The sequence below is a fragment of the Toxorhynchites rutilus genome, chromosome 3, assembly GCF_029784135.1.
Source record: "Toxorhynchites rutilus septentrionalis strain SRP chromosome 3, ASM2978413v1, whole genome shotgun sequence".
NCBI classification, from domain to species: Eukaryota; Metazoa; Arthropoda; class Insecta; order Diptera; family Culicidae; genus Toxorhynchites; species Toxorhynchites rutilus.
In genome coordinates this window covers 178,281,151-178,346,316 of record NC_073746.1, presented here as the reverse complement: position 1 = coordinate 178,346,316, position 65,166 = coordinate 178,281,151, and the positions used below count along the sequence as shown (strand labels likewise).

The following is a 65,166-nucleotide window of genomic DNA, read 5'->3' as shown; positions in this document are numbered from 1 at the left end:
CATCGACCGGAAGGTGAAGAACGGCAAAAATGGATGCTCCGTCAGTAAAAAAGTTCACAAGTGCGTAGTTAAGCAGTTTAGACGTGATCCGAGAAGTTCGGTCCGGGATGTCGCCAATAAGCTGAATTTGTCAAGTTCATTCGTCCAGCGGACCAAGCAGCGGGAGGGCCTGCGTACATACAAGGTTCAGAAGGCTCCTAACCGCGACGAAAGGCAAAACATGGTGGGGAAGACGCGAGTCCGGAAGCTGTACACCGAAATGCTGACGAAGCCGCATTGCCTGGTAATGGACGACGAAACCTACGTCAAAGCGGACTTTCGTCAGCTGCCGGGCCTGTTGTTCTTCTCCGCAGAGGACAAATTCAGCGTTCCGGAGGAGATTCGCAAGCAGAAACTATCCAAGTTTGCCAAAAAGTACATGGTGTGGCAAGCGATCTGCTCTTGCGGAAAGCGGAGCGCCCCCTTCGTGATGACCGGCACGGTAAACGGGCAGGTTTACCTTAAGAAGTGCCTACAGAAGTGCTTACTACCACTATTGAAGCAGCACGAGTGCCCGTCCATCTTCTGGCCGGATCTCGCTTCGTGCCACTATTCAAAGGACGTGTTGGATTGGTACGAAGCCAACGGGGTCACCTTCGTGCCAAAGGAAATGAACCCGCCCAACGCGCCCAATAGAGAAATATTGGGCGATTATGAAGCAGGCCCTCCGGAAGAACCCAAAAGTTGTCAAATCGGAGGCGGACTTCAAGAGAAAATGGATTTCTGTTCAAAAAAAAACTACAACCTGACGTTGTACAGAACCTTATGGACGGGGTAAAGAGGAAGGTGCGAGCATACGGGCTTGGGCTCGAAGTATGAATAAAAAGAAAATGCCAAAAGTTGTTTAATAGTTTTTATTTTACTGTCTAAAATTTTCAAAAGGATCGGTCTACTGGGCGAATTTCTACAGCGTTTTTTCCGTGATGCAATTTGATGTGACACACCCTTTATAACAGGGGTATTATGAAGTTGGCATCTCGTTGGGAACAAGTAATCGAACAAAACGGTGCATATTTGACTCAAAACAGATGATTGTAACTAATTTTTCGAACAAATGAAATGAAATTCAAAAAAAAAATACCGCAGGACTTTTTTGACAGCCTAATATGATAAAACATTTTGAGAGAGAAGAGATAAAAAAATACAAACTTTTTTACATTTTAAAATGGCATTTAATGAAATGTTCGCATCTTCAAAATGAAATCAACAGAATCGTTCTACGCAGCGTGAATTAGAGTCAGTTTTAGGCAAACAGTTTTGGTTTGAGAAAATTTCAATAACTCTGATATAGTTGAGATTTTACCATGTGCATAGAACAATTTTATTTAATAAAATATAACCCTCAATCACATCTGTGTAACTGCGTAACACCCTGTATACATGCCTCAGCGGTGGACATTTGGTGAGAAACGAATATTCGGGTGGGTATTCTAGCTCAATTAAATATGATATGTTCCCATTTCATTACTTCTCATTAAAAGACTTGTGGCATTCGTTGTGTGCACTTTATATAGTTATATTTCCTTGGGCCATCGCTATAAACTTTTCGCTTACATGATTTCAGAAGAAGAGGCACGAATCGAATGAAAACCTTTCAATCAATACCCACCCACTGCCAATGCTCGAAACATTGTATCATGGCAAGTAATACACTTCTCTCCACTTTGCAGACCGAAACCAGCGTCGAAAAAGTGTAGGTACCGAATTCAATTTCCGATAAAGTTTTAATTGGGCCAATAATTTGTTGGAAATTCCAATAGTTGTCAGCAATTGAATGAAACCGTGAATGGCTATTTCACCTGCGTGTCTCTCTAGTGCACTTTTTAAGCTTTTTAAGCAATTAAATATTGCAAATGTCAATCTGACGCTAGCTTTTTTGTGTGCTAGTATTTTTTTTCCTACATTGAGCAACGTTACATTTTATGTGTCTATATATTGATTTGGCTTCAAAATCGTACCTTGTTTGTATCGAAACATCAGAAACAAACATAAAAAAAACCAGCTAAGTAGAATGCAATGAAGGGAATTCTTTCAAATATACTTGTAGGTTTAGGCAACAAAACTGTCGAAATGATGAGCCAAAATAGCTCTTTTGGCGAAATCCAGATCCAATTCGAACATTGTCTAATACCCTTCGGATGGAAGGGCAAGACTTGGCACTCAGCTCTCCGGTTGGTCTTTGTTCCGATTGGCGATGATGTGAGTGATGGGATTTTGCCGCACCATGCTGCATAGCCTTCATCCAACACAATCCGGATGATATCATAACGAGCAGCTCTTTTTGTACGTTTCATTGCCTCTTGCGGACGTATTGACAGAGACTCTCGTCTGTGCAGTGGCGTTCGTGCACATAGTTTAACGATCCAATTCTGGCTGATAATGCGAGGTATATGTATGACCTAATGGCATTGCAAATAAACTATATTTTTTTATCAAGTTTCTCTGTTTCTCTGTATTTCCATCGGAAGAAAAACGCGTTGAATTTAAATTTGAAGCAAAAGTGCCAGAGTTGCTTTTAACAACAAGGGAAAATATGATATGGATCTTATTGCATTACACTCAGATTTTGGAGTTTTGAGATGTTGAATAATATTACTGATGAGAAGCGTTAATCTAACAAGTCAATTTTATTGTATGGTCACAATCGTATTGTATATCATCCGGAATCAGTCTATTTTTCCAATGTAAACGTTACAGAACGACGCTTGCATTGAAAAAAATGACTAATTCCGGAGGGCAACGAAAAAAAAACTACAAAAGATAATTCAAAGGAGAAATTCCTATAAGGGGTATTCTAGTCAAGAAATTTGGAAATCATCATTTTTTTCTTACATACTTGTGAAGTTTTGACATTCAAGAACATGCCTCTCTCTCTCCAATTTTGTTGAAACTTTGTAAATGGGGTGGAAGCTACCAAAAATCACACTTTTCATTAATAGATTCCATCTTAATTACGATTGATTTTATATGAGGGCGCAACCAGAATCATTGACTTTTTTTGCAAAAAATTCATGACACATTACGAAGTACGAAGAAATCATCGAGCGTAGTTGTGTGACCATGGCTGCAAATCAATTGCGTAGCGTAGGTTTTGAGAAAAATATGTTCCATTGAATTCTCTTTTGTAGCTTTTTGACGTGGGACTACCCCTTTGATTTCTATATAGGCGGTCACTCTACGAAAAATGTAACGAAAAATTAAAAGATTCCAAATGCATATTACGCAAAATCGTTATTGCGATATATGTTATATTGGGTTGGGGAAAAAGTTATCCATTGTTTTCTCGGTAACTGGCTCTAGTGATCAATATCTCGCGTAACATCGATCATACAATTTCAAGTTTAGGCTCATTGCAAATGTGACATTCCACACATAAAAAAGATCTTTTGCTGTTTTTCGTTTGTTCCTTTCGGTTGTGAGTTACAGGGTGTTAACAATGGAGGCCAACAAAGAGACAATTTGGTACATTCTACACTTTTTCCTTTATAAAGACGAAAATGCAAGCCAGGCCGCTGAAATTGTGAATGGTGTTTATGGTGCCGATACTGCAACAGTAAAATACGTACAATTTAATTTATTTTTAATTTATTTTTATTTAAAAAAAAGGTTTTAAATTTTTTTTTTTTCAATTTTTTTTCAGTGCAATACACTAAATAAAGGTCTCTACTGTCTACAAATGGACCGTTTGAAACTAGCGATTGAACAGAAACGTCCAAAATTGGCCAACTGAAAAGGTGTTTTGTTTCATCAGGACAACCAACCGATTAGCACCTTTTTCTTGCTTTGCGAAATTCCCAGAGTGATAAGAAACTGGCATTAAGAGAAGGTTGTAAAAATATATTGCTAGAGTTTTTCACCAATAAGGACTAAGACTCCTGTGTGCCAATGAGCGTCCGCGGGATAATCGGAGACCGCCCGAAGCCGAGGATGACTGCCTGCTGATCAGAGGACGGAAAATGTGCCGAGTGCTCAGCCTACTTGATCGCTAAACTGACTATGCCCGTGTTGCCAGAACTGGGCATGTCACGCATTTTCACTCTTCTCCGAAAAAAAACGATCTAATAAAAAAAACGATAAAAAAACAAATACATGTGGATTTCGTTTCAGTGTATTTTCCTTCACATGGTTCACATTTGAACCACCTTTGGAACGCATGAGCTAATTGATGACGTTTAACTAAGAAAATATCGAGTCAAGTTCTTTTCTCCATAGGGTCGTCCCGAGCCCGTACTTGTTCTGCGCGGTCGTCTCGATCCGCAGATAATTATACTTCCATTCTTACACAACACGGTCGTCCCGATCCGAACTCTTATCATTTTCATTTTTTTCATACGGTCGTCCCGATCCGCAAATATTTTACTTCCATTTTTAAGCAGCACGGTCGACCCGATTCGCACTCTTATTATTTTCATTTTTTCATACGAGTGTCTCGATCCGCAAATATTTTTACTTCCATTTTCAAGCAGCACGGTAGAAAATGACTATGGATTGGTAGTATTTACCAAAGAGTTTGCGGAGAGTTGGCATAGACACGGTCTTTCGCATAACCCCATAAAAAAAAGTTTAGCGGGTTCAAATCGCATGATCTGGACGGCCAATTGGCATCACCAAAACTCGAAATTATGCGTCCCTCAAATTTCGTTTGCAATATGGCCATGTTCGGTCGTGTTGTGTGGCACGTGGCGCCGTCCTGCTGAACCCACATGTCATCCGTATCCATATCTTCAATTTGTGGCAAAAAAAAAATCGGTTAACATGCGGCCATAGCGCTCACCATTCACAGTTACCGTCTCGCCGTCCTCATTTTCAAAGAAATACGGCCCGATGACTCCACCAGACCATAATGCGCACCAAACAGTGACTTTTGGCGGATGCAATGACCTCTCAACAATCACGTGTGGATTTTCTGAGCCCCATTTGAGGAAATTTTGGGTGTTCACATAGCCACCGAGCTCGAAATGTGCCTCATCGCTGGAGAAAATTTGATGCGAAAATTCAGCATTTTGCTGCTGTTGTTCGTTCACCCAATCGACGTATGCCCGACGCATTCCATGGTCACCACGCTCTAATTTTTGTACCAGTTGAACTTTATATGGATGTAGGTGCAAGTCCAAATGCAAAATTCGTCACAATGATGTGTTTGACAAGCCCAATTGCTGAGCACGCCGTGGAATCAAAACATTCGGGTCATCCTCCACACTGCAGCAACAGCAGCAATATTTTCGGCCGAACACACATTACCGACCAAAACGACTAAAATCCGTCCGTAATGCTCGAAAAACATTTGCCGGTTTTTCATCATTTTTATAGTATAATTTAACAATCCATATTGTAAAATGGCAGACATTCAACTAACGATATGACGCTTTGGTTGACAGCTATGTCAAACGGTTGTCAGCGCAGGGCTGTATACTTTCGGAAGCCCGAAATGGAAAACCCTGTATTATTTACTTACTGACAATCTTCATGGTAAGACAGTTCTGCTATGTGGAATCTTCCGTTAACGAGTTCCGGGCTGACCATTCAGGGGAATTCCTGTGCTCGCAATTTCGTGTTGTTCCTCTAAAAGGTTCCACTGCCCCTTGTACACAAACTATAATTAAGAAAAGACGGGTGGGTAATGTCGGGGATAGCAACGGCTAGTGTTGACCGTTAGGAGCGGGCGCTTGCCGGCAAACCGGAAAAGCGCGCGCTTTTCGGCGTCACCAACGCCACGCCCCCTTTTTTCTTTTGGGCAGTGTTGGCAGTTTTATTGTAGCGAGTAGTGATACTAAATTAAAATATAATTTAAAAAGAAGACGTGCGCATACGGACAGTGAAGTGACTGGTGAAAAACAAGTTCAATAGCGTTTTCGCGATATTGGTGGTTTTTCAAGTGCTTTCGTATAAAAAGTTGTATTTTCTGGGAACATATCCCCAAGTGTCAAGCCCTCACAAGAATAATTCAGTGCTTTAGTGCAAAGTGAAACCCACTTGTCGGCTATACCTAGGGTGTAGCCAGACAACAAAATGGCTTCCAGTAGCTCCGGGCCTCCTCAAGGCCGGGCTACAAACCTGTACGAAGGTAAACCTACCCAACGTACCTCTCCAAAGTGGGCCGACCCACTCAACGGCAATTTGCAGATTCTGCTCCTTCGTGCAACAGGAGAGAACGTGATCCCTTCCAATCCGTTCATAGTTAGTAAAACTATCTCCAACGTTGCGGGGGATAAATTTAACAGCGAGGACGCTGTATATTCTTACAACCAAGGACAAGGATATTATTGGTAAGCTCCTTTCAATAACTAAATTGATAGATGAAACCCCTGTTGAAGTTATCTTTCACCCAACATTAAATCAACGCAAATGCGTTGTCACTTGCCGTGATGTCATTGACATCAAAGAATCCGAACTGGTTACTGAGCTTTCCGATCAAGGTGTGATCGATGTCAAGCGTATTACCAGGAAGGATAACAACATTGTTGTCCCAACGGCAACTTTAATTTTGACCATTCGTGGAACGGTTGTTCCCGATTTCATTTATTTCGGGTTCATTCGAGTCGAGACTAGAAACTTCTACCCTAATCCCATGCAATGCTACAAATGCTACAAATTTGGGCATACGACCAAGCGATGCAAGCGCGAAAATCCGCTTTGCTGAAACTGCGGCCAAGAACATCCGGAACAAAAAACAGAAGCGAACATAGTTTGCAATGCTTCAGCTTTTTGTGTCAACTGCCAAGGAAACCACTCCTCTTCCAGTAGGAATTGTCCCGTATGGCAAAATGAAAATAAAATTACCAGAATCAGAATCGATAATGGAATTTCACACAAAGAGGCAAGTAACAGTTTCAACTTCAAAACAATGGCTCTTCATTCGCAAGTGTAAGAGGCTTCAAAAAACCTTAGACTCCATCCAAAACTGGGCTCTAAAAACAGGTTTCAAAATTTCTCCGGAGAAATCCAAACACATACATATCGGAAAAGCTCTCAGAAGGAGAACCTATCTTCAGCTCAACAAAATCCCGATCCCTACAATGAGGACATTGAAAATACTAGGGGTTACTTTCGACAAGAAACTCAACTTCCTATCACATTCCCAAAAGACCAAAATAGCCACCAGAAAGAAATTGAACATCATCAAGTCTATCGCAGGCAACCTAGCCTCTGGTCATAGAAAGACGCTGCTAAATGTTGTAAATGTTTGGTTGGTCCCACAAATCCTTTACGGAATAGGCACCTTCAACCGTGGAGGGGACAAGGTGTTAAACACCATTCAACCAATTTACAATAAAGCAATTAGGCTCGCAATTGGCGCTTTTCCCTCCAGTCCTACTCTTGCTGTAATGGCAGAAAGTGGGCAACTTCCCTTCACCCACCTGGTAACAAAAGCCATCACTAATAAAGCCATCCGTCACTTGTCACTCCCCGAAAGCGACCACAATGTCCCATTAATACATAGGGCTAAAACATGGTTCAAAAATCTCACGAACAAAGATCTTCCCGATATATGTGAACGTTCATCTGCGACGGGAAGAAATTGGAACGTCAAACCGCCGAACATTAACCTTGAACTTCTCAAGGCAGTTCGGGCGGGAGACCCTTCTCCAAAAGTCAAAGCCTGCTTCAATAACCTCGTTGCATCCAATTTCCAAATCAATCACCAGGTATACACAGATGGTTCAGTCAATGCCGATGGAGTTGGATGTGGAATTTTTGAGAGTAGATACATAGGTAGCTTTTCTCTTCCACCGCAATGCTCCATCTTCAGTGCGGAAGCTTTCGCTCTCTTAATAGCTACCCAAGAATGCACCCATGACTTCCTTCCTACCACAATATTTTCCGACTCAGCTAGCTGTCTCCACGATCTTCTAAGTGGAAACAGCAAACACCCATGGATAACACAAACAGAAGAGGCTGCTTCAGATAAAAACATCTCCTTCTGCTGGGTTCCTGGTCACTCAGGAATCCGCGGAAACACAGCCGCCGACATACTGGCCGGCAAGGGCAGCAAAATAGAACCCCCAGAATGGCCCTGTCCTCCATCTGACATTGTCCGCTGGGTAAAACAGCAAGTCTGTGAAAGTTGGGACATATGCTGGATAAACAGCCGTCCCACTCATCTTCATAAAATCAAAAATTCCACTGTCCCTTGGGAGGACCGTCTCAATAGTAGGGAAAGGCAAGTCCTTACCCGTCTTCGAATTGGGCACACTAACTTCACCCACTCACACTTGTTCTACAGAGCCGAAAAACCCCAATGTGCTTGCAATGAAGCACCCGTTTCCGTTAGCCATCTTCTATTAGAATGCCAACATACCAAAGATGCTCGAGCCCGACACAATATAGGTCAGAGTCTCCGAGATATCCTCAGTAGAGACGAGACCCAAGAAACCAATCTAATTGAGTTTCTGAAAGAAACCGACTTCTTTGGTAAAATCTAATTCGAAATACTAAGTACTTTTGAAATTGTTTATTTATTACAGTTCGCCACTTCACGGTCATGTATGCGTGTTCATGTGTGTATACACATGTATGTATGGGTCGGAAGGAAGGAATTCATACATGTATATACACGCATTCAATAATAATAAATAACAAATAATATAATATATAATTTCTTACCCACATCTATCTTCTATCTATTACATTATACTTTAATCAACTTCCTATTCCTACAGCCACACCCACCAAGGAGGATATATTCATTAAATAAACCTCTCCATTTTTCAGCTCTACTATATACCATTAAATTCAAAACCACTATATTTTATTATCTATTCAAACTGTATTTCATTTCATTTCACCCCACCCCACACCCACTCCTCCCCTATTTCCTTCCCATACCACTCCCACCCCCTTCCACTCCACTAATCCCACCCAAATCCTTTCCACTCCTTTCCTTCCTATCCTCCTGAGAAGGGCCTTTTTGTTTTTTTGTTTTTGGAACGCGCCTTTCGCTGGGTCACTTGTGCTTCGTTACTGCTTTGGTCCTCGGATCAGTAAATATTTACTTTTCTTTACAGCATATATTAAATATCTTATGAAGCATAGGATCCCTTCCTACCTTCTTCTTTAACCGAGAGTCGAGCGGACAGATCTGATGAGTGATTTTTTTAGTTTCCCATTCGCCAGTCCCCTCTGGGCTGGTTTTATTGTGGCTCTTCACTGGGCTAGAGGCGAATGAACTGCAAAGTTTAAAGCCTCTTAAAAACAAAGAAAGAAAGAAAAAATACATTCATTACGATTTGTTCGCTCGTTGGTTTCACATGCAGGCTAAAAAGGGTCCTTTTCAGGATCACAAAATTATCTTCAATCTAAAGAGTTTATTGTTTTGTTATTACTCGATATCGCCATCTTGTTCGGCTAAGCCTTTCTGTTTAGCGATTGCATTTGCCACTCGCCACAGCTTTCAGGCTAGGCGCAAATTGAGAAGCGTATAGCGCTCGTAAGCGATCGCGAGTCTACCAACACGACTCATACGTGCCACGAACGTAGCGTGGTGGAGCGCATATTGAGTCGCAGTTTGGTGTAAATAACATGCCACTCGCATACAATGACTGATTAACACAGAGTTGCGCGATATATTTATTTACTAACACAATCACCCGACCAGTAAAGCCATACAGTGTCAAACCCACGGCGCTATATGATTGTTCACCAACACAACTACCACAACCGGCATGACCAGCACGAGAAACTGTGGTTCAGCCACAGCGTCGCGCGAGTCGTGTCTCACGAGCGCTCCACCATCTCGCGTCATCTGGCCAATTTGCGCCGTTCTATCTGTTTTCATTAGCCACAAAAACAGGCGCTATATCGCGCCAAGTTACTCGCGCTATATGCGTCTCAATTTGCGCCTTGCCTAACAGTTGGAAAATTTCTTCCCATCCAGCTTGTGACATATTTTACAGTAAATTACATTCAATGGCACGTCGCATTACCACCACTCAGTATCGGATTGGAGGTAATTTTAACCTGTAATTGAACATTTGCGATGACAGTGGTACAGTGTCGACTTTCAATGTGGGGTCATAATTTGGACCCCGAACTCTATGTTTACAAAAATGTCCAACTAAATATGTCGCATTACAGGTCCGTCCAATTAGCTAAATGTCGAGATAAGTGTAAATTACTGTACTTTCAATCTAGAAGCAATTTAAGAATTGGTGAAAATCAATAAGCTCAGAACAACTGCCAAATTCACATACTCATCATATCCTGGCAAACAAATTATGAAAAAATCAATTTGTGTTTTATTATTATTTTGGATAATGTTTTAGAAAGCATTGAACTGTATTTCGTAAACTCTTTTTTGGAAGGTTTAATGGCCCTGAAAAGCGCCTTGTTTTATGGAATGGTTCCAATTTAGAAAACTTAGTACTCGTGGTTTTGAAAAAAACCATTTCGAACGCCATCGATGCCGCCTTGTTCTGGATTTGCCACCAAAGCAGTTTGTATAAAGAACAAACTTTTTTTTCTTCTGCTACCTGATGCCGTTTTGCGATTGCGTTTGCCACTCGCCACACGTTGAAACTGCCTGTTGTCTTGATGTCCACCGAACCGAATGTGTTCTGTTCTGAATGCGGGTTTTCTTATCGTCGCGAGCAGCTTTGCCTGCTAACTCGATCACTTCGGGGCCGAAACTATATAACGCCGGCTAGGTGGACTGGTGCACTGGTACTAACGCGCTCGGCCTAGCTACCCTTGCGGGGAACTCCAGATAAACACGGTTCGAGCGGGATTTGGCCTTTCCCTTCACTTTTCCTCCTTTACCATGTCCAGACATGGCTGCTTGGGTTGGTTTGTTGATGTGTTGTGATGCGAACCGATGTGGTGTAATGATCGTTACGGTGTGGTAGAATGATCGTTACGGCAGCGGAGCGGGGATTTTTAAGCTGACTGGCTGGCTCGAGAATTACGCATGTATGAGACTGCGACCAATGTTTCGTTCATTTTTTCTTTTTCCTTTCCAATCGTGCTTCATTCTATTTCGCTGCTGCTCTGGTTGCCCGTTTTGGTCGGTACGATTTGAGGAGCACAAAATGGACCAATCAAAAATGGGCACATAGTGCATTTTGACAATGCTTGATATTTCACAATTATTCAATTATTTATCTCAAGAAAAATGAAATGTTATTCATTATGATAGATGCGTGGATATATTTCCTATCAATTGATGCAAAAACCTTTGCGATCTATTGAGAAATGCTCGAGTTATAAGCGTTCCAAATCTTGCATTTTTTCCTACTTGTTCAGTGCCTAGATTTCCATTTCACTCCCTATATCTTCCGGTTAGACGTAGTCCTACGTCAAAAACAAATACACATAGTGGGAATCACATCAAATGCACTTGGGGATTGTGCAACTTTTGTCACACCCAACTCTCACGCAGAGCGTCTGAAGGGTCACTTCTCCGAAGATAGGCGGTCTCCGATTATCCCGCTCCTGGCAGGATCGCCAAAATGTGTGCCCATGAGCGTCCGCGGGATAATCAGAGACCGCCCGAAGCCGAACGATGACTGCCTGCTGATTAGATGAAGGAAGATGTGCCGAGTGCCCAGTCTACTTGATCGCTAAACTGACGATGCCCATGTTGCCAGAACTGTGCATGCCACATAACTCCTATGATAAAAGGTTATTCAGCTACTATTAGAACGGTGCATATTTAACCCAAATCGGACAATCATATTAAAAATAGTTTTGAATTTCACCCAATAATAATGGATTACTGGCATAGAAAATGGAAAAGATAAATTTTTAATTTGTACGGAAAATGAGTTAAATGTTCTAGTAGATGTAGAAACATTAAAAAAAATTAGACAATTTCGATTGCTTAAGGTCTACTCGCCAAAAATAAGCTTTATAAATTGAAATTATGTGCTTCCTGTAGTGCACGGCATGCCGTTAATTGAAAAAAGTCAGGGTGGTCCTAAACCAATTGTGTTTTTTAATGTTATAATTACCTAGATTTCTGCATTCGAATCTTCAAGTAGATAATGGAACAATCAGATCAGTAGTAAAATTAAAATAATATGGTTCTTAGCATTATAACTTCTCGGATTCGACATTGAATTATTCCACCTACTCAGCATTTACCCATACCGTTGGTGTAAGTCACTCCACCATCTTTATGCGATTGATCGTGAGATCGGTAAATCATGTTGCTAAAATTATCAACATTGCAGATTGCTTTTACAAATTCAATTAATTGAAAAAACACGAACCTGCTGTTCTTACCATATCCTAGAGTATTCAGGGAAAAAGTACTATTCTAGACTCACAACGAATCCAGAGCACCTTTTCCGGACATTCCACTAAATTTCTTACAAACCTTTATGATTTTATCCGATAACAACTGAAACTACCGACGTTTTGACAATTATCGGAAATGTAAATACTAATGCTATAAACAGAGCAACCTGGTCTAGCTATGCGAATCGTTCATTGAAACGATTGATTGTCCGCATAAATAGACGTAAGCGTTTTCCAAATGGAATAAATTTGTTTTAATACGCAAAATTTTTTAGGCCCTCTTTTTGCCGATAATATCCTTCAACTGGACAGATTATTTCATTGGAAATTTGCATGGTTACGCTTGTAAGCAAAAAAAAAACAAAATTGCCTTTTCCTAACACTGATGGTAAATTCCGAGGAGGAATCCATTCCTTCTTTAAGCGTTAATAATTCTGCGCCGGATCAACGAAATGGTATGATAATCGTTTCATACAAAAGATAAAATGTCCAAGAGGTATATGATTGCTACTTATTGACTCGAAACATTGTTCCAATAGTTTAAAAATAACTTTGAAAATAGGCTATTGAAATCACACATATCCGTATATAAGCTGGCGCCCGGTCGGAAATTCATTTAGTGGCGATTTAAAAGTGACGGGAAGATGGTCACTATGCTCTTCTTTACCAATTCCATCTCTTTACCACAGCCGGACCGAACGGAACCTTTAGTGAAGAACGATGTATTGATAACAATTCGATACAGATTATTTACTAATAGTGACAATGGCTGTGGATATGAAAGCGGAGACAATGAAATGTTTGGTATGGTGTAGAGAATATTTCACCATATCAGAGAAACCATATTGTTTGATGGAAGCAGCAGTTTTAATATCATTTGTTGACGAATGCCACAATCGATCGATGATTCTATTTGGCGGGAAGGAGGGTACTATTTGTGCTGGGTATTTTCGAGGAGAAATCGATTCCTTTCTGAGCGTTAATAATTCTTTTCCAGCTAAACGATGTGGATTGTAATCTATTTATTCAAAAGATAAAATGTCTAATAATTTTATGCTCATTAATTATTGAAAACTTGTTTCAATAGCTTAAAAATTGTTTTGGCTAATGAAATCACAAATCTGTATATAAACTGGTGCCCGCTCAGAAATTTATTTCGAAAACATTGTTTGATGTTTGCTGAAACGGATACGGTTTGCGGAGGAGCGTCGAACGATGAAGTGTCTTTGTCAAGGCAGGTGAAGAAAAAATTTGGATAGAGTTGTCGCCAAGGACACATCTCAAGGCTAGAGACGGATTAACTGCAAACGTTTAAAATCTCTATAGTTCAACTAGAAAAGAAATCGATTCCTCCTTTGAACGTTAATAATTCTTATTCGCTTAATCGAAGTGATATGATAGTAACATTATTCGAAAGATGAAATGTCTAAGAGCTATATGCTTGTTACTTATTGATTGCTAAGTCCTATGTCAACCTTGTGATTATATCACAGATATAACCCACTTCTAGTTTTTTTTCAACTCGTGTGTAATATTTATATAAAGGTTTTTATGTACTTCTGTTTTGCGCGGTTCATGAAAAATTAGAAAGGTCTATGACTAGAGGCACGAACGGAAACTTGACGTAGGACTTTGATGACAATTGCTTTTGAATTGCGTTTTTGTAACTGTTCAGAAATCCGTAAATTTCCGTTTGTTATATGAACTGAACTAAACTTCGAACGTATTGTAAGAGTTTTAGTGACATAGAGGATCCGGAACAATTAATTATTAATCCTGTCTATTCTCAATAGTAAACTGTTAAAAACATTAGTTAGATATTGTAGATATCATAACGAAAATTTCTCTGGTTTTCTTATATCGATATACATATATTTGTAATAAGAATCCTAATTAATAAAATCGTCCCTATGGAAATATCAATCGATCACTGCATTTTTCAGTGCATTCTTAAACTTGAGTTTAAATGACTGGCTTGTCTCGGCAATATTATCCTTGTCTGAAACAGTACCTGTGGTAAAAATTATATCGCCTGGTGATGCAGATTGGCTATCTTATGACTGTGAGTTCCCCCTTGAAAGGTTTGTGTGGATTCTGTGGTGCACTGATCCCAACGGATGCTGTTCATTTATAGGGAAGGAAAAGGAGAATGGATATGTCAACATGGGGAAGCATGATGCATGAGTGTATTCTTTCGAGGCTCTCAATCGGCAAGCAGTTTAGGTTCATCATTGCAGAATTTTCGGTATTTTCAACGTATTTCGTTAAATTGTTTACCTGTTTTACTATCTTCACTGTTTGTGTTAAAATCCAAAAAAAAAAAAAATGCTGAATAAACTTCCTATCTAATGGTATAACATATAAGGTAAATGATTTTGGTTTGTCCAGTCGAAAACATGATGTTGTCCACTTTTTTGAATGCTCTAATTTAGCGCAACTGTGTCAAATCAGGTATTCGAATGTTTCAAAACATATAGATAAAATTGTCTTTTTCATGAATTACATTTGTTTTATAGTATATTTTTACGGATTCGCATGTTTTAAAGGATTATAAAATCCACCTTCTGTTGGTGTCAATGCGCCCCTTATTTGAGCTAACTTTCAATCAATCACAATATGATTATTTCGCACGTATTTAGGCCTTTTCTGGGTTATTACACTTACAAATATTTGTACACCATTTGTATCAGATTCACATAGCTAAACCACGTAATTAACGCATTTAGATGACCATTCCATTCTACTAATTCTGATCATGAGTTGTCCGATTCACTAATGTTGTTTTGTCCACATGATTTCTATGGCAACAGTTTGGCGCGCTGCAGTTCGTTTATTGTGTCCTTCGCGCATAGCAGAAATAAAGTTTCTCTGTGTTGAGTGTGTTGAGGTGAACACTTTTAAAATGCCCAAGAAAAGGCAATATTCTGAAAAAAAACCTAACTTATGAATGGATCAATATGATGACAGTAAACTCAAGAAAAGATAAATGCAACATCTACTTGAAAAATACATTTTTTATCTTAAAAATGGTAATTTCTAAAACCGGACAAACTATTATCATTTTTTGGACAAACCATGATCATAATTTCTCTTTGAGGAAAATCATTAAAAACATAAAATTTGAATAATTTCAACGCCTTATGGTAGAATTAGCAACTAGAGACTTGGGGATTTTCAACAAACCCCGTATTGATGATATGTGATTTTCATGAAGAAAAATCAATTTGAGTCCACTAGTTGCCTGAAAACTCCCTAAATTGGACAAACCAAGATCATTTACCCTATTAAAATAACCTTAGAGAAACTTTTGTTATGCTTTTTTCGGGTGAGAAACATATTTTTACATACAATTTACAACTTTAAAAGAAGAAGCTCCTTATTGTCAGTAATCAACAGAAAATGAAATTCATACAAACGAACATACAACAATCGGTTTTTCTAGGGCCACCATTTGGAATTTTAATGAGTGAAACTTACAGATTCCTGAACAGTTCCAAAAACGCGATTTAAAAGTAATTGTTCTCAAAGTCCTGCGTCAAGCTTCCGTCCGTGCCTCTAGGCTCAGACCATTCTACTTTTATCATTCAATTCACAATATTTTGTCAGTAAGGGTAAACAGAAAAAGTAAGTGAGCAAGAACATGAACAGATTCCGGGGGACAGGATGAGGGACATTATGCTTCTAATTGGTTGCCCTTTTAAATTTTTTGCGTTCAAACCAGTTAACATAAATTCTATTAAAATTTTCACAAGTTGTCTCACACAAAATCAGTAGTTCTGACTACATTGAAGTACTTGAAGTCGTCTGTGAATCATTAGTAGGATTCACAGAAGACGAAGAGTGAAGCTTGTTTTCCAGCAAAACAATGCCAGATTTCTTACCAGTACCGGAACGATAACTTGGGTTAGGTCTGAAAAGTTTGATGTTGTGGAGAACCTCTGGGGAATGACGGTTCGACGGATTTATGCTGATAGTCCGTTTTCATCAGTTTATGAGCTGAAAACTGCTATTCTTCATTCGTGGAATAATCTTAATCCGGCATCACTGTAGTGAATCATTCTGGCGGTGTAACAAACTTTTGAATGATTTTTTTATCATTAACCCAGGAAACACTGCTAGTTGTCGTATCATTTAGAAAAGGCGTTTATCCGAAAAAAGCGTTTTAAACAATCAGTCTTACAATAAAAGAAATTAATTTTTAAGTTTGAAGATAAAGCCCGGAAATTATACATCTTCCATGAATCTTTAAATATATGGGTGGTCTTATCATTATGAAAAGCATTGAATGTTGTACTAAGAACTAGAAAAGAATATTCAAATAAACTCTTTACGATATGCATAAATTGAAATATGTGAAAGTTCTGGTTTGTTTTCAACTTTTTTTAAAGTTTTAGTTCAAATAACATTAATTCTATTCATAACTCATTTGGAGTATGATGAATCCACCATAAAAGTGATTTAAATATAATATCACTTGCATTGTGTCTCTTTATACATCGATGTTTGGATATACAGCGGGGACTCGATTGTATACAGTCTCCGATTTCTTTTCACTGTATGTAATCGAATCCTGTATAAATCGAGTCAGAAATTCTATTTTATTCGTTTTTTATGCATATATTTTTCGTTTATTGAAAACAAAAAAAAATGATTCATCCCCTTAAAGTCAGAAAACACCTTTCTCACATTAATTTTTTTCCAGAATCTCTCAGGAGGTGATAGATGATCATATTTGATGAAGAAAATCCTTCTACAAATATAATTTCAACAATGACAGAGTTTTTGGATTTTTTTTTGTTTCGGACTCTGTTGCCTCAAACTGGCTATACACTAAAAGTACGCTACGTAAGCCAATTTTGTTGCTTTCATTTGAAAGATGAGAAAATTTTGTACAGGATATAGTAGTGGAAAAACTAAATTAGTTTATTTAAATAACATTCTGGATGTGAAAAATTCAAAAGTTAGTAATGTTTAATGCATAATTATCAATTTTATCCTAAAAAAATTATATTAAACTTGATTGTTTCTATCAACCAAATAAAGTTCTCAAATCACTCTACAATTAGTTCTTTGACGCTCAACTTCTATCTCTCTTAATTTGGCTGCAATATCGATATAAACAATTCCTGGCAAAAATTCAAGCATAATCTTCAAAAATCGCGATTTTTACTCCACTGTACATATAATAGTCACTTAAATTTCAACTTTACGTTGAAAGGTTACATTTTTTCTTGAAATAAGTCTTATTTGAACTATTAATTTTTTTCCACACTGTATATAATCGAGTCCAAAATTGAATATAATCGAGTCTGTATATAATCGAGTTCGACCTGTATTCCCCTCCATGTCCAGTAGAGATATCTACACATCTATAGCAGTGGTTTTTAAAATCACCATCGACATTTGGATGCTTTCATCGTGGATAAACTGCGCGACTGTTGTGGGAACACAACGGGGAATTGTAACAGTTGGTTTCCGATTCATACGACAACAATCACTAGAAGCTCAAAACCAATCACACGATATAGTAGCATTGTTCCTACCACCCAAATTTTGCCCCCAACGATTGAACACATGAGCGTTCCAGAATGAATTATAATTGCGTATCCTGTGTAGCGTGGTTCGATTCAGTTCGTAGAGTTGGGACAAATAGCTGAGCAAATCATCAGGATAGTCGTCAATTCGACCGACGCTTAGTTAGTACCGGAAACATGCTAATTAGATTTTGTCTTCGATGATTAGACCTAACCGAGTGCTGAACGATGTCGGTGACGGCTAATAAATGCCATGCTAATGCGAGCACCCGTGATTGGAAACTGCGATTTGAGTGTTTGATTCGAGTGTTTAATTCCAATTCGCTATTTGCATCTCATTTCACGTTACGTCATCTGATTAGGTGAACCCTGGAACGATTGATTTGATCTTCCAGAGACACACTGTTGACTGCTGATGATAGATGCAATTGCGTATGTGCAAATTTGATACAGTCTCTTGTTCTGCAATAGCAAAATGTATGGATTGGAATTGAACGCAATTTCAGTTTTCGTGGAAGCGCGTGGTTGTTTTCAAATTGTCAGTACAAATACATAACATAGCCTGATTGGAGAACATCGGTTGTTCAACTAATTATCAAACAATATTGCTTATCCGAATCGCATTTAATTCTGCACGAAACATCTAATCAGTGGAAGGATTTTGAGGAATCAGGGATAATCTGTAATTTTTTCCCCTAGTGCACGTTTCACGAAGGACATTGGTATGTATTTGATCATCCATTTTTTTCTTTTCCAATGATATCATATTACATGCAATATGTAACACATTCCTTTTTTCTCATTCCTGTTAAATATATACGAATTAGTTTGACCTGCAAAGTGGAAGAGCATATAGATGACAAACATGTGCGCGGTGGGAAAAACCATCATAAAATCTATATGTCACTTACAATAGCCGGAGAACTTCTCGGCATTGTTGACACTCCCCCCGAGTCTTTTCCGATTTCTTTCTCCCTTATATCGTTCCCGGGGCGGCGAAATAAGCGTTTTTTTGCTCCACGTGTCGAGGGATTATACGAACTATGAGAAATAGGATTCCCATCGTTCGTTTCGCCCGTGGTTTGAGACCATTTCCCTTGGCTTCAGCTTCCGGCTGCTCGATCGAAGCATCGATTCCGTTTGTCCGTGTTCTCCGTTTTCTATTGTCGTTTTTCATTTGTAAACCCCCTGAACAGAGAATAGAGTAGAGACGTTGGTCCGTAAAACTTTTCCATCGATTAGATATGAAACGCCACGAGCGGCGCAAACATTTTACAATGTTCTAAATTGTTTGGAAAACATAGAAGAAGCTGTTTCACGCGGTGTCAAGCCGGTTCGTTTGTTTTTCGTTTTGTTTTATCTTTGTTATGAGCTAGCAAATATTTTGAATCAAGGGAATTCGGTAGCTTCGGGCCATTTACAGCTATGACATTAATCAGGCTCAAATAATGGGAGTTGGTTGAGTTGGACCATCTTTTATTGAATTCTTGAATTTGTTATGAAAGTTTTACCAAATATTTCGGCACTGGCGTCGTTGATGTTAAAATTTGATATCAGATGTGCAAAATCGCCCTATGCGATAATGGCCCCAGCTTCAGTTGTTGCTTGCTAATTACTGCTATACTTACATCCACTAATTTTGCAAACTTGGGGATGAGTTTGAATCACAAAACAAATGATATGAAATAGCATTTCTGTTGAATTCAACCTTTCAATCCCCACGTGTCAAACGATCACTTAAGTTTCTGTGGAATTCATTTCTTTTAATGTCATTAGCAGAGTAATTGAACCAAACGTGTTATCTGAACAATCTCTACAGCACCGAGAGCTGCGGGTATGATAGCAGTACGATACAATTCTATTGCCTCTTCCTCAAGGATGTATTTTTCAGACCAAGTCATTTTTCTGACATGTTGTTTATTGGAATGCGAGCCACCGACATTTCAACGTGTTTCAGCATACTCAATGCACTGAACATGAAAATTGATGAAAAGAGGCATGCTAAATCATTGAATAAATTGATTGGTAATCGTTGATATTTGCTAGTAAATAACATACATTCTGCCAAATATATAACGGGAATTCGTAGTATGCTTCATTTAAATTTATGTTTTCGCTTCCATAATAGGCCCCTTCTGAACATTTATAGCTGTAATAGCTATAATATATTGCATTTATAGCTGTTATCAATAACTCTAAACTGTTCATTGATTGATCTTTTAACCCTTTCACGTTCAACATCGAGTCTCACCCGATATGACATGATTGTGCCAAAACATTTGCATTTGGTCCGCTCTTTTGAAAATTAAATCGTACGGGAAGGGGTTAATCGACCCTGTTGAATTTACCTTTTACTATAAAATTCCTACTTCTACCGAAACTCATCATTATAATTTCAGATTATTTTCAGACACAATTCTCGTTCAATATTTTTCAACCACTTGCAAATAACATGTTTCTAGTACATGGAATTCATGTTTGATACAGAAAATATGATAGAATAAAGACAGACCCCTCCCCTCTTCTCCCCTTAGAGAGGGAGGAGGAGTGTCTATTCATCATAGAAACGTTTCGTGCCTCCTAATATCTTCACATGCCAAATTTGGCTCCATTTGCTTGATTGGTTTTCGAGTTATGCAGAAATTTGTTTTTCATTTGTATGACAGCCCACCCTAAGAAAGGGGGGAGGAGTATCTAACCACCATAGAAACATTTATTGCATCATAAAATCTCCACATGCCAAATTTGGTTTCGTTTGCTTGATTAGTTCTCGAGTTATACAGACATTTGCGTTTCATTTGTATACATAATTTGGTTTCGTTTGTTTGATTAATTCTCGAGTAATGCAGAAATTTGTGTTTCATTTGTATGGCAGCCTACTGTAAGAGAGTAAGGTTGAGTATCTAACCACCATAGAATCATTTATTGCACCCTAAGGTATGGAGGTATGGATGTTACCACTACGCCAGATCGCCTCCCAGAGAGGAGGAGTATCTTACCACCGTAAAAACATTTATTGCACCCTAAAACCTTCATATGCCAAATTTGGTTTCGTTCGCTTGATTAGTTCTCGAGTAACGTAGAAATTTGTGTTTTATTTGGGTCTCAATTTGGTTGCCCAGCCCCAAAAACCTATTTTCGTGTCGATCGGTTCAGTAGTTTTCGAGTCCATAAGAATCAGACAGACAGAAATCCATTTATATATATATATATATATATATATATATATATATATATATATATATATATATATATATATATATATATATATAGATTCTGAAATTGCTTTCTTCAGTTCACGCAGCGAAATCATTTATATTTTTTCAATGATGCCAAAACGGGTCCGCAAAGCGATAATTTGAGTTTCGAAAATATGAAAAGGTTACACCTATGTCTTGTCACCAGTAATTACGCGTTGGATAAACATGGGATCAGAATTTGATCGTACAAACATGTCTTCAGTCACTTTATTCCGACGAAATTTTTGTAGAAAATTGAGCCTTCTTGGCACTAGTCGTGCTACGACTTTTATCATGCCTAAAATATGACGATTTCCGTGCACGATTCCTTTTATTTTGTTGATTGCAGAAGCGGATGCTTGTCCTTGGCGTGGCGATCCGTTCATCTCTTCTTGGTCGGACGTCTTTAAATGCCTTCTACCATTCATACACCCGTGTTTTCGACATAGTTGAGTCACCAAATGTATTCTGCAACATTTTCAATTTTGGCACTAGAAATTTTGTTTGCAACTCAAAATTTTACACAATATTTTTGTCTTTAGAATTATCCATAACAATTACCGAGGAAAAAATATCTAATAAATTACCGAGAAAAAACAAATTTCTTCTTCTTTGTTTTTAAGAGGCTTTAAACTTTGCAGTTCATTCGCCTCTATCAAAAACAAACTAAATGACAGATCGAAAATAGACATTGTAGGGAAACTAACTAAATTCGACTGGTTCACCGGATTGTGGACGGGACACTGTTGGCGCGGATAAGTAATGGAAAAAACTATTCAATTCCTTTGCTCGAAATTGTATTTGACCGACGATATAATTTTTGATGCGTACTCTGTGAACTATCTACGTAGAAAGAGGCTGAAGCTATCGGTGTATCTAGTTTTATCTGTCTTTCGTTTCGTTCTGTGACAAAAGGGATTATAAAACTATTATCTGCTTTGTGCGTATGCAGATTAGATTTTTGAGATAATAATGCTCTGCGCGATAAAGTGTGAGCGTAGGCAAATCATTTAGGGTACCGAGTCTATTATTGACCTAAGCTAGAACATACCGCCCACCATTGAAATTCTATTTCAATACAATTTTTTTTTCATGCGTATTAATGGTGGGGGCTATCAATCTTACTAGATACATGTCGGTATTTAATTTCAATTCATTTCAATGTTATTTTTCGCAAAAGAATAATGGCGATGAGAGCGAAAACAAGAACTATCTACGCTGTTTTCATGTTTGACATATTAGTTACTCGATGACAGGATTGCTTCTTCCAACGGCTGCGGGGTGAGGTGTCGGGAAAGGTTCCTGCCGGATCTTGCACGGGTCGTCTTCACAGGAGATGCCAGGTTGGATGTGGATTCTTCTGCGGGATAGTGTCGTCATCTGCCAATGTATAGTATTTAGGCCGAGACCAAATCAAAATATAGTGAATGAAACAGGGATACTTAGCATGTGAGAGGGCCATAAGACCCTCTCCCATCCAACAATGCTTGTTTTCTGGATCCGCGAACAACTAGACCTATGATGACTCTGCATTGCGCTGCAGATTGTCCTGAATTGGGAGAACACAGATGCGTTTAATGGCTCGTTTGAATATGCCATCTTTTGTCCGGATGTTGACTACACGTATACAGCCGTCGTTGCCAGGGAAAACTTCTACGATACGGCCGTATCGCCACTTCATTGGAGGGAGATGATCCTCCTTGACCAACACCATGGTACCAATCTGGATGTTGTTGCGTCTGCGGGTCCATCTGGTTCGTTGCTGTAGGTCGGCGAGATACTCCGTTGACCATCGTTGCCATATGCGTCTAAGGAATTCCTGAACTAGTTGCCACTGTGAAAGATTTCCCAATGAAATTTCCTCATAAGACGGTTCAGGTATCGCGGTTAGCGATCTATGCACCAAGAAATGTCCTGGTGTAAGGACGTTCAGATCCTGAGGGTCACTGCTAAGCTGTGTGAGAGGCCGTGAGTTTAAACACGCCTCGATTTGACACAGTAATATTTCCATTTGTTCGGCGGTTACTAAAGCGTTTTTAAGAGTGCGATACAGGTGATGTTTTAGGGATTTCACCGCAGCTTCCCAAATTCCCCCAAAATGAGGAGATCTTGGCGGAATGAATCGAAATTCTATGCCCTCGTCTGAGCACAGTTTTACAACTTGATCTCGACTTTGCTGTGTTCGGAATAACTGCAAAAATTCGTTCAATAATCGTCTAGCGCCGACAAAATTAGTGGCATTGTCGCAAAAAATTGTTTGTGGTATGCCACGTCGGGCGGCAAATCTTTTGAGCGCTGCGACGAAAGAGTCTGTGGAGAGATTGCCCACTAACTCGAAGTGCTGCGCCTTCGTTGACATGCAGACAAAAACTGCAACATAGCACTTCTCTGGAGCACGTTTCCGGGTAAGCGGTCGCAAATATAGTGGTCCACAAAAATCGATTCCTGTTCTCAGGAATGGCATGGTTGGGGTTACACGTGCTGGTGGAAGATCCGCCATGATTTGTTCGGTATCTTCAGGCTTGCTGCGAAAGCAAGTGACGCAGGTGTGCACGACTTTACGGGCAATGTTTCGTAGTCGAAGAGGCCAAAATCTTGAACGAACTGCTGCACATAACAGTTGGGGTCCAGATATTTTATATGATAGTGGCGAACAATTAATAATGTTAGAGGATGATCATGATCGAGAATCATTGGTTGTTTTTGATCGTAGTTGATGCAAGCATTACTGAGACGGCCACGAGCTCGAAGAATGCCATCTTTCAGAATGGGTGAAAGCGATTTCAATTTGGAAGTGGTTTTAACTTGTGTAGATGAGCGAATTGAGCGGATGTCTTCTCCGAATGATTCATTTTGAGCGATTCGTACTAGGTTTTGTAGAGCACTGTCCAATTCAGCAGTCGATAGGGGTCCAACTTGTCGTGTACTTCGGTTTCTTAATCTAGTGTTGAACACAAATCGGTGGAGATGAGCAACTAATCGAATTAACCCGGTGAGCGTTGATTTAAATTCGAACATATTTCTGGGAGAAACTGTGGCTAGGGAAGTCGATGGTTTCTCTTCTAATAATTGACTATCGAATTGATCGTCGGTAGTACGCAAAATATTTGGTCGAAATTCACTTGATGTGCTCAACCAAAGTGGGCCTCTCCACCAGAGAGTGTGTTTGATCAGTTGGATAGCTAGCATGCCTCTGGATATTACATCCGCAGGGTTTTCAAAACCGGCTACATGGCCCCAAGTTCCAGCGGCAGTAATCTGCTGGATTTCCGCCACGCGATTTCCTACAAATCTCTTCCAACGAGATGGCGATGCAGCTAGCCAATGGATGACGATCATTGAATCTGACCAGAAGAAGTCACGTGTGTTGAGGTTCAAACCACTCTTAACCTTCTCATACAAATGGGTTAGTAGGAGGGCGGATGACAGTTCGAGGCGAGGCAGACAAATTCTTTTTTGACCTTTTCCTTGAGCTTTCGGTGCAACTTTCGACTCAGCCGTGAGGAGGTGTACACAAGTTGATCCACTCTCGGAGATGCAGCGAAGGTAGATGCAAGCTCCATACGCGTTCTCTGAAGCGTCGCAGAAGCTGTGTAGTTCAATGACGTATGGTTGACTACATGGTACTACCCAGCGAGGAACGGCAAAACCTTCTAGAGATTGCAGATCGTTTCGGAACTCTTTCCAAAACTGTAGTTGCTGGTCTTCTAATTGACAATCCCAGGATATTTTCGATTGCCACAATTGTTGCATAAACATTTTCGAACGTACTATAATTGGACCCACAAGCCCAAGGGGATCAAATAAGCGTGCTGCGTCCGAGAGCACAAGTCGTTTGGTGATTACAGCGTTATAATTCCAGGAGGGTATTTTAAACCGGAAGACGTCTCCTGCTGGCTGCCACAGTAGACCTAAAGTTTTTACAGGTGATGACGAATCGAGTTCAAAAACATTGCGATTTTCTCTCAATTCGGCTGGTATGCTCCCTAAAATATGTGTGCTGTTTGACGCCCATTTGTGCAACTTGAAACCAGCACTACGAAGAATATCAGTTAGCTGCTTACAAAGCACGATGCCTTCTTGCTCTGATGCCACTCCACAAAGCAAGTCATCGATATAAAAGTTTTTATCGAGTATAGCGCACGCAGTAGGGTATGAGGTGACGTTTTCCATCGCAAGTTGCCGAAGGCAGCGTGTAGCTAAAAATGGGACACTCGCTGTCCCATACGTAACGGTGCGAAGTTCATACGTGTCCACAGGATCATTAGGCTTGTTTCGCCATAAAATCCGTAGGAGATGACGGTCTGTTGGATGAATGAGTATCTTCCGATACATTTTTTCCAAATCGGCGACTATAGCGTACCGTGAGAATCGAAATCGAAGGATGATATTGTAGAGGTCGTCTTGTACGACTGGACCGATCATGAGGGCATCGTTGAGCGATACACCAGTATCCGTCGGACAGGAAGCGTCAAACACAACGCGCAGTTTCTTAGTTGAACTTTCAGGTCGTACAACACAGTGGTGTGGCATATGATAAGGTTGAATAGTAGAAGACAATAAATCAGCGTTAGGATTGATTAAGGTCATGTGTCCCAATTCGATATATTCTCGAATAAAATCCGTATACGATTTCATTAACTCGGGATTTGCGTGCAAACGACGTTCGAGTGAGAGAAATCGCCGTAGTGAAATTTCTCGAGAACTTCCAAGCTTCGATAAAACAGTTTTCTTCGTCAGTAGGGATACAACAAATCTACCATTGGCATCACGCGTGGTCGTCTCTGCAAAATATTGTTCACACTGCTGTTCGTCCACAGAAAGAATGTTGTTGGAGTGACATGATTCAATCTCCCAGAAACGCATCATCTGCTTTTCTAAATCCGCATTGCTGCATACCATGGTGACAGCGGAATGGCAGCTGATAGTGTTGCTACATTTGCCGGATACAATCCAGCCGAAGACGGTTTCCTTTAAAATGGGCAAATTTGAATCAAGCTCGATAAAGCCATCAAGTAGTAAACGATGGTAGATTTCAGCTCCTATTATAACATCGATGTGACTGGGTTCGAAGAAGCGTGGATCGGCAAGGACCACGGAAATTGGTATTTTCCATTGTAAAACCGATAAACGACTCGACGGAATAATCGGTTTGAATTCTGGTAGAATATGGAACTTCAAATCTACTGCGAAGTTGGTGTAACGAGACAAAACCTTGACCATGGCTGATTGCTTTGAATGTATCATGCTTGGACCAACTCCTTGGAGAGAGAGTGAATCGTTTAGACTATGAAGAATTAGCTTTTGTGCCAGTTGTGTGCTAATTAAATTTCTAGTAGCGAAGGTTTGCGATTGTGAGTGAGGTGTGTTCGATATGATTGGAGCGTTCGATGAGTGTAGAGGTCGAGGGGTTGTGGTAATTGGAACGTATTGTGACGTAGCTATCTCTTGTCCTCGGTTGGAATTACTATCAGTGGAGCGCATGTGCAGCATTGTGTGATGCTTTTGTCCACAAACGCGACAGGCTGAACTGGGACAAGCCTTCACCATATGGGAGAAGGAGAGGCAATTTAGGCAAAGACCAGTCTTTTTCACCATTTCGTGCCTTTGGACGGGATTTAGTTTAGCAAAGGATTCGCATTTGAATGGAGAATGACATGGTTTTTGACATAGTGGACAAGATTTATTTTGTGTGGCTGTAGTTGTGAGTGTCGATCCATATTTTTGTTTCGTTGAGAGTCTGCGAGTATCATTTCGGATAGTTTGTTCACGAGTCTTTGCCGCTGCTATAGGTTGTAGGGTAGCCAGGTGATCACGAAGGAATTTCAACAAATTTTGATATTGCGGTACCTCACGAGATTTATGATGACGCTCCCAGTATCTTTGGGTTTCTGTATCTAAACGTTTATACAACAAGTGTGCCAAAATATGAGACCAACCATCAGTATCAAGATCTAGTTTCTTAAGTTGGAGGAGGTTGCGTTCGTACGAATCTATCAACGTAACTAACGAATCGTAAGATTCCCGTTTGATGGGTTCGGCATCCAAAAAACCGTCCATCAGAGTTCTAGCGATAATTTTCTTGTTCTCAAATCGTTCTTGTAGCATTTTCCAAGCGACTTCATAATTTGATACTGTTACTTCGATCGACTCAACTAATGTTTTTGCTTCCTTCGTTAGTACAGAGAGCAGATAATTAAATTTTTCAACGGGTGTAAGCGATGCATCTTTATCGATCATACTCTGGAAGGCATCCCGGAAACTAAGCCAATCTTTCACACTACCATCAAAAGAAGGGATTTTGAAGACCGGAAGAAGAACACGGGATACGGTTGAATGGGAAGGCGGAGGGGAAAGATCAGTCACAGCTGTCGGTTTTAATCGTAGAGAAAGGAAAAAATCCTTTATATCGAAATACGTATTTTCAAATTCAATGCGCGTCTTTCTATTGGACGATTCCACGTCTCTAATAACTTCGGATTCTCTTTCGTCCTTAGTTTGACCAACCAGGCTTAAGTCCTGTTCCTGAATTGCTTCGATCTTTGCACGATTATCAAGAAACTTTTTGAATAATGTCTCAAGATGTTCCAAACGAGACTCAATTTTCACATGATCACGAGAATTATCAAAATCATTCACGAAGTTCTGTAAATTCTTCAGTGAATCGATGAAACCACGCTCAACTTTGGTGAGCTCACGTAACGACGCCATTTTGTTTCTATCGTTATTCAGATCACTAACCCTCTCGAATTTCCAACTTTTTGTATGAAATCACTCTTTAATAATCCAGCAATTGAAACTCACATGCACTATATCGATTTATTTCTATTCGCACCTTTCTTTTCTGAATACTCACGCTACTAGTGAGCCACGCTATAATTTTACGAATGAGGATGAAATCCGTTTGCCACGGCCGAGAGCTCCACGTTCGATATAAGTTGCCGAAATCCGAGCCTGAGTCTATGCAGAAGAAATCCTTTTTTCAGCTGGACCCGTAATCGCCGATAGACCAATCGACGCCGATGAAACTTCCGCACGCGTAGGGTGATGTAGATGATGATATTCGCACTCCAACAGTTCACTTTTGCCAGTTTTGGCCACTAATTACACATATCCGGTTTCTCGAAGGACCATAAAAATGTAGGGAAACTAACTAAATTCGACTGGTTCACCGGATTGTGGACGGGACACTGTTGGCGCGGATAAGTAATGGAAAAAACTATTCAATTCCTTTGCTCGAAATTGTATTTGACCGACGATATAATTTTTGATGCGTACTCTGTGAACTATCTACGTAGAAAGAGGCTGAAGCTATCGGTGTATCTAGTTTTATCTGTCTTTCGTTTCGTTCTGTGACAAAAGGGATTATAAAACTATTATCTGCTTTGTGCGTATGCAGATTAGATTTTTGAGATAATAATGATCTGCGCGATAAAGTGTGAGCGTAGGCAAATCATTTAGGGTACCGAGTCTATTATTGACCTAAGCTTGAACAGACATTAAGACCACCGACAGGTGTACCAACTTAAAAAAAATGAAAAATGTGCAGCGGGAAGATTCAAAATTATAAATCCCTATTTTATTCTTGATAGAATGTACATCACAATATCCTTGTGCTTTGTAAACTCGAAACATGCTCCTTCGCATCGAACCAAAATTCGATATATTCACTCATGTGCAGATGAATGTTTCCTTTCCTTTTTGTTTGTACTGGAAATAGCTGTTACTAGGTGAAAACTGTAGAAAGATAATAAATGCTGAAGCTTTACATTTTCCATGCAACGAATAACACGAAACCCGGAACTCATGAACATACCACATGGAAACAATTTATGTTGAAAATATTCTGTACGCTTCAACGAGGAATATTGAAGTAGCAACCAACACCAAAAGCCAACTCACATAACTTTATTTATAACTGCTATCTTCCAGAGTATTCATTTTTATCCATACAATTAGTCCTTTTTATTGAAATTGGTGTTGATGCTGTTGATGGAGAGCTGCTGAATTCATAATTGAAAATTATTTAGAAGTGCTCGATCAAATTGATAAACTAAATTACGTTTTGTGAGAGTAGCGAGCGCAAGCGTCGAACTTTATGTTCACAGTTCTGCCCCTCTCTGTGGATGTAGAAAATAACTTGTTATAATTACATCGCGGGATGTTACAACTATCCGTTAAAATTCCTTTACATTATTACGTTACATGACGTGAATGTGCTTCCAAAATGCATACGACATCGATTTGAGTATAACTGATGTTTTTCACTTCACATCGTAGACATCAGAATCTGGGATCTCGCTCTGGGGTAAAACACCTAGCACATAAAACAATTTAGTGAGAAGGTCATCATTTACATTTGCCGATTTTCCGGCTCAAATATCGCACTTGTAAACGAAAACAACAGTATTTCATAAACTGCACGATATCACAATGAAAAATTCAGTGGTGGCGTTTATTCATGCCGTCTTCACAAAACTTAAAACATTCATATTTATGTACATTTGTCTTTCATCTTTCGGTCCTGGTTCAGTGTCGATGTCGTCGACAATTAAATCACGTTCCAGTCGGCGAACTTTCAGCATAGTTTAGCGCAACAGTTATGATAAATATACACGTAAACATAAGAGCAGTATAGTAATCATCGGTGGCGTCCCATAGACGAAATCTATGGAACCGAATAATTGAGTATCTCCTCTTTTTCCGATGGCTTTACACTCGTACCATACTGAAATTCAGATGTCGAATTAAATTCGAGGCTGATGAATTCTCAATCGCAAACATTGGACAATCTGATCAAAATTTGCTACCGTTTGTATTATGAAAATGGGCCTGATCACGAACATCACTGTCACAAACGCTTTCACGTCACTTACACTTCACCTAATCTTTTTGTGTCTATCATCATTGTCACGGACAGTTGCGTGTAAAAATAAACTCCGTGAAGTGGAAGAGTTCATTCCCGTTTATAAGAGACATGTCAGTTGCATAATTTTGGGCGTTTGAACGTTATGTCGGTTGCATAATTTCGGACGTTTGAACGTTATGTACGTAAAATTAATAAGTGTATGAGATAATATTCCATTCAATTGAACGTATGTTTTAGAATGACAAGTTTGCGATTGTACCTCGATGGTTCGGCATTTCAATGCTAACTATTCGGACTCATTCCATGAATCATTTGCTTGGTGCGTTAGTTTGCTGATTCAAACGCTGGTTCAAAGATGAGGAGGAATACTTGGTTGCTCTTGACTGATGTAGTTGTTGAACATATGGGAATATAATTTTATTTTCTCTTTCTATGAATTACTCTAGAGATGAAACGAACGTATGTTTTAGAATGACAAGTTTGCGATTGTACCTCGATGGTTCGGCATTTCAATGCTAACTATTCCGACTCATTCCATGAATCATTTGCTTGGTGCGTTAGTTTGCTGATTCAAACGCTGGTTCAAAGATGAGGAGGAATACTTGGTTGCTCTTGACTGATGTAGTTGTTGAACATATGGGAATATAATTTTATTTTCTCTTTCTATGAATTACTCTAGAGATGAAATATGACTATCATGAGTTCAATAATCGATATCTCGCTAACTCTTGTACTCAGCTCTGTCTTACTCGTTCGAATAGTGAGAGGTTTTTAGTATAGGTCAACATGAAAATCATTTTTTAAGAACCGTTTCTACAATGTTGATGAATAATAATATTTTCTGTATCTCAGAATAAACCCGAATTTATCCATCTCATGATCAGTATAATCTGAGCTACTCCCATATAGGATTCTGAAGTTTAATACTTTTATCCTTGCCATTCTCGTGTAATTTATATATACGGTACATACGGGACATGAGGTTTGATATAATTATTTAAACAGGAACTGGTCAGTAGCGTCGGTCAGAAGCATAATATTCATATGAAACACCTGATGAGTTTCAAGGAATTTGCCAAAAGCAGAAAATGATTCAGATTTTCTCTAGACGGATATCAACATTATGGAAAAAGAACTAGAGAATAATTTAAAAATTATTAGCTTTACAATGATAGATTCATTTTTTCCTTATTTGAAACTTAAATATTCTTTCATTCAAAGTATGTCTGCAAAACAATATTGTTAAAAATGTCTATTACGTAAAAACAAATGATCAATGGCCTTATTCGATGCAACTATCGTCCTGATTCGGCGTCTTGTCCACCAATTGCGAATGTTTGAATTACAAAAACCAGCTCTGCAATGTTGGGAAAACATTACAGTTATTATTTTATATTCAAAATATCAACAAATCAATATTATACATAATCAATCATAATGATCGTTTTGGGCCATTGGCCTCCATTGCCATTTTATGGTGTTGCAACTCTCTGTTAGTCTAATCCTTAAAATAGAATCAAAAATTTCTTTTCATTTAGGACAATCGAAATTAGACCTTTCATTATGTTTCAATCGGTCTACGGACACTTCATTTCTAGTCCTTAATTACATCCCATAGCGCATTTATCGAATCCAAATAAACAAATTTACGTCCTCTAGATACGTCAGGATTTCGTTCTAAAAATGCCACCAAGTGGGTAAATTGCTGTTTGTTTATCTTTTCTTCCTTAAAAAGAAAGACACGATTCAAAATGTTAGCAAAAAAGCCAAATAAATCCAAAATTAAACTTACTCCACTCCGCGTGACTAGCTTTCATCATCTAAAACACAAGTGACAAATATACTTGTTTTTCCACGTGACGTGACAGTATCGTGATATTCATAATGACACCGAGTTCATTAAAGTTGTCACGACGGATGAACTTTTCTGGATTCTACATACACGGTGGCAGCCGTAATAACGTTGTATACAATTCACTTCGTGACGTTCGTGATCAGGCCCAATGTGTTTTTTTTGTAATGTTGCATATTAATCTACACAAAATAATTCTTAATAATAAGAAATAATAATTCTTAATAATATTTATAAAAATAATAATAATATTCTTCAACGTTCTCTTGAAAGTTCCCCAGTTATTCCATGGGGGGAAATTAGGGGTAATTGGGATGATTAATTTCCTTTTTGAAGAGATTCACATCGTCATTACGGTACCGCATTCCTGGTTGGAAAATACTGTTCCTTACGTAAATTACACGTGTACCCGTTGAAAGCATTAGGGTCATCAAAAATTGAACTTTTTTCGTCACTGAAAATAATCCGTACATTTTGAAGAACTTTTCGTTAGGGTATACAACCAGGTTTTTTTAACGTGGGGGATACGTACCTTGTAAAAAATCCAGTATCCGGCCTATCCGGCCGGATACCGGATATTAGAAAATATAAATAATTTCTCATTAACACAAGATAAACCATAAAAAATAGCACATTAACATCATTCATACATAATTCAAAATATTGTTTGATTACTGAAATGCCAGATTCATCTTCAAAATTAAATTGATATTAATTCTAGCGTCGCTTACTATATGTACAATCTCGTCTTAGTCCGAATGCTTTTTATGCAGCAAAATGATAAATCACCCCGAATATACAGGAGAGGTTAGAACTTATAATTCTTGTTATTTCATCAAACGATATCAGAAGCCAAACGCATTGCTCCATACAGCCAAAAAGCATGTTTTGTAGTGAAGCCCCTCAGATTATCATCCCTGAAGACGCACCCCACAACAATCTCATCATTGTAAAAAAAATATCTGTTTAAGATTCCTTGTTAGGGGTCTTCGTAGCCACATTGGTTTCGCGTTCGCTTAGTAAGCGATCGATTGTGAGTTCAAAACTCAGGGCCCTCATTGACCATCTTCGTGTTGTTACAGAATAACTACGTCCACGCAACAATCATCAGCGATGGAGATCGATCCACGGTCGATATAAGATCGATTCATCCATACAACTGCTCTGCTATGCAAGACACATCGGGCTATAAATAACTCAACAATGATCAATCAACTGTTTCCACTGTCCGGTCTAACTGGATAAAGGAAGAACAGAAGGAAAACTCTTACGCCTAAATGGCTACTGTGTAAATGTGTACCATATGCAATGGTATAGAAGGGAATACTCTAACGCCGAAACAATGGCAACTGTGTAATGTGCAAATTATAGATATGATAAACATGTGAAATGTACACGATTAAAATTCGGCTCTGTTACAGTAAAAATGCTAATGAGCCCAAAATAAACAAAAGGGATAAAAATGATTCCTTGTAGAAAACTTGATACTCTATTAAAGGATATTCATTCCAAACGGAAAATTTTATCATCATTCATTATATAAATACAAAAAAAAATGTTGATACTTCTCTCTGTCTGTGGTATTAATTCTGCCCCATAAAACCTCCACATGCCAAATTTAGTTCCGTTTGCTTGATTAGCTCTTGAGTTATGCAGAAATGTATGCTTCATTTGTATGGCAGCACCTCTTCCCCCTCAGAGAGACGGGAGGAGTGTCTATTCGCCATAGAAACGTTTTGTATCCCCTAAAACCTTAGCATGCCAAATTTGATATTTTCTTGATTAGTTTTCGAGTAATTCATAAATTTGGGATTCATTTGTATGGCAGCCTCCCCTTAGAGAGGGGGTGTAGAGTCTAACCATCATAGAAACATTTATTGCACCCTAAAACCTCCATATGCTTAATTTGGTTCCATTTGCTTGATTAGTTCATGAGTAATATAGAAATTTGTGTTTCATTTGTATGGTAGCTCCCCCTTAGAGAGGAGAGAGGGGTCTCAAACTATAACGAAAACCTTCCCCGGCCCCTAAAACCCATACATACCAACTTTCATGTTGATCGGTTCAGTAGTTTCCGAGGCCATAAGAAACAGACAGACAGACAGACAGACAGAAATCTATTTTTATATATATAGATAATTTGGTTTCATTTGATTGATTAATTCTCGAGTAATGCAGAAATTTGTGTTTCATTTGTATGGCAGCTCCCCCTTAGAGAGGAGAGAGGGGTCTCAAACTATAACGAAAACCTTCCCCGGCCCCTAAAACCCATACATACCACCTTTCATGTTGATCGGTTCAGTAGTTTCCGAGTCCATAAGAATCAGACAGACAGAAATCCATTTTTATATATATAGATATGAAATATTCTGTTCAATCGACTGCGAAGATTCTGTGAATATATCGTACCAAGAACATATGTCACATTTGTGGGAAAATAATCGTCATAAGCTATATTTATATTTGGCAACTCCGACTTTTACGTGATTCGTTTTCATTGTTCTTTGCGCTTGGTAGATACAAATCCAAAAGAAGAAGTTACAGGTTACAAGTTTTTTTTCTGAGAATGAGACTAATAATTGCACAACACGGATAGACTCCTGTTTATTCCAAAAAGTTTTTTTTTTCCTAGACGCACATGTGTTTTTCTTTCATCCTCAAAATGTTTACCGGACGGCGTATTGATAATTCTAGGGAAGTAGTGACAACGAAATAGTGAGAAGCGTCAGAAGAAAAGTTTCGAGTATTATTTCATCGAGTTCCGATTCGGATATTGAGGAACTATACGCAAGTGAAAACCTGAACGTTATGTTAGAAGAACTTACTACAGACGACATAGAGATATAAAAGTTTTTAATACTAAATTTAATTTCTGATAATGATTTTTAACAGTACATTCAAAATGTGATTTTTCTCAACGGTTTATTGATTTTTAAATAACTTTGTCAAACTTCATATTTTAATCATACATTTGGTTTTTGAATTACAATTTTTTGAAAGAAAGATAAATCATTTTATTTACGCCGTTTTGAAAAATCAGTCGTAATTTAAATTGGTTATATGATAATGAAAATTGCGATTTTAGATAGTTTCCATCATGTACCAAGTTTCAAAAAAATCGTAATTGGCCATTTCGAATTAGGATTTTTCATGATCTAATGCCAAGATGACGCGATCCGAGTCGACCGCCGACCCGCCGTCGGAAGCGGCGGTCTCTCGCAAGCAAACCTGTGTTCCGAATATTTCTATTCTACTTGCATTGCAGTTCTCAATTTCACGAAATAATTTCGTCCTGGGTAAATAATGTACATCTTTCTCCTACGTTATTGTAAATTCAAAAACCATCCCCCATACCTGTCGTCGTTTGGAGCTATATGATAATTTTATCCAATGCTGTATGCAATGATACTTCAGGTTATGGAAATGGGTCCTCGGTGTGTTTGCAGTTGCTTCTCCGACAAACGAGCGAGATGATTTGCAGAATGCATTTCCGTCTTGGAAACGCTGGAGCAAGCAAAGCGGCAAGCGATGTTGAATTTTAAATTCAACGTTTTCAAGCGCCCGTCCCACATTTCATGGCATTTTGGCAGTATAATAACGAGAAATTATAGTTTCGCGACGATAAAATGGCAATTCTCACACTCGGTGGTGCTTAGTTTGGCAATAGGGGGAGCTATCTTAGAAAATTTGAACACTAGATAGACTCCAAATGAACCGTTCGCATGAACAAGGGTACAAATGATATCAAAATTATCGAAATGGCATAAAAGTTTGAAAATGAATTGATAAACCAACCCAATCATGATATGAAACCAGAAGAGAGAACGACTCAGGGATAATTTTTCTAGCAATAGTAAATTGATATAGCACTCTAACTCACATTTTTCATTATTGCTACGCAATGGATGATTGAAAGCTTATGTGGAAAATATAACTTCATCTGTTTTTGACACCACAGGAGTTATGTTCAAAAAACCCAAAGATTCCATTAGTATTGAGGCAAATTCTGATTATTTTACATCAGAATTTTGTTTACGATCTGTCGATGCTATGGTATTATATGTCTCTTCGGTACCTACAGAATACATTTTCTTGTCAAAATGTGTCTGGAAAGCCCGTTGTTACGGATATTAGAGCAAGTAGCTCGGCATGTTGTATGAGCTTAAAAATTGTAGCGTGCCTCCATAGATTGTGATTTCTCCCTTTTCTCAGCTTCCCCAATTGTTTCATTGTAATATTGACGGAAGGCGTATAACTGATGGGTAAATATATATTTAGCGGTGAAAAAAAAAACCATGCAAAAGACATTATATATCACTGTCTTCTCTTGAGCTTCGATAATCCACAGCCTCTCGCTTAACAAGAGGTTTACTCTTATCGCTTAACTATCGCACTATGATGCTTGCTGCCATCCTCATGATGGTGATGGTCATTCCAATAACAGGAAAGCGGTTGACTTACTCCCTGCAGCAATGTGTTGGTATCTTTCCATGAATGATATATAATTTCCGCGGGATGACCAGAGAAGCGTAATCGATTTATATTCCATTTACAATATAAATAAAGGTACGTAACTGGCCCCTCTGGTAAAGCGAAAAATTAATATCTCAACAGGTAAACAGATGTTATCCGACCATCAGTCACAGAGAGAAGCTTTAATTTATTGCTAGAAAGGGATCACACAGTTAACGATGTTGGATTTCAATTTTAATTAATTTGGACATTGGGAGGGTGTCCGAATGAAATTTCCGCCTCATCTGCAGAAAAGGGATAACCAAAGAAAGCCAAAGATTTATCCACAAGTCTACAATATGCCAGAAGACGATTAGAAGCTCGAGATGGTAAATTTACATCAGCGTGGATTTCATTGTTAATCACGGTCACAGGAGGATTTCTTCAAATATTAAATTTAGAGATGGGTCGATTGTGTGATAAATAAGATTACCTTAATGTTGAAAAATTCACCTTAACGCTAAGTTCCCATTTTTTGTTATTTCACGAGATTCAGTTCACATATTGGTATACAGTCCCTCCACAATCATGGGCCAGTCACAATTGTTAGTCACTTTTTACTTTAACTGTTTGTTCCCGTTTTATTATTATTTATAAGAAAAAAAATAATATTTTATGTTTTTAGATATACTAGTTGTGTAACACTTGACAAGTCACTTACATGCGTAAGAACATGTTCTGAGCCTTTTCTACTGAGCTGTGTTTTCACCTGTCAAACTATCGCTTTTGTTGTAAACATCTTAAAGTGCGCGTCGTTTATTCGTAAGCCTTCCTAGTTGTAATTATACTGATTTTTGCCCGAAAAATGGTTCCAGCTCCACGAAAAAGGTATTATTTACATTCTCCAAATGAAAAACATGTGTTTTCTTCGAGTTTTTGGGAAATTCGAGCGAAAATAAAAATGACCCATGATTGTGCCATGCACAACCAAATTTCCCACAACAATGGGTCATGTTCACTCATGACTATCATAGAGATTGTTAATCGGGAATATGCCTAATTCTAGTGACTGCAAGCGGAAATCCTCTCCCCGAAAACAATATTCTCAAGAGGATTTGGAGCGAGCTGCGAAAAGGACCGGAAAAGTGCGAAGATCAGCTAAGAAATATCAGGTTCCTTTTTCGACCCTTCAGCGGTACCTGCGAACTCCTCCGAAGAGCCAGAAACCTGGTCCGGGCACGGTTGAGTGCTACAGACGTTCTTCATGCAGTCATCGATTATGCAGAGAAGATACGGAAAACGCGAAACATTCCAAAAACTTTTCCATGTAAGATTTAGTTTTCTTCAATCAATTTTTTAGAAGTTAACCATTTCTTCCATTCTTGTAATAATTAGGCAGAAATTGGACCCGACGTTTTTTGGAAAGGCACCCGGAGTTCAAGAAGAAGCGCACTACGAGACTCTCCAAAGCTGCATTCCTTAGAGACTCCAAAGCCAAAGCTGCATTCCTTACGGAGGAACAAATCCGTCACTGGTTTCTGGAAATTGAAAATACCCTTCAGGAAGACAGCATCGACTCAACTATTTTTGATCACCCGAGAAGAATTTTCAATTTTGACGAATCTGGGTTTAAACTCGTGCCAAAGGATTTTGTAGCAATTTGCGGACAGGATGCTGAGAATACTTATGCTGTCCACATCAATTGCGATAAAGACAGCTATACCGTACTGTTCGGAGGTAATGCTGCTGGAGAGCTGACACTTCCGATGGTTTTATACCCCGGAAAAAGAATGATGCGTGATATTGTTGAAAACACTCCGGAAGGCTGGTCTGTTGGTATTTCTGATGAAGGCTGGCAGACGTCGAAGACATTTTATGAGTACATAACAAATGACTTCTAGTGGCTGCTAGAAAAAGGAATACAGTTCCCTATCATCGTGTTTGTGGACGGACATAAAAGTCATATCAGCATTGAACTATCTGAATTTTGTGCGGCTCACGAAATAATAAATAATGATCGCTCTTTTTCAGAACTCTACGCGAATTCTACAGCCACTCGACAGGGAGTTTTTCGGGCCTTTCAAACAGATCTGGAATAAAGTTCCACGGCAGCATCTTTTGGCGAATAGTAACGCAAAAGTTACTAAACTGAACTTTTGCTCACTATTGAAAACAGCGCTGGATAATTTCACGAACTCCGAGGAATGTTAGAAAAAAGCATTCAAACTGTGTGGCCTTTGCCCTTGGGATGTAAATGAAGTGGATTTCAGTCGATTGCGAACGCGAACGCCTGTACGGAAATTGTTCCCAATGCCTCTCTAGATGCAGAAACCTCTCCCGAGAGACGAGAACCAGAGGACGGCAAGTACGAATTCCAGCTTCAACTACACTATGTTGAAAAAAGCCTCAGTGACGATCAGCTGGCAAGGTTTATGTTGGATTGGAAGAATGAATTCTGGTACGGTCCGTTTGATGAGTTGGCGCTTTTCAACTACTGGAAGATAATTAAGGACAAGTCGGAAGGTTTGATGTTCACTGAACCTTTGGAGCAGTTCCAGAGTGTTACCCTGGAGCTGGCAATTGAAGAAGATGGTACGTGTACTTCTCTTGAGCAACAAAGTACTACTCATGGTAAGCGTGAACAAGATCAACAGTTGAGCCGATTAGAATCAGAATGGTCTATGTGCTATAGAGTAAGCTTTTCGCGAAACGCAAACTGATTAAACATCAATAATGGAATTTCCATTTATCGTCCAAATTTTAGAAGGAAATAGCAGCTTCAAAGTTTTTTTTCAAATTTTCTTAGAATGACCATCTGCAAGTCACACTTTAAACACAAAAATCTCTTGCAAATTGTTTATAGACCTCTTTGATCCGCTATGGCTCAATTAGAAGTAGGTAGATGGAATAATTGCTAATTCTCGCATAATATTTTTTAGATGAATCATCCGAGCAAACATGCAAACATGTAACGTATCAAGCCAATGAAGACGTAGTGACTCCTGCTGCCATTACATCGGAAGATGCAGTACAAGAAGATCCATTCAACGGTATTTTAATTTGGCCAAAAGCTAACGACAAGGTAACGATTCAATATCAAGACGACAAGAACACGTACTATCGGTCGCAACCAGTAATAGATGGCGGCAATGGTATGATAAAAAGGACGACGAGAAAAAACAAAAGGAGGAATCAAAACTAGCTAAGGCCGAAGAACGAAAACTGATCCGAATCCAGAAAGAAAAGTAGAAAGATTGTAAGAAGAAGAAAAGACAGGAAGAAAAACTTCAGAAGCAAAAATTGAAGCAGGAAAAGGAGAATAATCCTCCAAGAAAGAAGAAAAAGACACCTTGAATATGAAAAAACGACGCGCACTTTAAGTCTTTTTTCCACTTTTTATTTTGATTTTTTAACCTTAAACTGATTTTAAGTTAATCATCAATACGAAATCCAGAATTATGCTTTTTTCTGTTTAAATGAATAAAACGATAGTCCAAGAGATTTTTCGTCTTAAGTTGTTTTATTATTCATAACAGAAACTTCACTTAAAAAAGGTCTTTAAGTTTGAGTAGAACATTAAGAAATTTCTGTTACATTTAACCTAAAAAATAAGTTTTCTCGACCTTTTCGTGTATATTAATCTTTTGCTTAGTGATGTTTATTTAACCCTTTCTTTTTGGCATCATGCTGGCACGGGTTTGACTATCCATTTTTGTCAACCAACTATTAATCAATCAATATTTAGGTAGACTTTTATTGAAGCAATTTTTATGTACAAAAAAGGTTTATTATTGTTTTTAAACCATCAAAACAGTTGTATGAAGTAAGGCAGTGTACACAAATTACGTAACAAATTTTTTGGAGATTTTAGACCCCCTCCCTTCCCTTAATTAACGCTTTTTTCATGGGAGATTTTGCTTTGTAATGACGATGATAGGTACTCTCCCTCCCTCCTAAGAGCGTTACATAATTCGTGTGCGCTGCCTAAAGAGCTATTTTTTTCTGTATACTGAATTCACTTGTTCCTACGTATGGAAAATTTAGTTCATTTTATGTGTGTTGGAAAATAATACTAGAAGAGTGGTAATCGGATTTGATATCATATCTTTCCATACTATCCAATGTTCTAAAACGAGTAAACGTGGTCCATAGATAATTTCTGTAGTACAAAATATTGTAAACAGTTGTAATAAACTCGTTATTTTATCGCTTTGGGCTCCATAGCAACAAGAGACTCATATTAGGTATCAAATTGTCCCATAATTGTTACAGGGGGAAAACTGATCCATAATTGTGACTTTTGCTAACTCCGAACTTTTCCATTCATTAGCGAAGTTTATCAAATAAATTTGAGTAAATATCAATGGAATACTAAAAAGTATGTGTTTAAGTGTCAAAGTGGACATTTTTACCGAAAAAAATATCAATGAACATCCAATAATAATCTATTATATGGTAAGCCAATTCGCTGAGTGACCCATAATTGTGGGGGGACTGTATATCAAAAAGGGATATTGTTTGCTTTTCTGAAAGTAATTTTAAGCTGATAACACAATACACACGCACAAAAACAAACTTGATATTTATTTGCGTAAGCTCTATCGTATTGATCAAACTGTGAATTATGAGGCGTTTCTCCAGTGGGGTGGAGATTATTTAAAAGTTACAGCATCAGTTCTACATCGTAACTGCGGGAAAAACAATAACGTTATTTAACAGCAAGTGATGCAATGCATACGATGAAACAAATAAAAAACCACGTTGTTGACGGAAATAATTCATAATACACATTTCATTACTTCGAATGCAACTGTACATGAGAACAGCGCATTGAAAATAAAAATATAAATTTGCATTGCGATTATAGCTCCGATGCGGCATAGTGATGGATGCAGTTATGCAATTTAGCGCATGAAATGATAATTATGCACTCGCTTCCACATAACTTTGGAATATCAATTGGCTTCAGTACATCCAACATATAGTGAAGTTTAATTTACATTTCTTCTTAAATAGCACTCACGTTCCTGGAGGAATCAAATTGTAGAAAATCCAAAGGTAGGTTTATTTTGACTACTTATAGCTGAACATCAAAACGGCCTTTACAATTTAGGGGGTCGGTTGAGAACCACCTTCCTCTAAGTCATAATTACTGCTCATCGTCATATCACGTTCCAAAATTACTCCCATGTGTCGTGGCATCAGCAGCTGAGCAGATCATTCTGACATAAACGCTAGGGCTTTTTTTACATAATACGAAATGGTTCGTGTTACAATAGTTTCGCGGATATGTGTACGAAAAATACCTCTCACTTCTCCATTATTTAGATTTCATACATATAGCACAGCACCCTACAAATTATGCGTTGGAATTTACCTAGGAGGATAATACAACAATGTTCGAAGCTGGGAAAAGTTAGTTTTGTGATTCGTTTTGCCGATGAATGCTGTTTTGAGTTTTGAGTTTATTGGCTATTACAATAAACATTTGAGGAATGTTCACTCTGAGTAGCTTCGGAGGACGGTATGATTATTTCAGGAGCAAATAGCTGAAAACTGTTATTATGAGAACAATTATCAAGAGACTTGCGATTTCTTGGAGAAGAAGGACGTCCCACTCCGGCTCTAATCGTATCACATTCCATGCATTGGCATATTTGTAATGCGCATTTGTACTAATTAATAAATATTTATGCTCAAGTACCACTCCGTTGATTTGTTGAGAAGGAAATTAGAAGGAGAGTAATGGGATGTAATATGACTCCATAAACAAGATTATTGTGGCGGAATGTGTGGATAATGTGTGCATGCATAATGAATTTAACACAGACTAGCCTTGAGATGTTTGCTCAGAGTGTTGGAATTCTGTTTTAATTTCGATCGGAATGCAAATCCATGCGGTATGATATTCGATATGCTGCATTGAAATCGAAAACACTCCACTGGAACCCAATTTGTTTTCTAATTAATGATTGTGTTGATGCTATATTTTTACTCTCGAGTTTTCTAATTAATGATGGTTACGTTAATGGTGTCAACAAATATTAAATCTTAAGTAGAGTGACAATGCCTTTTTGACGGCACCATGGATAAATACCTATGTATTATTTCGTCGCCCCATATTGCAAGAGCTCTTATCCATAACAATTTCATTTAAATCTCAGAATTACATTGCAAAATCAACTGGGAAGATTAATTAGGTTTACTCTGTTTACAAATTTAGCTAATCAGATTTCAACTCATATTGTCATAGCGGAGCGGACTACGAAACACGTTGAATATTCGTATTGGGTAAGCTATCCAGCATCTTTCGCTATTGAAATTCGTTATACTTATTATTATTATATTCGATTGCAAATTGATTCGAATGGTTCGAACGCAAGCTATTTTTAGATAATAAACGTCTAACAGGAACTTGTGGAGGTAAACTGAAAATCTAAACAATGAACATGTAGGAAATAATGGAACATTTCTATCGCTCATAACTCAACCATTTCTTAATGGATCGCAAAAATGTTTGTATCAATTGATTAGAATTATTTCTGCTTATCCATCATAATAAATAAAATATTTTTTTTTCAGGATGACCAATTGAATAATTGTGAAATGTCAAGTATGGTTTGGTTAACCCAATTCGTTGTACCTCAAGTTGTACTGACCAAAAGAGGCGACCAGAATAACAGTGGAATACAATTCGAATACATCAATACAACTGCAAAAAACAAACGTAGCTATTCACCGTGCATATCTTTCAATCCAAGGTGAATATGAAAAAATGAGACAATTAGACCAACACACGTACAAGCTGGTGAGCTGTGGCCTGGTCCTTCTCTTTCGTAATACTGCTGGCATTTACAACGACTCATCTCGGTTCATTGGAAGCCTGAAGAGAAGGGCTTGACTAATAGAACACAGTTATTTATAAAAAATGCAAATCCAAAATGGCTGTCACCACAAATTGGCGCCATATATTTTTTTCAAAACCTCATAAATATGGGTATCAAATGAAAATGCTAGACTAGTGGAACATAGCAGATCATGAAAAATCCAAATCCAAGATGGCTGCAGTCCCCAAAAAGCTAATTACATTTTAAATAGTTTCATTCAGTTTGCCCGGTTTGTATGTATGTTTGAGTGTTTAATTGTCCCACATTAATTGAAATTTGACCCCGTTTCTGATCACTGATTGATCTGAAATTTGGAACATACCTTTAATTCTACTGCCATTATAAAACTGGATTTTCATTTTTCCATTATAAAACTGCGTATTCCATGAACTTGAAAAATTCAATTTGGTCACCGCTGAAAATGGCTGAAAGGCTTGACTTGGAGAATACACTACATTATGAACAACATAAATTCAAAAAGGTCGCCGCCACAAAATGATCGATGTGTTTTTTGCAATGCCCTCAATATCGGTATGAAATGAAATGATTTGACTAATAGAATACAGTACATCATGAAAATAATCCGAAGAAAATTAGGTAAGAAATAAACGTTAGATTTCCATTATCCACAGTTTGTTGTTTCATCATATACCCCACGATTTTACTTTAGTCTCTTCATTGCCTTAGATTAATGAAGAAACGGATGTGATAACTAGTAACTGCTACTTGTCTAATTATTTCATAAATTCTCATAAAATTTATTTAATGTCAAACGTCTTCGACCTAATGGTTGTACAGACTGCTTATAGGGACTTAATTCTATTCTTATAGATTAACCTACTAATATTAAAATCGAACAGTTCAGATACCTCGTTAAAGACGCGGCAGCAAGCGTCTAATGGATTATTTTGCCCATATATGGTACGGTGATTAGGCATCGCCAGGACTCGATGGTGGCGTAGCTGTCGGGATGGTGCGTGTAGGTTAACGTTTCGAAGTAGATAGCTGCAGTCAATTTTGTCTGTCAATACATCGAAAATAAAAATTCTCTGTAGCATCAATCGTCGGCTTTCCAGGGTTTGCATTCCAATAAGTGCACAGCGCTGTTCATAGGGTGGTAGGTTGGTTGGATCATTCCAGGGCAGGCCACGTAGAGCATACCTTACGAAGCGTTTCTGAACACGTTCGATGCGCTGGATATGTACAGCGTGATATGGGGCCCATACTTGTACTGCGTATTCCAAGACGCTGCGAACAAAAGCACAGTACAACGACTTCAGAGCGTAGACGTCATCGAAATGAGCTGTGTTACGTCTCAAAAATCCAACCATCGCATTTGCTCTTGAAATTGTGACCGAGACGTGCTCATGGAAACGCAGCTTGCTGTCAAGAAGAACTCCCAGATCTTTGATTCTATTGACTCTCTGCAGTGGCGAGAGATTCAACATGTATCCGTGTACAATAGGGGAGCGAGAGCGCGTAAATGTGATGGCCTTGCATTTTTCAGCGTTTACATGCATTCCATTTTCCTGGCACCAAACCGTTAATCGCTCAATGTCAGCTTGCAGTATGCAGCAGTCTAAATTTGAATGTATTACTCGGTAAATTTTCAAATCATCCGCATATAAAATTTTCTCCGAACATAACCTTTCGCACAGATCGTTAACGAATAATACAAAAATCAGAGGACCAAGAATGCTTCCTTGTGGCACACCAGATGGAATCGTAAATTCGTTGGATCTAGTACCGTTATTTCCAAGCTTCTAGTACATAAAACCGTATAACTTAAAAAGCATTTTTACTTATTTTATTTTCTAGTTTTTAGTAAATTATCTGTATCATTAGTGTACTTCTCTACAATAAAGCCATTCAACCTTTCTTTAATTCTTATTTCTTACCTAACTTTCTTCGGAATATTTTGATGATGTACTGTATTATATTAGTCAAATCATTTCATTTGATACCAATATTTATGGGGTTGTGAAGAAAAATATATATGGCGCCATATTGTGGTGGCGCCCATTTTGGATTTGTATTTTTCATAAATAACTGTGTTCTACTAGTCAATCCCTTTCATTTGATACCTATTTTGTCATCAATACAATAATATAGTAAAACTCAAAAGCATAACGAGCACACATTTCTATTTTCTTTTTCATATTAATGAATCCTTGAAACATATTTTATTTTTTGTAAACACAACACATCATTTGATAAAACAAATGTTGCACAGATTTACAAAAAAAAATGATCTGGCATCTTTTTAACGAACCACATAAAATGGCGCGAACAAAAATTGAACGAAAATGTTGTCAACCTCAAACAGCGGCAACTCGACATGCTAGGTTGCTTCCAACAGGTTGAGTCAACCTTGTCAGTTGGTTGCCCCGTGTGTGGACTCCCATTTCATTTCACATCCTTTCAAGTTGAAGTTGGTTTCCAGTTGACCCGTGTGCGGACAGCCTTAGTCCACAACCTTTTTGAAAGAACAGAAGTAAATCGACTTCTCATTTCTTCTCGATATACTGTTCCACTACATTGCTCTACACACACAAAGATAAAAATGTGCTCGTGAAATATTCGAAAACTAGAAACTTTAAGCTTTGAAATTATGTACAGTCCATCTTCAAGCGAAGTTACAGCATTTCCATCACCTTTTCTCACCTAAAAATTTAGACTTTGTTTCTCTATTTTTTTTCGTCGAGTGTAGGAACGTGATTGTCTAGAGCGAAAATAATTGGCTCATCGAATAATCATGATAGATATCGGTTTTTGGGATTTCAATAGTTTATTTTCAAAGCATTTATTGAGCTATTGGAACATTTATTTTGGATACGCATGTAACAAACATCACTCATAGACTTGGTTGGTTTGATAAATATGAATAATACGCACCTGGGTCATGCGGATAGAATTAATTTGATTGTCGAAAAGAATCCAATAGAAATGTCAAAAGAGTTCCAAGGGGGAAAAAGTGGTACTTTTCTTATAATAATCCACTACACAGAGACAGTATTGTTATGAAAGGCAAAAATAGTCGAATTAAATGAAATGAATGAACTACAGCGTTTGAAATCATAAAAGTACAACCGACATATTGGTAGATTCTGAAATTTCAGTATCATTGACTTCTAAATTTCTCTAAAGTCAATTGTAATTCAATTTTACTTTTGGGTAGTTCCAAATGAAATCGACAAATGACAAAACATGAGTATTTTTGATTCGAATGAAAGTTTGTATTCCGTTTGGGATGAAGGAAATATGAGTATAATGAGCTTTTTTGTTTTAATTCACATCAGAAATCATAATTTGTGGCTAAAAATTATTGTTAATATACAAAAATTCGAAGTTTCGGAAATTCATAAAAATTCGATGTTTCACAAAGTTCGTCAAAAATAGTTTAACCATCTTGGACCCATTTTTTAAATTTTCTGCATGACTTCTATTTTATATGCAAAAATTAAAAAAAGAATTAAAAAATATGGATATTGCAAATTAAAGTTTTTTTGTAAATAAAAAAAGAGTACTAATTTTTTTCTCAGTGTATATTTTTTTCATGTTTAGACATCAATACGCTATAACTCTTTCTAAGACACTATTTCAGTACGACTCATATTTTTTTAGATATAAATTATCAAAGATTTCTCCTACTAAAATCGATACGCCCTTTTCAAAAGTTACGCTTGGGTCAAAAAATTCCCAATTGCTGTGGAAAACTCATATTTCCTCCAACCCAAACGGAATACAAACTTTCATTCGAAACAAAAATACATGTTTTTGAAATCTGCATTTTTGGACGATTTCATTTGGAATTGCACTTTTTGACAAATTGTTAGGTTTTTTATTATAGTCAATATTAGAATTATATTATTTGAACTTTTTTCTTTTATTAAAACATCTGAAAAATACGAATTCCCCAAATTACAACATTTATTTAAATCCTAGTTCGGTCACAAAAGAGCAATTCTAAATGAAATCGACAAATGACAAACATGAGTATTTTTGATTCGAATGAAAGTTTGTTTTCCGTTTTGGTTAGAGGAAATTTGAGTTTTCCACAGCATTCGGAATTTTTTTGACTCAAGTGTAACTTTTGAAAAGGGCGTATCGATTTTAGTAAGAGAAATCTTTGACAATCAATATCTCAAAAACTGTGAGTTCTACCGAAATAGTGTCTTAGAAAGAGTTATAGAGTATTGATGTCCAAACGTGACATAAATATACACTAAGGAAAAATGGTACTACTTTTTATTTGCAAAAAAAAAAACCTTTGATTTGCAATATCTAAAATATATATTTATTTATTTTTTTCCATATAAAATAGAAGTCATGTAGACAATTTCAAAAACGGGTACAAGATGATAAATTTTTTTTTGACTTTGTAGTGTATCGAATTTTCATGAATTTTCCAAACTTCGAATTTTTGTATGTTAACAATCATTTTTAGTCACAAATTATGAATTTGAAAAAACATTTCTAATTTATCGATACACCCTTTTCAAACTTTTTCGTACGTGAGTCAAAAACTTCCCAATTGCTGTGGAAAACTAATATTTCCTCCAACCCAAACGGAATACAAACTTTAATTCGAATCAAAAATACTCATGTTGTGTCATTTGTCGATTTCATTTGGGATTGCTCAATCATCATACCACTCCGTTCTTACACACTTGCACTTAACGGGCTCATAAGGAAATGGGCGTAAATGATTTGATCGATTTCTCTTCATCAACTTTTTCTTTAGATAATAACTCATCTGCAAAGACGTTCCAATTTGAGTTTGCTATAGAATCCGATAGATGAGGTTCTGAACTATTTCCCACATTGTCAAATACAGCTGGGAATGTGTTTGTAGCTAAGTTATGACCAGAAGAGAGATTTGACGTAGAGAAATCGATGATGTCACTTACACCCCTTTCATTTGGATAATAGAAACAGTGTTGCTACATTTTATTCTGTACCAGAGGGGTTGAAAATCTTTCTCATCTGTACTTTTTTGTCAAAAAAATCTGTACCATCGGAAACATTCGTTGATGAAATTTAGCATGAAAAAATACTCATATTATTTATGTATTTATTTCCATTGGCAAGTCCTTCGTGTGTTTTATAATGCTTATACATAGTTTTTTTGAATCTATATTGCGTACTATCATGAATTAAAATTTTTAAAATCGCTCAAAGCGATACTGCGGCATAAAAGTCGTCATGTACCTTAATGTTGCTTTGTTCGAATGTAAGAAATTTCACACGCGGAACAAATCTGTACCAAGCAGTATTTTTTGACGAAAATCTGTACTCTGTACCGTACAGAATCTGAACCAAAAATAACGAAAAAATCTGTTCCTTTCCAGATAAATCTGTACGTGTGGCAACACTGATTAAAAGATAGAACCATCTTGAAATGTAAATAAATTTTTTAATTAATTTAAGTCTTAAAATGATTCAACACCCAATATCATATGAGGTGATCAAAATGAAAGGGGTATAAGTAACAATATCGATTTTTCTACATCGATTCTCTCTTTTTGTAGATCTTATAGTTTTTAAGTTAAGATTTTTCGGAAAAAAGTTGAAAAAACTCAAAATTTAAAAAGAAACCTACAAAAAATCTATCAAACCTACAAAATTTTAGTCAAAGAACGGAATGTAGGAAATTATTTTGGTTTTCATTAAAAATTACCATAGATTTTTTTTTGGGAAAGAATTTCATTGAAAAAAAAAATATTTTGAAAATTAAAATCCGTTTTTCTCGAAGACATAAGCTTTTGAAATTCTGAAAAAAAACAGATATAAATAGCTCTTAAAATTTACAACAAGTTTTCCATACATCGGACGATGGGCACATTTACATGGAAAAAGGTTTTCGAACAACAACTTTTTCATGTTTTTCTTTGAAAAAATACTATTAATATTCAATTCGTTTAATTTTTATGTATAAATTATCGCATTTTAAATGCTCTGCTAACTCTATCAAGAATATGTCAAACGTGAGAATTTACACACAAAAATGACTTATATTCCAAAAACTATGAAAGATAGAAAGTTTTGTTCGCAAAATTTTATATTTTAAAAAGATCTAAAATTTTTTCGAATACATTATATCGCTATCTTCACTTGAAACAAAATTAGGATAAGTTGTATTTTTTTTCAAAGAAAATATGAACAAGTTGTTGTTCGAAAACCTTTTTCTCTGTAAAAGTGCCCATCTTCCGATGTATGGACGACTTGTTGCAAATTGTAAGGGTTATTCATATATATATTTTTGGGAATTTTAAAAAAATACGTTTTTGAGTAAAATGAATTTTAATTTTCTAAATAACTTTTTTGTCGGCATAATTTTTTTTCCACAAAATTTTTGGTATTTTTTTGTAAAAATATAAACAATTTCATACATTTCATCTTTTGACAAGAATTTTGTAGGTATCATAGTTTTTAAGTTATGAATTTTTGTAAAAAATTTTAGAAAAAAATTAGCTTTTTCCAAAAAGTAATTTTTAGAATTCTTTTTCGAAAATTTCAAGTCTGCAAAGTTGCTTAAATGACCCGTGTCTTTACACCCACAACGTTTCATTGCTATCTGAGATGGTGCTGCGAGCTCCTAAGACGAGTTGGCATGAAATTCGTCAATAGTAGGCATCACAATCTTCATCGCCATAAAACACGTCACAAATAATATTTAATTTTCAGATCGAAAACGTGCACACCGAACGTAACACCATTCAATCTTCTCCGCGATGATTCTGTCATTTCATCTCGTTTCGTTCGTTGAAATGTGCATCCGCGAGTCGAGGAAGCAGGACGTAGGTGTTTAGGCACACAGACTGCACACTGCTTAATTAAGACCAAAGTTATAATTGAATCTAAATTTGTAGAAAATCAGAATTGCGTCTGCTGCTGCGTTCAAGTTTATAGTCTACCAGTGCTGTGAATTATTCGCACTGTAATCGGAGGATGAGAGCAACCGGGATTTTCACGTGCCTCGCTCATTACGGAAGTTTTACCCTATTTGACTTAATGAAGTCGGTTGTTTCTAAAGTTTGGGGGCGTGTGTCTTTTGCTCGTGGAATCGGTTTTCTTGAAAAAAAAGTTGATGGGTCTGGGCCTAGGGGAACAGACGGGATCTTGACATAGGACTATGATTGTGTGTAATAATTGCATTTGAATTGAGTTTTTTCATTGTTCATAATCTATTTTTTTTGATACATCAAATTGAAGGCCTGAAAAATATGCCCACGTATACCCTTTCGTACTTCTACAACAGCCAGTTAAGTTCATTAATTACATTTTTACATAACCAAACAACATGCTCGATATGATGTCATCCTAGACCACAATTACATAAATTTTTAATAGCAAGACCCAACGATGAACCGTGAATTGAGCACGAATCGATTGGACAACAACAAACTAATAAAATATTCATCAACGTTTAACTTTTTGAGCCAGGCTCTCTTCAAATCTTTGGGGACTATAGAGTGAAATCATCCAATATCATCTTCAAGATCATTCCTAGATCATCCCTCCATTGATTCTAACAGCTGATAAATGCCTATTATCGGCAAATCGAGAATAATTCATAATAGGTGGGGCAGATGGCAGAATTTTGGCTGAACATCTCTTTAATAAAGAAAGAAAAAAATTATAGGAGGTTGTGTCCAAGATACGACCGCATTGTTGACGTAGAACTACGCTGTTATTTTATATAAGTCGCTTGTTTATACCTTCGGATATTATTCTATAATGCTGTGAAATTTTAGAAACAACTGCTTAGTAGAATGATCTCTGAAATGATTTTTTCATTGTAGAATCAGTTGACCATAATTGATTGATGATTCATTCTTGCCCTCGCAAAACAATCGTATGTCACAATTTATTTCATGTCAATGCATTGAAAATTTACCTCGAAGGCTATTCCGGTTGCCTTTTTCGAAATTGACATAGACTCGGCTACAGTCGATTATATACATGTTGCACCAGCATCATTATTCCATATCTCATAACTACATCAATATATCTTTGGCACCGCATGTAAATAACAACAATGACAACACTTGCAAGTATCAAATATCATGCTACATGTTATTTAGTATTGCCTCAAAGGAATCGCACCTCTAGATATCGTTCGTACAAACTAAGCGTAAACCAAGCGCCAAACAAGCATTCACCATAGCATGCATACAGAGCCATACATTGGTGGCTTGAAACTACTAGCAATATAAACATTTCTCATCATTTTGTGCTATTCTCAAAAGAAACGCTTCTGGGAATATTACTGGCCTCGAAAAGAGTTGCATTACTTTCTCATGCTCGAGAGAAGCGCAGCTGTCACCCTTAGTGGAGGAAGTTTTGCTACTGGTAAGCGAACCCAAATAACTTATAACATTCCAGTAAGACATTCAAAATGCTTGGTATTCCCAAATAATTTTTTGGTGCACAACCTTAACGTCTGCTTCGCCATAACGTCAGTTTAATGCATTGATGCATTCTCAAAGGCACCAACGAAGCCCTTATGAAGACGGAAATAAACAATGTTAACTGCTTGGAAAAAGACTGAATTATGCCACATAGCTTGTACTCTGCTGTAACACCCATCGATGCGAATTCGCTGATGAGTTTGTCAAGAGCGACCGCCTTCACCACCAGCAGGGGGAGCTTGATTTTGGTTGCTGCCTGGGCGTTTACATTTTCGACCGATGCACCGAAATCGCATACTTCGCTGTTGTTCGGTGCGGTGTCACATTTGCGAAGGCTCGGTTCAGTGCGAGCGCTTTTCACTGCACCAACACCGCGTGCATCATTAGATGACGCTTACCTCGAAATTTTATTGCCCCTGGCAATGCGTTCGTTTTCTGCAGGGCTCGAGCCTGCCTTCCTCTTCTTCTTGCTCATCGCACACTACGCGAAGCGTCCAATTTATGACGCGGAAAGAAGAACACACGATACGAATAACGCAAAAAACGAATCGAAAAATCAAACGACGATTTCCAAGTTGGATTACCACTGGTGGGGTCCAATCTTAGATCGAAGCGCAGTGAAAGCAAAGTGAACTGGATTACTCAACAGTCCGATGCCGAATGAAAGTTTGCCTCAGCGAGATCCACTATTTATACTCTAGGCAAGTATTCCTCTTCATTCTTCTTCTTTTCCTTTGTTCACGGAGACTTTAAATCCTACGATTTCCCCTCCGTTGGTCGTCGATAAGTTGCTCGTTATTGATATCTCTGTTCGGGAAAGCACTCAAATGGACAGAACAAATGTATGAGAAAATAGAAACACTTAAAGTTTTCATGAATTTTAACCATTTACTAAACAGGGGATTCTATTGTATGGCATATTAAACAAATCTTACGGAATTTCCGATTAGTTTAGTATGTAAATCGCCAAAATCCGTTCGCGGCAAAAATAGTAATTAACGCTAACTTTATTTCATAAAAACGTGACCTGTTTTCTGATTTGACACCCTTAATGAAAGACGTAGTTCTACGTCAAAAAAACAGGAAGTGGGTTATATCTATGGTATAACCGCAAGGATGACGTAGGACTCTCGTTGATATAGAGATCATTTGTATGAAGTTGAATCTGAATTCATTCTGAATGAATGAATATTTGGAGAACTTCGAAAACGAGAGCGTTACGTTGGAGGCACAAGGTTTTATGCATCCAATATTGGATACGGAAATATCCTACTGATGGGGAAGAATAATCTTCAGAAGCTATCCTGTTGATTGCGATTGATTGAAAAACCACAAAACCAAATGTATTTGGTCACAGTGTTACATGGATAGAAAATATTCAATTAAACTCTTTCACATGAATATATTTTGAAAATTCCCAGAGATTGGCAGATTATTTTCAGTAACGATTAGTTATTTCCACATTTTCCTCGATACTGGAAGCCCACCAGTGGTTAATACCAACTCGATAACCACCTGTTAATAGCACTTGATTGAAACATATTTGGTCACAGTGTAACATGGATAGAAAACATTCAATTAAACTCTTTCACATGAATATATTTTGAAAATTCCCAGAGGAACTGGCAGATTATTTTCAGTAACGATTAGTTATTTCCACATTTTCCTCGATACTGGAAGCCCACCAGTGGTTAATGCCAACTCGATAACCACCTGTTAATAGCACTTGATTGAAACATATTTGGTCACAGTGTTACATGGATAGAAAACATTCAATTAAATTCTTTCACATGAATATATTTTGAAAATTCCCAGAGGAACTGGCAGATTATTTTCAGTAACGATTAGATATTTCCACATTTTCCTCGATACTGGAAGCCCACCAGTGGTTAATGCCAACTCGATAACCACCTGTTAATAGCACTTGATTGAAACATATTTGGTCACAGTGTTACATGGATAGAAAACATTCAATTAAACTCTTTCACATGAATATATTTTGAAAATTCCCAGAGGAACTGGCAGATTATTTTCAGTAACGATTAGATATTTCCACATTTTCCTCGATACTGGAAGCCCACCAGTTGTTAATGCCAACTCGATAACCACCTGTTAATAGCACTTGGTTGAAACATATTTGGTCACAGTGTAACATTGATAGAAAACATTCAATTAAACTCTTTCACATGAATATATTTCGAAAATTCCCAAAGGAACTGGCAGATTATTTTCCAGCAATGATTAGATCTTTCCGGAACTTTCTCGATGCTGAATGGCATCCTAACGGAAAGAGTTCTGCGCGTGTATGTGTCGATCCTTCGCCGTCCACCTCCTCCAGCACGTTAGGCAACGATGTTGTCTTGTCGATGTCCTCACGAAAAATTAATGTGTCTCACCACCAGAATATCGCTTAAGTATGCTTTTTGTGTGTGATTGAATCGAGAGAAGGTGTGGTTTACGATGGCAATTTGGAAGGCAAACTAGAGGGGAATGAACTCTCTGAGCTCGGAACTTTCGGCGACTGAGCAATAATCGATTGCGGGCGCATACAATATTGGATACGGAAATATCCTACTGATGGGGAAGAATAATCTTCTGAAGCTATCCTGTTAATTGCGATTGATTGAAAAACCACAAAACCAAATGTATTTGGTCACAGTGTTACATGGATAGAAAACATTCAATTAAACTCTTTCACATGAATATATTTTGAAAATTCCCAGAGGAACTGGCAGATTATTCTCAGTAACGATTAGATATTTCCACATTTTCCTCGATACTGGAAGCCCACCAGTGGTTAATGCCAACTCGATAACCACCTGTTAATAGCCGCGCGTGTATGTGTGTGTAGCGATGTCTTCCCAGGGAACCGTTTGTGGCATCACTCTCCTCCTGATAGATTCCCTTCTGGCCTAGGGTGCACAAACAGGCTCTTGGTGACACCGTTCATCCGCGCTTTCATGATAAATAAAGAGCTTCACCGCAACAGCGACAACATGCTCCAATCGCTGTTCAATTAGAACTGAGTGGATTTCCGAGCGGCGCTCGCTTATATACCGATTGGTGATTTCAATAGCCTGTTTTGAAAGCAATTTTAAGACTATTGAAACAAGTTTTTGGATCAGAAGGTAACAAGTATAGAACGCGTAGACATTTTATCTATCGAATGAAGTGTTTATCATACCATTTCGTTCAGTTGTTTAGGAGCTATTAACGATCAAAATCTCGGTCTCCGGCGTAACGCTTTCGTTTTCGAAACTTTGATTTTACACCCCGGTATAGAAATGAAAGACGTAGTCCTACGTCAAAAAAAGATGGCAGAACTTGTGAGCGTGGTGTACGTGATAGCATGCGCTGCCATAGCTACTTTTCACATTGTGAGGTCAATATTTGTGTTCACATTCAATTGCCTTCCACATCCATGTGAGAACGCTTTTTTCGGCAAGTTTTTTTTCAATTAAAAACAGATCTTTTCTTGGAGTTCCCACTGAATATGCGTAAAATGTGACAGTGTGCAGTAGATATTCGTGAAATGGTGTCGGAAAAGACGAATAAAAGTGTTATTTTTGTGTGTCATTCCTGCTCTCTCACCTTCATAGAAACAAACAAATTTTCGCTGTTTTCGTGATGATATGATGATAATTAGAAGGCTCCCAGTACCGGTGCATGTGATTTTAGAAAAATAGTCTACAATTAAGTAACATTTCATTGAAAATTCTGCTATCTCCGCCGACTAAGAATACGACTGTTCTCTGGACGTTTATGATCCTTAAATGATGGAAGTAAGTCACAATACAATGATCATCTATTAAAAAACAATCAGTCACAAGATTTCATGAGCATTTTGGCTCATGACATCATCAAATTGTGAGTTATTTAAACATTTTATTGTTTCTTTCATATACATTCCATATTGAATGGAAATAATGACGACACCATATTTTGTTCACCAATTCAAATATACTCTGCCTACTGCTGCACCTCATATGTACCTCATTGATACGCATCTAATCACATTGTGAGCTAACGCTGAAATGTAGGCAAAACGAATGCTCGTTGCGTTGTAAGGGAAAACGAGTGACTAGTAAAATCGAAAAAAAACATTCCCATTCAATCGTCAAATTGTTAACTTTTTTGACGTAGGATTACGTCTTTTGGGAACATATTGGGGTACAAATTTAAAATCGAAAATCGAGTACATCGTGAAAATTGCCCACTTTCAAACGCTATAAGCTCAGTCAATCGATTTCGGCACTCCATAACAATTTTTTATATTGAAGAAAATAATATATGTCATGAAACTAACTATCGAACAATTGAAAAATCTCAACGCCTATCCACACAGAAATACCCTTCTCTGATTGGTCGAAATTGACGACACATGCGGCGAGTTCCTAACAGAGACATAAAAACCAAGCAGCCTGGGCGGAATCGGTATTGCAAATACATGAAAGTAGGGGGAGCTTTTGCTCCCACCGAAATGTGTTCCCTAACAGAGACATCAAAATCAAGCTTCCTGGGGAAATCGGCATTGCAAATATATGCATGTCGGGGGTTGCTTCGTTAAATTTCATATCAATGACCGATCGTGTATTGTGAAAATTTAGCACAAGTGTAATTGTAAAATTGTATATGGTAGCAGTTGTGATAAAAATGATTTGATATATGAAACGATTTATTTCAATTTCCTAAAATTAAAAACCAAGGTGTGTTCTCGCTCGAGAAGAGGCGTTTGGTTCAAGCTGTCTGTTTTGTTGTGTTCATTTCACCCAAGGGAAGTTTATACGGCGAGAAAAATTGGAAAAGTGAAGAAATATCAGAAAACAGGAAGTGGGTTATATCTATGGTATAACCGCAAGGGTGACGTAGGACTATCGTTGATTTAGAGATCATTTGTTTGAAGTTGAATCTGAATTCATTCTGAATGAATGAATATTTGGGGGACTTCGAAAACGAGAGCGTTACGTTGGAGGTAAAAGGTTTTATGCATCCAATATTGGATACGGAAATATCCTACTGATGGGGCAGAATAATCTTCAGAAGCTATCCTGTTAATTGCGATTGATTGAAAAATCACAAAACCAAATGTATTTGGTCACAGTGTTACAAGGATAGAAAACATTCAAATAAAGTCTTTCACATGAATGAAATTTTCAATTCCCAGAGGAACTGGCAGATTATTTTCAGTAACGATTAGATATTTCCACATTTTCCTCGATACTGGAAGCCCACCAGTGGTTAATGCTAACTCGATAACCATCTGTTAATAGCACTTAATTGAAACATATTTGGTCACAGTGTTACATGGATAGAAAACATTAAAATAAACTCTTTCACATGAATGTATTTTTAAATTCCCAGAGGAACTGGCAGATTATTTTCCGGATCTTTCTCGATGCTGAATGGCATCCAAACGGAAAGAATTCCGTGTGTGTGTAGCGGCTACTTCGATGGTCACCTTCTCTTCTCCTGAATGATCGGCTTCTCTGTGCTCCCTCACAATTTCAAACAAACTGCTTGCGTTTCAGGGCAGATCTCGATCCTTCGTCGACCAGCACCCTCAGCAACGATGTTGTCTTGTCGATGTCCTCACGAAAAATGAATACATCTCACCACCAGATTATCGCTTAAGTATGCTTTTTGTGCGTGATAGAATCGAGAGAAGGCGTGGTTTACGATGGCAATTTGGAAGGCAAACTAGAGGGGAATGAACTCTCTGAGTTCGGAACATTCGGCGACTGAGCAATAATCGATTGTGGGCATATACAATATTGGATATGGAAATATCCTACTGATGGGGAAGAATAATCTTCAAAAGCTATCCTGTTAATTGCGATTGATTGAAAAAGCACAAAACCAAATGTATTTGGTCACAGTGTTACATGGATAGAAAACATTCAAATAAACTATTTCACATGAATGTATTTTTAAATTCCCAGAGGAACTGGCAGATTATTTTCCGGATCTTTTTTGATGCTGAATGGCATCCAAACGAAAAGAATTCCGCGCGTGTATGTGTGTGTGTGTAGCGGCTGCTTCGAGATCTTCCCGGGGAACCGTTTGTGGCATCACTCTCCTCCTGATGGATTCCCTTCTGGCCTAAGGTGCACAAACAGGCTCTTGGTGACACCGTTCATCCGCGCTTTCATGATAAACGAATAGCTTCACCACAACAGCGACAACATGCTCCAATCGCTGTTCAATTAGAATTGAGTGGATTTCCGAGCGGCGCTCGCTTATATACCGATTGGTGATTTCAATAGCCTGTTTTGAAAGCAATTTTAAGACTATTGAAACAAGTTTTTGGATCAGAAAGTAACAAGTATAGAACGCGTAGACATTTTATCTTTAGAATGAAGTGTTTATCATACCATTTCGTTCAGTTGTTTAGGAGCTATTAATGCTCAAAATCTCGGTCTCCGGCGTAACGCTTTCGTTTTCGAAACTTTGATTTTACACCCCGATATAGAAATGAAAGACGTAGTCCTACGTCAAAAAGTGATTTCCCATATCCTCTACATATTGGTAATTATCTTATATTACATTGGTGAGTTTTTTTTCTTTAGCTCATCCATACATATCACAGGAGGCATCTCGTCTAGGATTACAGAGGGTTTCATCATATCTCGTTCCACTTCGGTATCTTTTATCTGATACACACTATCCAACGACTGTTTACCATCCTTCTGCCATCAACACTCGGTAAACACTGGTGGAGTTAATAAACAATACCCAACAACCAAACAAAACAGCCCTTTTCAAGGCCACCAACCATTATCAAAGAGTTTAACGATGTAATTCTTCAAACATATCCAAAATCAACAGATAGTCTAACGGAATCCTACGTCAACTATGCGGTCGTGCCTCGGACACAACCCTCCTGTGACTTTTTTACTATATTCACTGTTCATGTCTTAAGCAAAAAAAATGCTAGATAAATTTCCTGTCTTATGGTATACAACACAACATATATCGCAATAACGATTTTGAGTAGTATGCGTTTGAAAACTCTTAATGAATATTTACATTTTTCGTAGAATTACCCTCCAATATAGAAATCAAAGATAGTCCTATGTCAAAAATGAGAAATATTTTTCTCCGCGTACTATTAGCACTATTAGATACACTGTAACTGTTCGTTTTCACGATAATTATTTTTCCTGTGGTATTCAACGTGAAAACCGTAAGCACAGTCCACTATATCGCCACCAGTTCACCGTTTGCACTAAATCATTTACTTCATTGCATTTACTGCACATGTTGCTATTCAATACATGTTGTAGCAGCTCAGTATGGGTGGTAATCGGTTACAATGCCGAATATGCTGTCATTTCATTATTTGGATGAAAATTACAGCTGCCAACAAAGGTAACAGACTTCAAATTTTTTGTTTCGTGTTTTCAAACAGTTGGTACGTGTCTGCTGTCAATCGATTGCAACCTGTCGGTCGCGCAATGGATTAATCGTTGCAAGACTGGTTATCCTACAGAACAGAAACACATCTGATGTTGCGGCTTCTGATTGAGACAATATGGAACAAACTTCTTCAAATTCCTACATCCCAAATTGGCAACCGATAACGATCCAGATTTTCTGCGAACTATTCTCGAGGGGTGCCTATTATCTGTGGTTTACTACCAGTTCAGATATTCAGATTTCATATCTGACAACAAACGTTTCCTTGCAGAGTAAGAATTTTATCCTTGCTTTTGAAAATGGCGTTCAAGTGTGCCGCACCACTCCAGATAGATCACTCCGAGAAATGCTCAAGTATTTTCCCGACCAAACTTCTGTCATGCTCTGTCGCTCGCACCTTTGCACCTTTACGTGTGAGATAGAAGTGAAAGAAAAATACCGTGTCGTGATTGAGCTCGAAGAGATTTATGTTTTTTCAAGTATGTGGACTGCAGGAGTGTTTCGTCTCGAACTCAACTTGTTGAAAGCACAGCATTGGGGATCTATGGGGATGCAGATGATTACACTCGAAAAAATCCCAGCAATATCGAAAGTATTTGTTATGTACTTCACAAGTATAATTGTCTCACATCAAACATCTTGAATCATGTATTCATTTGCTAATTGACACTATGTGTATGTGTAAATGTGATATTTGAGAAAATTTTAGACATGATTCTAATTATTTATAACTTATATAAATTTTAACCTTCACGTGGACCAATACCCCCTCCTCATTTTGTTCTAAACCAATATATCTGTGTGGCACTGGACCGTGTAACTCTTAAGTGCTCAGTACATTTCAACCTTCTTCGCTCTACACACTCTACATGCGAAATTATAACATTCAAGCCCGAACTCAAATAGTCCAAAAACTATTTCGCCCGCGAGTCCTGTAATGTCGGTTGTCAACGGTTTCTGTCGCGGTGGAAAATGAAGCGAAACTAATTCATCCGAGAGTGTGACAGTACTGGCAGCGAAACATTCCACTGAATAGCTATTCCATTATGTAAATTAGATGAGAGAAAGAAAATTCAATTTGGACGGATTAAGAGTTAATTGAAAACGTTTCCTCGCGGCCAACCGGTTACTCTATGGGTTCTGGCCATCAGCAGACCGGATCGGACTGGTACTCCTTTGCATATTACTGCCGAATTCGAGAAAAGGCTTCAATAGGCTGGTATTGTTATCTCCAGAGGGTTTAGTGTCTTGGAGATAACACGGAAAAAATCATCAAATCGTTTGTTTTTGTACGTTTAACTACTACTTCACACGTACACACAGTTTCATCCCCACATAACCAGTATTCAACCAAAAGCCAATTGAAGTGTGTTATTAATAAATGTTAGATATTAATATTGATTTGGCTGAAAAAGGTACCGTGTTTGGCGTTTGGTATGACCATGCTATCCTCCGGAAAAATTAACGATGTTAGATGTGTGGAGCCCAAAGCAGCAACAACTTTCACTTACACCAACGAAAACCGAAAGCAGCCCTCAAGTAGCCAATCGTGTGTTGATTTGTCCTGTTCGGTAGACATGAATTGTGGCATACTCTGAGTCAGATTTTGCTACGCAAATGTTTACATGGTTTACCAATGGGAGCACCCATTTGTCTCTGCTGGGGTGTATGTTGTCTCAACGATACATTTCACTCTTGTTGCTATTTCCGCGGTGAAATCCGTTTGGTCAATATTTTAATTCGATTGCTTGATATTGTTATCCTATGAGTTCTGAACATATCAATGATTCCAACAAAAACGATTTCAGAACCTTTTTATGTTTCGCAAACCTTGGGAAATAATGAAATAGTATTTTGAAAGTGGACACACGTGTTGTTTTTTAACTATGCTATGAAAACACAGCTTCCAATTTTTGAACGATTATTTTTTCATTAAAAACAGTAAATCTAAGCAATTATTATGGAATACTCTCTTGTCCGGATGATATTCTTCAAATGTTAGAGTCAAAATAACCGGATGATCAACCCTATAGCGGAAGGATGATGGACTATATTTTTAACTATGTAAGTGGCCTCGATAGAGATAATTTATTGTCATAACATGCAACAATTATCCACTTGTTAATTATCCACTTGTTATTAAGCACTTGTTATCCATAAAAAACCTTAAATATGCTCAAATAAAAAAACCTTAAAAACCTCATTCCGTATACCACATACCGCATGCCACTTGGTCCCAATTACCTTAATGTGAGAAGAGGCTTCCAACGAGCAAGCACCGGCACCAGATTAGAGCGGAAAGTGGGAAGAATGGCTTGTTTCGCTCTCAAATGGGCGATAGAACAGAGAAAATTTAATTGTTTCAAGGAGATATACCGAGACGCACAGTGCTTTTAATGCATAGGAATGTGGGACAAAAATCATAACAGCAGAATTTAGTCATTGTGACCAGGGCTCTGCATAGTCATAGACAACTAAGGATAGTCAGCTGACTATCTGACTGACTGGCGTCACACCTAACATGTCACTGCTGAATAATTCTGGTACTTTATATTCGATTAAAGTTATAGAAATACTGTAATCAAAATTTGTTGTGTCCACCACGCTCTATTCTTCTTCTTCTTCTTAGTTTTTAAGAGGCTTTAAACTTTGCAGTTCATTTGCCTCTATCACGCTCTATTCAATTTTAGTACTTGTTCAAATAGCTAATAATAGCGAATGTTACATGAATTCAATATATAAATTGATGCGTGCACTAAATAATGATATTAATTGTGAAGAACTCTGATATCAATCGACGATTCTTTTGTTCAGAACAGATAAAGAGGTTTATTTTCTTTGCCCAATATCTTAGACGAAGCACCCATTGTCATGATAGGAAAGCATTTTTTCCATGTCAACATACCAACACACCACGCGTTGAGTGGTGGTGGTGTGGTGTCAGATTCGCTTCTTCTACTCTACGCACTGCTGGTGCTTGGAGTGAAAATGCAAGAGAAACTGTACACCATGTTCGAACATCATGTGAAACATTAGGATTAAACATCGTATGTCCAAACATACTACAAATACAAACATGTCACATTTTCAAACATAGGTACGGAAAAATCATGTTTGTGTTCAAACACAAAACTGCGAACAGCAGCGTGGACATGTTTATCCCGGACGTCGTGTTTTTTGTGAAACATGGAAGACTGCCCGTATTCAGTTAGTAATGACTTTAGGCTTCTTCGCGCAGTCTCTCCGCCAAAACGACTAAACAGCCAGTCGGGCGTTTAGTCGCTATCTCTCTCTCTACCGACTCGACTATATCATTTCATTCTTCCCAGTCAAATTATCCTCATTGCATTTTGAAGTGACTTCCTCCAAAACGAATTCGTTCGAAGATTCCGGGCCCTGCCCGTGAGAAACAATCTACTCGCGCAAGAGAACCGTAGATCGGGCTATGCTGATATCATCGAACGTTCGGGAACGATGTCCGGAGGTGCCGCAAACTCTGCTCCAGTGGTCAGCAGATGTGTTCCAATTTACAATGACATCATGTTTCCAATTCTGTGGTGGAAATAGGTGAGCCTTCCAACACAGCAACAATCTGTCGACTGAACATTACGGACTCCACCACGTGTATGCAATTCCCGATCGACACTGGTGCCGACGTGTCCGTAGTACCGAGAGGATTGAGTTCTGACTACATTAAACCAACAACCGTGAAATTGTTCGCCGCGAATGGAACGCCAATTGATCGATGATAGGGATTGTTAACCGGTATTACCGTTACCGGTTTGAAAAATCATTCTGCTTGTGGTCGTGACATAATTTATGATGACTTCGGCGTTTTCTATCAAACGCCACGGATTGATCAAGCTGGTATTTGAAACATTCGTGACTTGATGAAATTTGATGATTATGGTATTGATTCAGTAACTGGACAGCAGGAAGGAATAAATCAACTGAACGGTGCAAAACCTGCAGAATAGTTGAGCATCAAAGAAAAATTTGAACGACAATTCCTCTTCTGAAAATTTCGTTAATGAGAACCGATCTAAATCAGAAGACAACAAAATTAACATTATTCGTGTCCCTAAGTATTACTTTCATCACAAACTAAGTAGCCAAAACTTGCAAAATGTTCTCTTATAAACTAATCATTATCAATAGAAGCCGTTTCTTCAAGAAAATGCTTTATTTCAAAGTTATCTTTTAACGGTAGTTACCGGTTTCACCGGTAAATTAATTTTCATTACCGAATAACCGGTACGGTAATTCACGTTCCAGCTGCGCGTAGAATTCTTCTTTATCGTCATCGGTGCTAGCTAGATGGGGGCTGTGGACGTTGATAATGCTGATATTGAAGAAGTGGCCACTCATTCTCAATCTACACATTCTTTCATTGATCGACACGGTAATACAATCCCTAATCGATGATGTTGCATCTGGTATAAGCAGATTTGAAACGAAACGAAACCGCCTTGTCGACAACATAACAAGTCTTGAGTCAGCAGGATCCCTCACCGTCAATAATCAAGTCACGATCAAGACTTTCAGCATGATGTCACCGTATGCTGAAATACTGGTAGAATCCCCCAGTATCACCCGGTTTGTGCCTTCAGGTACAGTCAGCAAATCGTTGATTGTCCACCGTATCGAAACAACTGGTCATCCTGTGTATGCCAGACCCCGCCGTCTTACGCTGGACAAACTCGAAGCAGCCCGCACAGAATTCGAGCACTTGATGAAACTTGGAATCTGCCATCCGTCCAGCAGTAACTGGGCCAGCCCACACCATATGGTGATGATTCCTGGTGCTTTGAATGCCAGGCCGTACCAGATCGCTATCCCCTATCATACCTACAGGACTTTACGACCATTTTGCAAGATAAAACCATATTTTCCAAAGTTGACTTGCAGAAGGCGTTTCATCAAGTTCCAATCCATCCTGACGACATTCCAAAAACGGCTATCACGACGCCTTTTGGACTATTTTAATTTTCCTTCATGACGTTTGGAGTACGGAACGCAGCCCAAACTTTCTAGAGGCTCATCCACGAGGTCGTTCGAAGACTAGTTTTTATATTCCCCTACATTGGCGACTTGTCTATCGCCTTGTCATCATCCGAAGAGCATCGAGTGCATTTACCCCAGCTATTTCAAAGGTTTAAGAATCACAATTTGTCCATAAACGTTGCCAAATGTGGGACATTCCGTTTCCGCAGAAGACATTCGTCCATTGCCAGAACGCGTTGAAGCTGTCCAGAATTTACAGTTACCAGCCACAGTGAAGGGACTGTGAAGTTTTTTGGCCATGATAAACTTCTATCGAAGGTTTATTCCAAAGACCATTGATGCTCAAATTCCATTGTTGCAATTGACCCCTGGCAACAAACGAAACGATTGTTCACCATTAATTTGGAGTGAGGAAACTTCAGCAGTTTTCGAGCGATGCAAGCAGCAGCTTTTTCAAGCGGCACCACTAGCGCATCCCGCCAAATCCGCTGATTTGTCTCTCTGGGAGTTCGGCTGGGAGTTTCAATCTAATCAGCGAAACTAACCGGTTGTTACGCCCTCAGAATAATACAGGTTCATGACTCTGCAACACTTCTTTGAGGACAAAAACTTCGATTCTATGGATAACATAAAAATACAGTGAGCAATTTTCGACGAGGAAGCAAAAATTATCTGGTAGAATTCACATTGAATAAATGTAAGTCTGTCTATAAAAATGATGCTTTTGATCTCCTAACAAAAGATTACAGATGTGTGAGTAATCAGAGCCAGTGCTGCAATTCTTGTACTTTTGATCACTCTATTCTCTTTGCATTACTATAAAGTAGAAAATCAGCAATAACTAACTGGTTTCTATTAATATTATTGATTGTGTACTCATCAATTTCCGGAAAAACCAATCAATTATTTCCGGTGACCCGTCGCATAATTACTTTCGGCACATTTGCATTACAAAGTGAACGCAGTGATGTTGTGATGCACAAGCGGAATGGCTGCATATAATTGATTTTGTATACTATTTTCCCATTCAGCGGATGCACCAAACTTCGAAGAACTTGCCGTTTCCCTGTGGATGCACAACGGAAGAATAAGGACAGCAGCGAAACTGCGAAGATAGTTTTCCCGGGAAAGTTTCGCATCTCAAGTTGAATACTCATGAAATTTGTATTGCTTTGAAATTAACTTTCCGCGTTTGGATGATAATTTGTTCCGCGATTTAGTTCAAA

At 38.0% G+C, this 65,166-nt stretch overlaps 2 protein-coding genes and 1 pseudogene across 2 annotated transcripts; 1 reads left to right on the top strand and 2 right to left on the bottom strand.

The window, feature by feature from the left end:
• Positions 1-22,562: 22,562 nt before the first annotated feature.
• Positions 22,563-23,510, bottom strand: LOC129773688 (uncharacterized). Its single transcript, XM_055777332.1, has one exon. It carries the CDS (start codon positions 23,508-23,510, stop codon positions 22,563-22,565), a length of 948 nt encoding a protein of 315 aa, XP_055633307.1.
• An 8-nt stretch (positions 23,511-23,518) lies between these two features.
• LOC129773687 (uncharacterized) lies at positions 23,519-26,644 on the bottom strand. The gene has a single exon (XM_055777331.1). It carries the CDS (start codon positions 26,642-26,644, stop codon positions 23,519-23,521), a length of 3,126 nt encoding a protein of 1,041 aa, XP_055633306.1.
• Positions 26,645-37,271: 10,627 nt separating this feature from the next.
• On the top strand, positions 37,272-39,558 carry LOC129773685 (uncharacterized; annotated as a pseudogene).
• The last annotated feature ends 25,608 nt before the right edge of the window (positions 39,559-65,166 follow it).

Excerpts from the sequence above, each read along its gene's own strand:
- LOC129773687 (XM_055777331.1), bottom strand. The coding sequence starts at position 26,644 with ATGGTGAAAAAGACTGGTCTTTGCCTAAATTGCCTCTCCTTCTCCCAT.
- LOC129773688 (XM_055777332.1), bottom strand. The coding sequence starts at position 23,510 with ATGCCATTCCTGAGAACAGGAATCGATTTTTGTGGACCACTATATTTG.